This window comes from Triturus cristatus, chromosome 2_1, assembly GCF_964204655.1.
Source record: "Triturus cristatus chromosome 2_1, aTriCri1.1, whole genome shotgun sequence".
Taxonomy (NCBI): domain Eukaryota; kingdom Metazoa; phylum Chordata; class Amphibia; order Caudata; family Salamandridae; genus Triturus; species Triturus cristatus.
In genome coordinates, this window is record NC_140581.1 from 780,664,364 (window position 1) to 780,736,452 (window position 72,089).

Below are 72,089 nucleotides of genomic sequence, written 5' to 3' on the forward strand. Positions count from 1 at the left end.
AGGTTGTCCACATAGAGAGCAATCCGATCCGAAACCCTCCCAGCCACTCAAAGCCCATAACCTGTGCGTCAATATTAACCCAGGCGGCTAATGGTTCCATAGCTAAGTCAAATAAATATGGGGAAAGGGGGCAACCTTGTCGAGTACCACGTCCTATATGGAAGGGATCGGACACAGCACCAGCGATCCTGACCGAGGCCGAGAGGTCAGTGTAAAGAAGTTCAATATAGGAAATAAGCTATGGACCTAAATTTAAACGTTGTAATAGCGCAAACAGATAAATCCATCCCAGCGAGTCAAACGCTCTATCAATATTAGCTAAGAGCAGGGCCACTGTGCCCTGAAGGCGATCGATGTCTGCAACTGCATTATGTACACGTCTAATGTTATGACGGGTAGCCCGCTGGGGCATGAAGCTGGCCTGATCTGGATGAACCTATTCGGACATACAGGGAAGGATAAGTTTGGCCAGCGCTTTAGCCAACAATTTTGCCTTGAAGTTTAACAGAGAGATGGGGCGATATAAGGAGTGCTGATCCGGCTTGGGAAAAAACACAATTTCAGCATGCCGCCAGTCTGGGGGATGCTTCCCCTCTTCAAGAGCTGCATGTTTAGCTCTCAAGTAATGGGGAAGGAACTGAGATTGAAACGATTTACAAAACTCGCAGGGGAAGCCGTTTGGCCCGGTGCTTTTCCGGATCGCAAGTCGATTGTCAACGGGACGTCCAAATCCTCCCTTGTGCTGTCTGAAATAGCCTTGGGAGGCAAATCATCAAGATATTGGTTGACTACAGGTTCCGGGAGGGCGTCCTTGGGAGCATATAGCTCCGCATAGTACGCCGCAAAACTAGCAGCAATTTGGGCAGGGTCAGTGAGTGTCTGGCCATCCCCGTCAAGAATACCTGGTATGCTCACTGGGCGGAGAGCTCGCTAGCACAAGCGATGTAGAAGCAAGCTCGATTTGTCACCCCACTGATAAATTTTGCTACGAGATGCCAGCCAAGCCTGCCTGGCCTCATCGCGAAGGGTGTTGGCATAAGTTTGTTGGAGAAGGAGCAATTGGCGGCAGTGTGCCCTGCCATGTTCGTCTCTACATTTCTGTTCTAGGAGTAAAATCTGGACCTCGGTCTGACTCAAAGTCAACCAGTTCTTTTTCCGTCAGGCGGCACAGTAAGCGATGTCCACTCCCCTGATGGTGGGCCTCATCGCCTCCCATAGCATGGCTGGAGAGTCTACCATGCACGAGCTCTCAGCAAAATATGCCATAAGGGCCTGTTGTAGATGGGACGTGTACTGTGGGTCTTGGAAATGCCACGAAGACAAGCGCCATCGAAATGGGGGGTGCGCCACTGCCAGGCGGAGTGTGAGGGTCAGCGGAGAATAATCAGACAGACCCCTAGGTAAGATATCTGTTGCTGCAATCCGAAAATAGTAGGAGTTTGGTATAAACACGTAATCAACCCTAGAAAATGAATCATGGACCGCTGAATAATACGTGTAACCGTATGTAGCTGGATGCATATGCCGCCAAGTGTCCAACCACCCTATATCTCCCATGAACGTGTGCAGCCGTGTAGGTCTCGATACCTCAGGTGCACCGTGCGAGCGCCATCTGCCCTGTGCCACATTTGCCACATCATTCCAGTCCCCACCAAGAATTGAGAGCCCCCAGGTATTTCCCACAGTTTTGCCGACACGCACTCTACAAATGTGTCCGAGAGCGGGGGAGGTGCGTAAATGCTGCCCAATGTAATAATTTCCCCATGCAATGTCCCTGAAATAATTATGTATCTACCGTGGGTGTCAGTCCATGTTTTGGAATGAATATAAGAGATTCAACGGTGAATAAGTATGGCAACCCCCGAGAGCCCCTGGTAAACCCCGCATGAAAAACTTGTACATATCCAAAGCGAACGAGACACAATGCTTTAGTGCCCAGCAGATGGGCCTCCTGCAAAAGAAGAACATCGGCCAGGGTCCGCTTAGCATGTCGTAGGACCGCACCTCGTCAATCAATCAATCAATCAATCGATTTATATAGCGCGCTGCTCACCCGTAAGAGTCTCAAGGCGCTGGGGGGAGGGGTCCGTTACTGCTCGAAAAGCCAGGTCTTGAGTTGCTTCCTGAAGGAGAGATGGTCCTGTGTCAGCCGAAGGTGGATGGGGAGGGAGTTCCATGTCTTGGCTGCCAGGTAGGAGAAGGATCTTCCTCCGGCGGTGGCTCTGCGAATGCGTGGGACAGTGGCGAGGGCGAGGCTGGCCGATCGCAGCTGGCGGGTGGGCGTGTAGAAAGTGAGGCGGTTGTTGAGGTACTTGAGGCCCAGGTCGTGAAGAGCCTTGTGTGCGTGGGTGAGGAGTCTGAACGTGATCCTCTTGCTGACGGGGAGCCAGTGCAGGTCTCTCAGGTGGGCGGAGATGTGGTTGTGGTGGGGGATGTCCAGGACAAGTCGTGCGGAGGCGTTCTGTATGCGCTGGAGTCTTTTCTGTAGTTTGGCTGTGGTTCCAGCGTAGAGGATGTTCCCGTAGTCCAGTCGGTGGTGACGAGTGCCTGGGTGACCGTTTTTCTGGTTTCAGTGGGGATTCATCGAAAGATCTTTCGGAGCATGCGCAGGGTGTTGAAGCAGGACGACGAGACGGCGTTGACTTGTTTGGTCATCGAGAGGGAGGAGTCCAGGATGAAGCCCAGGTTTCGTGCGTGATCCGTTGGCTTGGGGGTGGTGCCCAGGGCAGGGGGCCACCAGGAGTCATCCCAGGCGGAGGGGGATGATCCCAGGATGAGGACTTCCGTCTTGTCTGAGTTCAGTTTCAGGCAGCTGTTCTTCATCCACTCGGTGTCGTCTTTCATTCCTTCGTGTAGGTTGGCTCTGGCGTTGGCAGGGTCGTTGGTGAGGGAGAGGATCAGCTGGGTGTCGTCGGCGTAGGAAATGATGTTAAGGTTGTGTTGGCGTGCGATGGCCGCGAGGGGGCTCATGTAGACGTTGAAGAGGGTGGGGCTGAGCGAGGATCCTTGGGGTACGCCGCAGGTGACTTCGGTGGCCGCAGAACGGAACGGGGGGAGGCGGACTCTCTGGGTTCTTCCGGCGAGGAATGAGGTGATCCACTCCAGTGCCTTCTCTCGGATTCCGGTGTGGCTGAGGCGCTGTGTTAGTGTGCGGTGGCAAACTATGTCGAACGCTGCAGAGAGGTCCAGGAGGATGAGGGCAGCTGTTTCCCCGTTGTCGAGCAGGGATCTGATGTCGTCGGTGGCTGCGATGAGGGCGGTCTCGGTGCTGTGGTTGGCTCGGAAACCGGACTGTGAGGGGTCGAGGGATCCGTTCGTCTCGAGGAAGGCGGCGAGCTGTTTGTTGACGGTCTTCTCGATGACTTTGGCAGGAGAAGGGAGGAGCGAGATGGGGCGGAAGTTCTTGAGGTCGGTGGGGTCCGCTGTCGGTTTCTTCAGGAGGGCGCTGAGCTCGGCATGCTTCCAGCTCTCCGGGAAGGTGGCGGTGGTGAAGGAGATGTTGATGATGTCCCGGAGTTGGGGTGCGATGATGGAGTCGGCCTTGTTGAAGACGTGGTGGGGGTAGGGGTCGGTAGGGGATCCGGAGCGGATGGTGTTTATCGTGCGGATGGTGTCTTCGGTGCTGACCGGGGTCCAGTTGCAGAGGGTGGTGGTGGGGGGCGTTGGTTCAGTGGTTGGGTGCGTGGTCTGTGCGCCAAAGCTGTTGTGTATGTCAGCGATCTTGCGGTGGAAGAATGAGGCGAGTGAGTCGCAGAGGTCCTGCGAGGGTGTGATGTTGTTGTTTCCGGCGCTGGGGTTGGAGAGCTCCTTGACGATGCTGAAGAGTTCCTTGCTGTTGTGGGTGTTGTTGTCCAGTCGTTCTTTGAATGTTGTTCTTTTGGTGGTGCGGATCAGCTGGGGGTGTATGCGGATGGCGTTCTTGAGGGCTGTCATGTTTTCTGTAGTCTGGTCGTGGTGCCAGGTTTTTTCGCGGTGCAGCAGTTTTTCTTGAACATTTTGAGTTCGTTGGTGAACCACGAGGCTTTCTTGCTGCCGGGTCTGCTGGGTGGGTTCTTCAGAGGTGCGAGGTCGTCGGCGCAGTTGGTGAGCCACTGTGTGAAGTTGCGGGCTGCTTCGTTGGGGTCCGTTGCGCTGGCGTGAGGGTTCTGGCTGAGGGAGGTGGTGAGCTGGTCGCTGGTGATCTTGTTCCAGCTCCTGCGGGGAGCCTGTTGCGGGTGGTGGTGGGTCGTGGTTCTTCTGAAGTTGAAGTGGACGCAGCTGTGATCAGTCCAATGAAGTCTGGTGGAGTGGCTGAAGGAGATGTGCTTGCTGGAGGAGAAGACGGGGTCAAGCGTGTGGCCAGCGTAGTGGGTGGGGGTGTTCACCAGTTGCTTGAGTCCGAGGTTGGCGAGGTTGTCCAGGAGGGCGTTGGTGTTGCTCTCATTGTTGTTCTCCAAGTGGAAGTTGAGGTCTCCTAGGAGGATGTAGTCAGCGGAGGTGAGGGCATGCGGGCTGATGAAGTCTGCAATGGCTTCGCAGAATTGTGTGCGTGGTCCCGGGGGTCTGTAGATGAGAGTGCCTCTGAGGGTGGTCTTGGGGTCGGTGTGTATCTGGAAGTGAAGGTGCTCGGCGGTGGTGAGGGTGTCGTCGGAGTTGGTCGTGATGCGGATGGTGTTCCTGTGAACGATGGCGATACCTCCTCCGGTCTGGTTTGCGCGATCCCTCTGGGTGATCTTGTATCCGTCCGGGATGGCTATGGCGATGTCGGGGGCTGAGGAGGTGTTCATCCATGTTTCCGTGAGGAAGGCGAAGTCTGGTGCTGTTGTGTCGAGCAGGTTCCAGAGTTCGACGGCGTGTCTGTGGACGGTGCGGGTGTTGAGCAGGATGCACTTGAGGTGGTTGTTGCTGGTGCCTGGCCTTTTAGGTGCGGTGCAGGTCCGGAGGCAGGTGAAGTTGCAGGCTTGGCAGGTGAAGGGTCCGTGGGTGCGTTTCGGGGTGGCTTGGTAGCAGGCGGGGTTCCGGCTGGGTTTGAGTGCGTTGAGGGTGGCGGCGTCGTAAGTCCGTCGTGTAGGCTGGCATCGACAGGGGCCAGGGTTCCTGGCGCTGGGCGCGATCCAGGCACGGACGGGCGCAGACGGGCTTGCCTTAGGCGCGCCTTCGGCGCAGCTGCGCGGCCTCCATATGAGGGGGAGAGGGAGGGAGGAGCAGCTGGGAGGTGGGAGCGGGGAGGCCAATGGGTGACAAGGGGGCGGGGCCGCCGGGACGCAGCGGCGGGAAACGGGCGGCGATTAAGGGGCACACAATCAAGGGAACAGAAAGCAAAAAAGTGGTACAGATAATCAGGGCACAAAAGGCAAAAGGACACAAACACTCAGGACACAGAAGGCAAAAAGGAGACAGTCAGTCAGGGCACAGAGGGCAAGAGGGGCGAGGAGAGGCACAGAGCCAACAGGAATATCGCCAAGGCAGAGGCTAACACGAGCGGCAGCGATTGAAATGCAGGTCACACAGGGGGCTGCGTGGCGGTGAGGGGAGCGACCTGCCTGGTGAACAGGGTCAAAGCTCATTTGATCTTATTTAGTGGCCCCGTATGTTCCAGCTAACTACTTGCAGCCTACCTACGGGGTCAGTTACAGGGCTGGGAATCTAATAGAAGTGTAATATTCTGGCCTGTCACAGGGCATAAAAACCATTGATGAAAGCAAAAAGGACACAGTGTAATCAACAACATTCAACAAACCCAACCCCACCCCTACCCACCCCACCCAATAACTCACGACAGCTGAAGCATCTGTCGTGGTATGTAACACGCCGCTGCCCCAACGGGAGCAGGGCACATCCCCATACCAAGAGTTCCCCAAAGAACAATCCCCAAACATTGATAAAGTTCTCAGACACTGAGAAAAGGGATATGGAGGTAAGGCCTCCCATGGGCCCGTGACACAGTAGATGTCCTTGGCACTGCAACCATTATAATGAAAGTTCTCCAACCTAGGGTCAAGTCGGCAATGGAGTTCGCAGAGTCTCCTATATCCGTGATGTAGAAGCACTCCGTGATTTAGAGCGGCGTCTCGAGCGTGACCTCCGAGTAGGCTTTACCTTAGGCCTGACCGCCTGTTGCGCAGTCTCTACGGACGATGGCTCAGAGTCGAATTGCGGTGGAGTATGTCTCTCATCCGTTCAGGCGAAGACCTCCTCCGGAGTACCGAAAAAATGGGTGCGTGACTTGTATATGGCTCTCAATCTGGCCGGGGAAAGTACCGTATATTGGATTTTAAGGTCCCGCAACCGGACTTTAGCAGCAGTGAAGGATTGGCGTCGTTGTTGTACCATGCGAGTATAGTACGGAAATATTAGGATGTGGTGAGAGTCGAAGTGGAACTTACTGGCCAACCTGGCCTGTGAAAGGATGGCATCGCAATCATGAAAATTCAATAGTCTTGCAATAACGGACCGTGGACGAGCCACAGGTGGTGGTTTTTGCATGAGGGCACAGTGTGCACGTTCAATTAGGAAGCATTGCGACAATGAAGTCTGGGGGATCCAGCTCGCGATCCACTTCTCAAGGAACAGTTCCATGTTGTTGCCCTCGCAGCCCTCCGGAAAGCCTACAAAGTGAAGCTTGTTTCTCTGAGCCATGCCCTCCGCATTATCCGCCCTGATCGCCAGCCCCTTCATGATATATTCCAGGGAGGTCACCCGTGCCTGGAGGGACGTCGTGGTATCTTCCACGGTGGGGATGCGAGTTTCGGCCTCGGTGATCCTATCCACCGCTTTACAAAGATCCTGATGGATAAGGGCGACATCCGATCTTACCTCTCCGATTTTGGCCTCAAGCGCCTCACGGGACTGGGTTATCGCCGCCATCAAAGCCTCATTAACTGGCCTGGCAGGGGCCTGGCTCGATGTTTCAGGCACGTGAGCCCCCGGCCTCGCATATCGATCCAGGGTGCTCTGCTTCGATACTTTATCCCTGGTCATTGTGGGGACGTCAAGTGGGTGAGGGCCCAGCAGGGATGAATGCGGCAATACCAGGGAAATTCTTCCCCAGACCCAAGGCTCTGGTCAATACGCAAAAGGGGACTTCCACCGCTTCGTCCTGTGTCAATTTGGCGAGAAGACAAGCCCCAGGCAGTCCGTGAACAAGCCGCACCGGGAGTAGCCTGGCCGCCTCCGCGCACATGTGCCCCCGAACCCCCCTAATAAGTGTCACCCATCCGCCTGTCCATTTAACGGGCCCCTCCTGGGACGGCCTCCACCAGATCCGGGGAAAGGGCCCCACTTGTCCACTTATAGAGGGATCACTTGCAGCAAAGACCCAAAGCCAGTCCGACAAGCCCACTTCACAGCCCAAACCGGGATCCCGGGATGGGCGCTCAGCCACAGGCTCGGGCCACCGCTCCGCAGCAGCCCCCGGCGCTCACGATCAGCCATGTCCGGCTGGTAATGGAGAGGAGGGAGGCTGCCAGGAACAGCTGCGGGCCCTGGGATAATATTCTGGTGGAGGGGGAGCCCCAATTTCACAGCAGCAGTCTCAGGCGGGCCACATCAACAGTCCACACGCCTCCATCAACCCCAGGGAGCCCAAGGCACTCCCCACCGTGTCACTCTGGGTCTGCAACCGGCTCGACCGCCGGAGTCCGAAGTTCACCGCCGGGGCCAGGCAGCATCCAGCGCCCCACTCATGCTCCGCCAGGGTGCAGAAGCAGAAGTCCATGAGGGGGCCCAGCACTGATCACAACCAGGCCCCCGATAAGCGGCGCCTCAGCCACGGACCCCTACGCGGTCAAGGATGCTCCAAAATGGCCACCAGCCCAGGAGATCACGCCCATCCCGGCCAGGCCTCGGCAGGTCTCCAGGGCGCGGGACACTGCAAGTGCCAAATCGGTTGACCTCAGCCGCTAGGAGGATGAATCAAAGCGGCCCAGGCCGTTGGGAGCCCCTCTCTTCCTCTCACGAGCTCCAGGGGGCAGCGCCAGACCTCCGGAGCACGCAAGCCCTGAGCGGCCGCCGCACAGCCACGAACAATGGCAGAGGGCCGATCTCCGGATCAGCTCCTGCAGGCTCTGAGAGGGTTGGAGAATGCTATTTCACTGCCAGGACAAGGATATTTGTAGGGGTATAAAGATAGAATATCGACGGGAAAATATCGACTAGCATTAATATCGTGGTAAGAATATCAACTGTGAAAAATATCGTAATAGAAAATATCTTTTTAAAAAATATCGTTTCGTGAGAATGACAAAAATATCGTCATAAAAAAATATCGATGAACAGAATATCGTTGAACAAAATGTCGTTTCATATAATAGCGACAGAAAAATATAAGTTGTTATAAAATTTATAAAAAAATATGTATTATGTTTTTAAAAAACTTACAAAACTCCTACTAGTAATAATATGTGTTAAAAAATATTTTCTACAAAAGAATTGTTAAAATTTTAGTAGCGGGTTATTGGTATTATAGGGGATAAGGGTGGGTAGTAATTTAAAATTTGGTTTTTAAAAAATTTATAAAATATAAACAAATTAGAAAATATTTAAGAAATCCAAATTTTAATTTGAAATTTCGAATTCTTCACGAAATTAAATATGTAATTAAATTTTATAATTTCAAATAAAAATTTTAGGAGCGGGTTTTTGGTATTATAGGGGATTAGGGTGGGTAGTAATTTAAAAATGTAGTGTTTAAAAATTGTATAAAATATTAATAAATTAGAAATTTATAATGAAATCAAATTTTAACCTCGAAATTTAAAATTTTACACGAAATTTATTTTTTAATATTAATAAAAAATATTACATTAATATTGAAGAAGCGTTATTTTGGTATTATAGGGGAATAGGGTCTAAAAAATAATTTAGATAGAAAAATTTATATTGTTTACTAACCTGCACATTTCCTGACTTATGTTGGATTGGAGTTAGAATAGTAAATTATTATAAAATATAAACAAATTAGAAAATAATTAAGAAATTTAAAATTTAATTTTAAATTTCTAATTGTTTACGAATTTAAATTTGTAATTAAATTTAAAAATTTCAAATAAAAATTTTAGGAGCGGGTTTTTGGTATTATAGGGGATTAGGGTGGGTAGTAATTTAAAAATGTAGTCTTTAAAAATTGTATAAAATATTAATAAATTAGAAATGTATCATGAAAAAAATTTTTTACATCGAAATTAAAATTTTTACACTAAATTTATTTTTTTATATTAATAAAAAATATTAAATTAATATTGAAGAAGCGTTATTTTGGTATTATAGGGGAATAGGGTCTAAAAAATAATTTAGATAGAAAAATTTATTTTGTTTACTAACCTGCACATTTCCTGACTTATGTTGGATTGGAGTTAGAATAGTAATTTATTATAGTTTACTATCCAGCACTTTCCCTGAGTTATGTTATGTTTGGAGTTAGAATAGTAATTTATTATGGTTTACTATCCAGCACTTTCCCTGACTTATGTTGGATTGGAGTTAGAATAGTAATTTATTATGGTTTACTATCCAGCACTTTCCCTGACTTATGTTGGATTGGAGTTAGAATAGTAATTTATTATGGTTTACTATCCAGCACTTTCCCTGAGTTATGTTATGTTTGGAGTTAGAATAGTAATTTATTATGGTTTACTATCCAGCACTTTCCCTGACTTATGTTGGATTGGAGTTAGAATAGTAATTTGTTATGGTTTACTATCCAGCACTTTCCCTGAGTTATGTTATGTTTGGAGTTAGAATAGTAATTTATTATGGTTTACTATCCAGCAGTTTCCATGACTTATGTTGGATTGGAGTTAGAATAGTCATTTATTATGGTTTACTATCCAGCACTCTCCCTGACTTATGTTATGGTTTACTATCCAGCACTTTCCCTGACTTATGTTATGTTTGGAGTTAGAATAGTAATTTATTATGGTTTACTATCCAGCACTTTCCCTGACTTATGTTGGATTGGAGTTAGAATAGTAATTTGTTATGGTTTACTATCCAGCACTTTCCCTGAGTTATGTTATGTTTGGAGTTAGAATAGTAATTTATTATGGTTTACTATCCAGCACTTTCCCTGACTTATGTTGGATTGGAGTTAGAATAGTAATTTATTATGGTTTACTATCCAGCACTTTCCCTGACTTATGTTGGATTGGAGTTAGAATAGTAATTTATTATGGTTTACTATCCAGCACTTTCCCTGACTTATGTTGGATTGGAGTTAGAATAGTAATTTATTATGGTTTACTATCCAGCACTTTCCCTGAGTTATGTTATGTTTGGAGTTAGAATAGTAATTTATTATGGTTTACTATCCAGCACTTTCCCTGACTTATGTTGGATTGGAGTTAGAATAGTAATTTGTTATGGTTTACTATCCAGCACTTTCCCTGAGTTATGTTATGTTTGGAGTTAGAATAGTAATTTATTATGGTTTACTATCCAGCAGTTTCCATGACTTATGTTGGATTGGAGTTAGAATAGTAATTTGTTATGGTTTACTATCCAGCACTCTCCCTGACTTATGTTATGGTTTACTATCCAGCACTTTCCCTGACTTATGTTATATTTGGAGTTAGAATAGTAATTTATTATGGTTTACTATCCAGCACTTTCCCTGACTTACGTTGGATTGGAGTTAGAATAGTAATTTGTTATGGTTTACTATCCAGCACTTTCCCTGAGTTATGTTATGTTTGGAGTTAGAATAGTAATTTATTATGGTTTACTATCCAGCACTTTCCCTGACTTATGTTGGATTGGAGTTAGAATAGTAATTTATTATGGTTTACTATCCAGCACTTTCCCTGACTTATGTTGGATTGGAGTTAGAATAGTAATTTATTATGGTTTACTATCCAGCACTTTCCCTGACTTATGTTATGTTTGGAGGTAGAATAGTAATTTATTATGGTTTACTATCCAGCACTTTCCCTGACTTATGTTGGATTGGAGTTAGAATAGTAATTTATTATGGTTTACTATCCAGAACTTTCCCTGACTTATGTTGGATTGGAGTTAGATTAGTAATTTATTATGGTTTACTATCCAGCACTTTCCCTGAGTTATGTTATGTTTGGAGTTAGAATAGTAATTTATTATGGTTTACTATCCAGCACTTTCCCTGACTTATGTTGGATTGGAGTTAGAATAGTAATTTATTATGGTTTACTATCCAGAACTTTCCCTGAGTTTGCAATTTATTTTTGATCAAAAGGGTATTTAGTCCTCTGGAACGCGTAGACCCTCGGTTTGAGTCGTCACATACTGTAACTACATATTCTGTGGGAAAGTTATGTCAATCCTGGCTGCGACATTCCACCTTAGCATCTGTCAAAGTTCATTTATCGAAGTTACATGACAAAATAGATTTGAATTATTTTGTTAAAAGTCCTGTGGGTGGCAGAACCAAAAGGTGGGCGTATGCTATTTACAACGAAGTGTGGAAATTTTCGCAAATTGAGGCGGCTTCAAGATTGAGAGCTATTGACCAAGCAAACATGGAAAAGGTTTTAGCCGTTATAGATAACAGCATTAGCACTCTCTCTTCCAGAATTTATACATTAGATAATATTGTTTCGTCAGTTGTTGATATTGTGCATGATGATATGTCTGTGTTATATAATGGTCAAAACCAGTTGCGTTCTGTTATGCAGTTTGCATGGACATTGCAGACGTTAAAGGCAGGGAGGGTCCCTTGGGACTATTTGAGCACTACATCGTTATTCATTCCTTTTAACATTACTGATAAGCAGCTATTTATGTCCATGAAAGATGCTACATATTCATTATTACATATTGAAAAATTAGAACCGTTACCTTTCTCTGTGGCGGAAATCAATTCAGTCACGTGGCTTATATACGGGTTGATAACTCTACCGTTCGCACTTCTTAAGTTTACGTCTTGTATGAAACATTATGCTCTGGGTAGATATGAACAGCTGGGCACCGCTTTCATACATGAGGTTTGGTCCCTCCCCTTTACGTATAGATGTACTAGGGACGGAACTGAGGTTTATCTGAAGGGTGAGGAATGTACCACGACACCAGATCATTCCTTGGTATGTAGGCACATTCAATTACACGGTGCATGCAATGTACAAGCCCCGATTTTGGCCTGCGTCCTACGAGGTGTCCCAGTGCCTGTGATTACGCCTTCTTTGACGCTGCTTGCAAACAGTAGTTATTTAATTTTGAATAATGAAGCTTGCTGCGGGATGTTAGTGGGAATCCCATATATAGTAACTGTATCGGAGAGGGTTGTCTGCTGCAATAATGTTCTCTTTTCACCCCCGCACGGGCGGGTGGATGTTTCCATCTGGCCTTCGATTCCAACCTTGAAAGCAGAGTTCAAGAAGTTGAGCAGAATAAGAGCTGTATTGTCCCAAAAAGAGGTGTCATTGACTTCCTCTCGTGAAACATTTGTCCTTCACGTTGCTAATACGCGCACTGAGGTACAGGCGGTTTTGAATACTGACCTCCCCCTACATTTCGGAGCTTTGATCCTAACTATTTTCAATGCCTCGTCCACGACCGGCCTGGCTCATTTTTTTAAACTTGTAGGCTCAGGCCTCGTGACCTCTTTCCAAACTATTTTTGGTGTGATTCCGGCATTTTTTCATTCGATTTTCTCGAGCATCTTTGGAGGTGTTCCGCTGCTTCTGGCGCTGGTGGCAGGTGTGCTGCTTTTACTTTTCATACTACGGAATGGCTGCTGTTTCTGTGCCACACGAGCACCTGTCCCGTCTGCATCTTCTTCGTGATAGGATGCTTGACTTTTATGGTACTCTGCCATTGGCGACTTTAAGCCTGGCATATGGATTATCCTTCAGGTATTCCTACTTCACCTGCGTGCAACCTGTATTTCACTGCCTGGATTGTCCCTTTGAATGGCCTCTGGATTTGTGCTTGACCAACACGGTGTCTCCGGTGCCGGATTTCGATCGACTGATGAGGCCCTTAGTGTCTCACGAGTTGGCCTGTTCTGGTGTCCGGATTATGGCTTGTGGTGCGGCACATGGTATCCTGGGTAATTGGGACATATCAACGGCTGCCTACGACTTCTTGGCTATGAGCTATTTAGAGGAACATTCCGGTTGCCCTCTGATTGTGCTAGAGGCTCCGATGGTTGAAGAACACGTATGTTCCTTTTCTTTAATTAATTGGATGGCTGAGACTTTTAGTGGCCCTGCAAACGATTTTTTGTTGGAAGCAGTTGCCACGTATGCTGCCTATACATTCATGGATTAACTGAACTATCCTCCTTTGCGCCTGTGCTACTGGACAGCAACCTAGCGCAGCATTCATTTTTTTTTCTAATCATTGTGTTACTTATAGTATTTGGATGATAGTAGTTGTTAATATATGAAGTAAATTGTACATTTACTTAGCAAGTTTAAATAATTTTAGTCAGCTATCTAAGTAGACATGGATAAGGTAGTTAATAAATGTTTTTACATGTAAGTTTCTGGTCGTTGTTGATAAGTTCAACATGTTCTTTTTTCACTCTAAAGAAGAACACTTTTTAATTTAGGGAGTTTATCTACTTTATGCTAAGTTCGAATGAAAAAAGCAATGGGATTTTACTTACTTCAAGTGTAGTATGATGTTTTGTAGTTGTAGTCGTAGGTTTGTATTTTCTTCTCTCAGCAAGGTAACCGTTTTTCTCCAAGTTTGGCCCAAAAATGGTAAATTACGTTAAGTGTATAATTGTTTTTATATTAGTGAGTTAATTAATGGTAGCTTTTGATTGGTTCAATTAGTGAAATTTCAAAATCATTGGTCGAGAACGTTATTTTGAATTAGAAAACCGTTAAATAATTATATGTGTGAATAGTTTTGTAAAGTAAAATAGTTAAAAAAAGTGTGTAAAATAAAAGAATAGTGCATATCGAGTTGGTAATAAAAAGACGATATTTTTTGTATATTTCTATAAGCAGATAGGTCGTCGATGTTAGTGTAGTCGATATATATGTCTAAGGTCATGTTATTTAAAATAAAGTCGATCATGTAGTAGTCGATATTTATGTTGTCGATATTAGTGTGAACGATATTAGGGTTGTCGATAAAAAAAAATCGATATTTGTGTGAATCCTTGTTTAAGTATAGGATGACGATATTAATGTAAGCGATATTTTAGTGACGATATTTATTTCTGACGATATTTATGTTAACGATATTCCATCATGGAACCATTTGTAGGATTATGATCAAGCCCAAGGAGCTCGTCTAGGAAGCATCTGCCATGTCAGACCTCTTGGCCACGCCCCCGCGATGCAACACTTTTGATGAATCAGGCCCAGAAATGCGCCCTATCTTTTTGATAGTGCGCATTCCAGCCCTTTTGTTTTGTTGCAGGGCAGTGCAGCAACATTCCTTGCAGCACTGTACAGCACCAAAACCTCTGAAAAGAGGCCCCAAGTGTTTGCACCAATTTTAAAAACTGCTATTTTCTGGCTCACATTAGACTTAGCGGTAGTTTTGGGTGGTTATCGCTAGACGGAAATTTCATTGTAAATATTGCGAAATGGGGTTAGCAGCAGTTTTTGCACGGAAACACCCATCTTGCATCTAATTTTCGTTAAGTCCCGTTAACAGAAGTGGCGATCTTGAAAATTCAAGTTTACGCTGGAAAAGTGCCGCTAACTGCACTTTGTAAATAAGGCGATTAAAAAAAGCTGTGGATCGTCACAAATTGACCCTACGGTGGCATTAAGTTCTTGTACATATGCCTCTAAGTTTTGAAAAAACACAGCAAACGAGCAGCCGAACGAAGGGACTAAACCAACAAAGAATGGATTCACAAAAAACACTTTGATCCTCGCATCTTAAAAAATCTAAGTCACGTGAAAAATATGATTTACAAACCCATACAATAGAAAAGAAACACCCACAAACATATTAACATGGAAATATGGGGAGCAGAAGCACAGAGCAATTTGGGAAGAAAAGCTTTTATATTGAATAAAGCAGACATGAAATGAACATTGCACCTAAAGGAGGACAGTTATAGCTGCAGCATCCCGACCACTGACAGTGAAATTAGAGATACGAACGCCAGAGGTCGAAGAGCATGGGAACTGTGATACTGGATGCAATTGGGGTGGTGTGAGTGAGCATGGGGGCGGGGTCAAAGGAGTGGCTAAAAAACTAAATATTCTGTGGGTTTTTTTTGGCCTTTCACCTTACATATAAAATAATACACAGCGTTAAACGAAAAACAAATTCAAGTTAAGATAATCAGTGGGAAATACATGATCATACATAATAAAACCTCTATTATTTTATATCCTGCTGAGGTATGTGTCTGTAACCAGAGAGCCACAAAATTGAATCCTAGTTGGTGCAGTGGAGAATAGTGATTAGGGTATGTTTAGTGCTACGAGGTCCCAGTCTATGACAGAAAGCACTGTGATTATTTAAGTTGTCATTTAAAACTTGCATTACACGCATTATAAGATTGGCTGCTACAAAATACACTGAAAAAATTGAAGGTAAAAAAGTGCTTCGAAAATATAGTTCTTACACAATTGCGAGAACCCTGTGCATTTACAAACCACCAGTTTCAGCCCTGGAATTATGGGACGCCACCAATTGTAGTGGAATGCTCATTCTGAATATTCCAGATGAAACGTCTATACTTGAGTGAACTTTCCCTTTTTTTGACTGATCACCATGTGGACATACTTCAATTCATACGGTTAAAACAATACGAGTCTAAAGAGAGGAATTGATAACATACTTTTTTGTAGTCAGACTGGAGAAATCATATTGAAAGCCCTGAAGAAGTCCGAGAGGATGAAATGAGTTGGCTACGTGTTTTAACTGACTGTGACGATGAAGAATGATGTATAAAGGAGCATAAAACAAATATGTCCGATTGGTGTTATGTGTGATGATAACGAAGAATTTGTGTTACATCATCTAAATTGTTGTTGTGCTGAACTCTATCGGAAATGAAATCATGTGTATGACATATTGATGGGTGCTGAACCAATATAGTGGATGAATACCCAGACTGTATGCAGTGCAACTTTTTTATAGCTCTCCTGTTAAAGCACACACTTCACCGATCAGCCTTGCAATACCAATCAAAAAAACATAAATCTGAGTCATCAGGAAGCTTCAAGGGATTCCATCAATTATAGCCAATGCCTGCTTCCAAGCACCCTTTATATTTGCAACCAGTTGCACACAATTGCATTTCTTTCAGGCAAGCAGGAATCCTGGCAAGAAGGCTTGTTTAGCTGTCTGACCCTCCCTTGATTTCATAGCACAGGAGGCTCCATGCCTTACACTTCTGCTGAAGTATTTCAACTGTCCGAATTAACCATCCTGGGACAGTTGTAATTTCACAAAAAGTAGGGGAACTGTTTTTCTTAAATGAAATAAGTATGGGCACATCATGCCCCTTAGACCCCCACCCACTTTGACCACGGACACACACACATATCTATGTGCACAGCAAACACACACCTACGTGTACACACACACATATTAAGCAACAAACATCAGCATGTTTAACCCTCATCCAAACGTTCCATTGAAGTGTACTGCAAGAAACTATGCTGATGCAAGAAATTTCAATAAAAAAACAACCTCCTTGACACGTGACACCAGCAAGACACCGCACTTGTTAGAACTGGGTGGTCTCTAGTTGTCAGAGCTATGTACCTTTGTCCAAGTAGGGACCCTTTCTTCTAGTCAAGGTAAGGGGGATACACACTTTAGATAACCCCTGCTCACCCCCTTGGTAGCTTGGCATGAGCAGACAGGCTTATCCCAAAGGCAATCTGTAAAGTATTTGTACTCAAAACACACAGTAACACAGTGATAACACCACAAATGGACACCACACCAGTTTAGAAAAATAAAGTATCTTCATTTAAACTCAACGAGACCAAAGCGACAAAAATCCAGCATACATGTAGTCAAAAAACACTTAAAAAGAGGTATTTAAAAAATAAAGCTTGTAGAAAATAAATAGCTCCACACTGGGCTATTACGACGTTGTGACAGCATTAAATCCAAAGTACAGCGCCTACCGTGAGGTGCCCAGCATCAGGCATGGAGCCACACGTACCCCCAAACAAACAGTACCATGGAAAACAAAGTCTATGATGATGCACTGCGTTATGGAGGTGAGGCGTTGGTGCCGAGGTTGAAGCCGGCTCCCTGGCTGCCACAGGGGAGGTGAGGCGTTGTCGCCGCGAGGAGGTTACGTGTCAAATCCAGGACAGGGGAAGTCGGTTGCGTCGGTGGTGAGGTGTCGGCTCCTGTGAGGTGGTGTAGTGCGAAGTCTGCAAGTTCGTGGAGGCCCACTCGGCTGTTATCGGCACCGCGATAACTGGTTGTAGGCGCTGGCGGTGATGGAGTCGGTGCGAGCACTGAGGTCAGGAAGGCTATAACTTCAGGCGCCGGAGCTGCGGTGCAGGCAAGGTGGTTTACCATGCACGTTACGAGTGGTGCCCCTGGCCTCGGTGCAGGTTACGGCATCACAGCGGTATCACTGATTGCATCGGAGATGGGTTTTCTTGCTTTTCTTAGGTTTCTGCCACCTACCAACAGCAGAAACAACTTCCATAGGCCCAAAACTGGAAAAGGCACCTCCTGCCAGGTCAGAACTTTCAGCAATAGAGTTCAGGGGAGCTGGGGGTGGAGTATTTGTGTCCCTGAGACTTCAGAACAGAAGGCCAGCACACACAAGCCTTTGGAGAATCTTCTTCAAACAGGTTTCTAAGCAACATTCCAGTTTTTTTCCTTTCCTTGGCAGACGCAGCAACTGCAGGCCAACCCCACACAGCACACAGCAAAGGGGCAGTGCTCCTCCTCACAGCTCTCCATCTCTTCTCCTTGGCAAAGGTTTCTCTTGAGTCCAGAAGTGATCTGAAGTTCTGGCGTTTAAGGTCCACTAAATTATATACCATTTTGTCTTTGTTCATCTTTGTGCCAGGGTCTCTGAGCCAAGTCCAAACCAGTTATTTCCTTACCACTGCAGTATGATCACAGGGGGTGGAGACAGCACTGTGCAAGCGAGACGGGCCCTATTCAGGTACAAGGGAAACTCCTTCCACTACTCTAAATGCAGCCAAGGTCTGTTCAGCTCAGCTCTGAGTCATCCAGGTAGGGTCAGGCACAGTTCAATCCATCCAGTGGCTGTCTAGAGTGAATGTGCAACCCCAGCCCCTGTCACTCTAAAACCAGACAGTCAATTCACAAACAGGCAGAGGCACATAGAATGGATAAAAAAGAAAATGCTTACTTTCTAAAAGTGGCATTTTCAAACACACAATTTAAAAACCGTCTTTACTAAAAGATGTGTTATTAAATTCTGAGTTTGGAGAGCCTAAATTTTATTCCTCAATCTTGTCCCAATGGTAAGCTATACTTGTAAGGTGTTACAAAGTATCTCCCATGCTATCCTATGGGACAAATAGCCTTTCAATAGTGAAAAACTAAATTTGCAGTATTTCACTATCAGGACATGTCACACACATCAGTGCATGTCCTACCTTTCTCATACACTGCACCATGGGGGTACCTTGGGTATACCCGAGGAGTGTCTTACTTGTAAGAAACCGGAATGTTAGGTCCTGGCAAGTGGGTTCACTTGCCATGTTGACACGGCAGCTCAAAACTGTTCGCAGGCACTACAGTGGTAGGTCTGAGACACATTTACAGGGCTACTCATATGGTTGGCACAACCAGTGCTGCAAGACCACCAGTAGCATTTGATTTGCAGGCCCTGGCACACTTAGTGTACTTTAGTAGGGACTTATCAGTAAATCAAATATGCCAATCATGATAACAATTTACACAGAGAGCATATGCACTTTAGCACTGGTTAGCAGTGGTAAAGTGCCCAGAGTCCTATAGCCAACAAAAACAGGTCAGGAAATATGGGAGGAAGATGCAAAAAGTTTGGCGATAACCCTGCAAAAAGGCCCATTTCCAACGGTATTTATGCTAGACCTTTGTTTGTGAAGGTCCGTGAATACTCCACCAGGGAATATGTTGAGAATCACCAATGAAATCATCACAAACCTGCGATGCCTTTTCATGCCTATATCACCTCTGAGAAAAAAACAGCATACATCATGCAGGCGAAGACGCAGCTGCTGTTTGCGTACTCATACTCTTCCACTTGGCCAATGGGCTATAAGAGACCACAATGACATATCACAACATTTCATCTGGACATGGACGCACTCCATTCCAAATGTCATACCATAGCACCCTGCTACAAACATCACTGTAGATGTGAAATGTGCAGTGGAACTTCTGCAACATCTGTGAGTTCAACTTCAAAGAGAGGGTCTATTGCACACAGCTGTTTATCAAAAGGCCTATTTATGCCTTTTCATTTGATATAACTCCAAAGGGTGTACTAGGCTCAACATACAGTGATGTGTAATGAACAACCATAATTCACCAAATACTCCAATAAAGAACCAAGAGTTGACCAGGACCTACCTGCTAAATGTTCTGCCCAAGGTGCGTTGCTGGTTGGCCTGACTTTGAGCAGCTCCCGCTACGTTCCTCTCCACAGTAGCAAATCCTGTTCAAAGGCTCCTCATAGAAGGGGTATCTAGCCTTGAGGAGTCCCCGTCGGCTTCAGTTTGCGGCTTCGTTCCAATGGAGATTTTCAACTTACATAAAAGAGACTAAGTCCAGCCTTAGAAATCTTCACCTCAATGTGGCTCAGTGGCTCCCCAATGATGACGCCTCCTCCTCAGACACCCCCAGCTACCTTGCCCTGCTTAACTTTACCTTTTCAGAAATTTTCCTTCAAAAATTCTTCTATGTCCAATGGTAAGTGGAGACTTTGCCAAATCCACTTTGTGCATGTGAACCGTGCTCCATTGCGATTGGCCATAACTTTTGACTTTGCCCCAGTCTAGCGCAACTAGGTGTCTGCCGTTGGCACTTTGATCTTTTAGGTGCTACTTTTCACTTCAAACTTCAAAAATTCATAATTCTAGTTCTACTGATTGGGTTTTTGCCATTTTGGTGTCAAATATTGTATACAACTTTACTCCATTTTTCTAAATGAGTGTGGGAATTTTCTTGTTTTGTGTTTTCACTTTATTACTGTTTCAATGCAACATGAAAACTTTACACATTGCCTCTAAGTTTAGCCTGACTACTTTAGTGCCAAGGTACCAGAGGATTAAGCAAAGGTTAACTTAGTGACTTTTTGTGGTTCCCCCTGACATGGATTGTGGCTGTTGCTTGAGTAGGGTCTCACTCCTGTCAACCAACAACCACATTTCTTACATTGATGGTCAGTGGTGGGGTACAGTATTTTTGTTTGTGCAGTGCCATTCAGTGGTTTTGTGTAAACAGTAAAATCCCAGTATAAATAATTTGATACTAAATTCGACCTCCTTTTAAATTCTTCCTAATTGGCCGTTTTTGCTTTTTCCAAATTTGCTTCCATTGTACCTGACTGCTTGTACCTGTGACCCTGCCTGCAAGCATTGGGTCTGAGCTCAGAAATCTGGAGAGCTACACTGCGGTTGAGCTCAGTGGATTCTGCAAGGAGAGGAGGCTTCAGCAAAAGGAAGCTCCAAGAAGGAGGAGCCAAAGAAGGCTCTCAGTACCTGGGAGGAGGGCCACCAGTTACAAGCCACAGCAGATGAACAGGAAGAGAAGGAGGCTATAGGTAGCAGGAACAGGACCTGGGCACAGGTCCTGACCTTCAGCACCATGAAGAGGAGAAGGAAGACATGCACATGGAAAGGGAGGCACTGCCAGGACAGGGAGAATTGTGTCTTCCAACGGTCTGTCCCCAGAGGAGATAGAGGTCAGAAGGGCTGTAAGGGAATTCAAGCTGCATCTGGCTAATTTAAAATTGGAGGCAACCAAGGAAAAGGCTGCTGCCAAGAGGGCCTCTGAGGAAAGGAAACTGGCCCTGGAGGAGAAGCAAGCTGAGGAGAAGAAGACTGAGAGAGCCTTGGAAGAAAAAAAGATCGTGTTTGCTCATGCGTTGAGCTTGAGGGATCTGGACCTAAAGGCTAAAGAAGCAGCAGAAACCATCAGGCATGGTGGCAGTGTACATTCAATGTCTGCTAGAGAGGTGAATGGCCAACATTCCACAAGACCTGGTGCCTAGCTATGTGGTAGGGAATGACATGAAAAAGTGGGTCTCTGCCTATGAGGTAGCTCTGAGGATGCACAGGGTCCCAGTGGAGTACGGGGGCTAGCTTATGGTAACACTTGACTTGCCCACAGAGGCGAGGGATGCCCTTCTTATACTAAAGGTAGATAACCAAATGAAGTATGCCTCTATGAAGGCCATTTGTGTCTCCAAATTCAGGCTCACCTCAGACAGGTACCGCATCAGATTTAGGGACAGTCAGAAGCTGTCAAATCAGCCTTGGGTACATTTCTTGGACTATTCCAGCACGGCACTGAGTAGTTCGGTGAAGGGCAGCATAGTTGATGACTTCACTGGGCTGAACAATCTGATCTCGAAAGAGCGCATGCTCAATATCTGTTTTACAGAGCTGCACCAACACCTGGTTGATAGTAAGCTGTCCCCAGTGTTCTTGCTAAGGAGGTGGACCTCTGGGTCAGCACCAGAGTGGGCACATGAAAGGGGATGCCAAGTATCCCATGAGGGTACAGCCCTACAATGATGGGCAGACCCAAGGGTTGGCCAGTGTAGCACTTTGGAAGGGGATTACCCTAGTAAGTATGGGAGAGAGAGCAGAGGTTACCCTGTTGTCCCTGGGTGACAAAGAGATGGTGCCCAAAGCCCACATGCCTTTCATTATTTCCAAGTACAGGCAGTGGGTCACCACCAAGAGGCAGAGGATGGAGGCTCAGACGGACACAGGAGCCAGAATGACTACTGTAAGGTATCATCTGATTTCCTCAGAGCAGGTATTACCCTATATATTCCACCAATTTGTGGTGGCAGACAACTGGGAGAGTCACTACTCGGTGGCTCCAGTTCCCTGTGAGTGGGGCCATGGTGTCTCAGGTTTTCCTAAGGTAGCTGTGAGCCCTTCCTTGGCTATAGATTGTCTATTAGTCAATGGACAGGAGTACACTGTCTGGAAAGAAGTGGAGGTCAAGTCACACTTGGAGATATTAAGGTTGCCTGAGTGTTTGTGCTGCCCAGGAGAAGAGTCAAGGAAGCTTAGGCCCTGGAAAAATGGCCCAAGAAGCTGTCAAGAAAAAGAAGTGCAGGGGGATTGGAAAACCAGGCCCTGGTTGATGAGGCGCCTAAAGAGGCCACCCCAGAGCCCCCTGGGAGACCTACCCGAGCTGCTGAATAACAAGTTGAGGGTGGGCCCACCAGGGATGAATTCTGTAAGGCACAGAAGGAATGCCCATCCCTAGAGGGCCTGAGGCGGCAAGTTGAGGCCAGGCAGCTGGTGACACCTCTGGAGAATGCCTGATCTATTGGGAAAAGGACCTCCTAAATAGTAAGCCTAAGGTTTCTGAGCCTGGGACAACCCGTGTGTTGATGGTACCCCAGTACTACAGGGTCTTCTTACTGGGGCTGGCTCATGATATAAGCCTGGCAGGGCATCTGGGGCATGACATGACCTTTCAAATACTTGTCACCAACTTCTATTGGCCCCAAATGGAAACAGCCTGAGATGCTTTCTGTGGGTGATGTCCCAACTGCCAGGCCTGTTGGTTAACAGGGAAAACGCTCAATGCTCCCCTGGTTGCCTTACCTGTCATTTGCACCTTCATTGAAAGGGTAGGCATGAACATTGTTGGACCCTTGGATGCCAAAACTGCCTTAGGCAACAGGTTTATATTGGTTTTGGTGGATCATGTCACCAGATACCCAGAGGCCATACCTCTGAAATCTGTGATTGCTCTTGAAATGGCTAGAGCCCGGAGGTTTTATTTTTTCAATAATACATTTTATTATATTTATGGATACAGCGAGCATTGTCCATGCACCACAATTCACAAAAGAAAAAAGAAAGAAAGGGTGTGATTGTTCAGATCTGCAGTAACATTAACTGTGGCCCCTTACACTGATAGACCATGGACACCCACGATTCTCATATATGGGTTTTTTCTTGCTGCGCACACCAGTCCATTCCTGTATGCCAGACTGATAATGAGGGTGGAGCAGGCTGCTTCTACAGATGCGCTACATCTCGCTAGGCCACTAGGCAGGCCAAGCCTACAAACAGTCTTTCATCGGGGGGCCCCCAGCTCCTTCACCAGCCCCAATGAGGCCATTCTGGAGTTTAAGTCGATTGGGTGATTTTCCTCCTCACTACGGTCCAAAGGGGTTTGCCTCCAGGGCAGATCCACGCTATGTGCAAAAGTTCAACAGTTGGTTCCTTACACAGTGCACAGAGGGGACAGGCATCAGGGAGCATCTGTTGTATGTGTGAGTGGGATAAGTAGATCACGTGGAGATAATTCACCTGTGCCATACGCAGTCGTGCAGGAATTGCTTATTCCTTAGGGGCCATACAAGCCTCCTGCTAATCATTGTCGTCTAAGTCTCCTACCCATCCTACCCACTTCTAGCGAAGGAAGTCAAGGCTCTCTGGAGAGTGAATAATCAATGTACAGTAAATATGGGATATCGCTCCCTTCCCTGGCCACCCAACAGTACCCTTGCTTCCAGTGGGCTTTACTCCAGGATTAGTGTGATGGAGGGGAGATGCGTCATCATTGGATTAAGTGGCACCCTCTGCCAATGGTGTCAATCTCAGATAAGGGAAGCGGCTAGGTCCTGGAAATTAAGCTTCCAGACCAAGTCCAGAAGATGAGATATGTGGACCACCAAGTACTTAAATGTGTTGCGCCTCAGAGGAATAGTTAGGCACCAGCAACGGCCCTCAGTGTCTCCCCTCACCTCCACCAGTGTGGATTTTACCGGGAGAATAAGGAGACCAGATGCCTACCTGTAGAGGTGAAGAATCTCCAGGCAGCAAGGGCCGGAGTCCAGAGGGTCCTCAAGGAACAGCAAAACATCATCTGCATAGAGGGCCACCCGATCCTTGAGCCCCGTCCTCCATCTCCATTCACTGACCCACACATCGCATCGTATTAGGCATGCCAACGGCTCAATAGCTAAAGCAAGTAGCTGAAAGGACAGAGTGCACCCCTGACACCTTCCCCTGTTTGATTGGGAAGGGAGTCGATAGGATGCCATGGGCCCAGGGGTTGTGATAGAGGTCCTGAGAGGGAATTTAAATAGGGTTCCCCAAGGAAGCGATGTCTGACAAGTGTGTGGTAAGCTGCAAGTATTCCACACCCTATCACTCTCATACAAATGAGAAAGATTCAACAAGACTGTCAAGGGCATAATTATATGCCTGCCTGAGTCTATGAAGTGGAAGCAGGATGTTCTCTTGCATGCCTGCTCTTTTCCTACAAGGACGTACCACAGATGGAAGTTGTGGTACATCCCTTTAGGCAAAGAGCAGGCATGGCATGGGGACGTTCCATTTGAGCTCCTCTATCGTCACCCTGTAAGGGCCCTCTCAGTCTGGTGAAGAAGGAGTGGGAGCAAGTTCCCAAGAAGTCCCCTCAATATGTGATTAGCTACATTTTAACCCTAAGAAACCAACCAGCTTCTGAGAACCTAGAAGTCAGACAGGAAGTAATGAAACTCTGGTACAACAAGAAGGCCACTCTGGTAGAGTTTCAGTCTGGCCATAAAGTGTGGTGATGGAGTGAATAGAGTCTGGGGCCAACAAAGACCGGTGGTCAGGGCCCTATGATGTGAAGGAGAGAAAAAGGAAGGTCACCTATTTGGTTCGACTCAAGACTCTCTGAACCCCCTTAAGGGTGCTCCATGTGAATCACCTCAAATCACACTATGAGAGGTCTGAGGTCACTTTGCTCCTGGTGACAGATAATGGAGTAGAAGGGGAGAGTTAGCATCTCTCTGACCTCATATTTTCCAAAGAGCAAGATGGGTCTATGGAGGGTGTCAACCTCATCCCTACCCTGGCCCCAGAGCAGCAGAAGAACTGTCACCAGTTGGGAAAGTTTTCCTCCCTGTTCTCCCTCACTTCTGGGCTTAAACACTTGTGTACCCATGACATTAATCCTGGAGACAGTCTACCTGTGAAGAATAACATTTACAGAATGTCAGACAAAGTCAGGGTTAGCACTAAGGAGCAATTCTCCAAAATGCTTGAGTTGGGAGTGATTGAGCACTCCTGTAGTCTCTGGTGCAACACAGTGTTTCTGGTATCCAAAGCTGCCTCACACAGTGCCTCTTTAGATTTCAGGTTATGTGTGGACTACAAAGGGCACAACTTAGTCACCAAGGGTGGTGCACACCCCACCCCTAAGCTAATGAACTAATTGACAGGATGGGAGCTGCCAAGTTCTCAGTACCTTTGACCTTACATCAGGGTACTGGCAGATTGCCCTTACTGAGGGCTAAGATACGTCAGCATTCTTTATGTCCTTCGGATTAAAAATGGCCCTGCTACCTTCCAGAGGTTGGTCAACAAGGCCCTAGCCAGGTTGGAGTCCTTCAGTGCTGTCTCTCTGGATGACATAGCTGTCTACTGTGGCAGCTGGGAGGACACCTGTACTACCTCCAGACAGCACTTCAGGCCCTACAGCAGGCCAACAGGCTGGCCTGGCTATCAAGGCCAGCAAATGGCAGATAGGACAGGTGCAGCCCCTCCAGGCCAAGATGGAGACTATCCTGGCCTGATAACCCACCAAATCTCAAACAGAAGTGAGGGGCTTCTAGGGCCTCACTGCATACTATAGGTGGCTTGTTAAGGGCCATGGCACCATTATTTGTTTTTTTTAAACAGATTTTATTGATTTCCTATTATCTCCAGGCAACGAACTCTCATAGTAAGTTCAACAATCTCACATCCTCACACATTTTCAGTTATATAAGAGCATCTGTAATACCTTGAGAATCCCACCCCACGTCGCCTGCCCACCTCTCTTAGTTGTGCCTTAAATCAGTACTTCCAATATTCGTGTCCACCATTGTTGCCCCCTTAACTGAGCTGACTTTCAAAAAGCAGCCAAAAGAGGGTGATCTGGAAAGAGCTATGCCAAAAAATATTTGACACCCTCAAGCAGGTAATGTGTGTATAGCTCCTGTACTTAATGCCCTTGACTTCTCTCAGGAATTTTTAGAGCAGACTAATGCTTCAGAGCATGGCATAGCGGCTGTACTGTCACAGTTAAATGAGGAGGGCTAGACCAGCCTGTACCCTTCACCAATAGGAGGCTACTTCCCAGGGAACAAAGGTGTGGTACTATGGAGAGTGGGGCTTTTGCTGTGGTCCAATGCTTAATTTGAGCCTGTGATTCCCATTACTCTGCACCTCCACTTAATTGTCAGCACTGGCTCTAGTGACCATCCAACAAATGGTGGCGCTGCCTGTCTAATTTTGAGATGAGTGTTTTATAAGTCACTTTACATAAAAAAACAATACCTGGCAATCATGTCATTATTATAGCTTTGGGTGGCCTAGAATTGTTTGAATTGTTGCGCTTGTAGGATTGAGATGGTTAGTAGTTGTGTAGGTACCTTCATGGGCAGAGCTATGGGTGGTGCAGGCTGCAGTGGCCTCCCGAGAAGGGCCCTGGCACTTACTTTTTTAGAAATTAGGCACCGCTGTGGTCTGGTCACTGAAGAAGCTGAGACCATGCCTGTTTGGAACTCACTTCCGAGTTCAGACAGAACACAGGCCCCTCAGATGGCTCATACAAATGAGGGGTGAGAATCCCAAACTATTGAGGTAGTCCATCTCCCTACAGGGAATGGACTTTACGATGGAACATCGCCCAGGTTAGACCACCCCAGTGCTGTTAGTCTGTTCAGGTTCTTCTACCTTAGTGATTAGAACTCCCAGGAGAACTTCCAGGAGGTTGAGCAGTTCTCCCCACTTTCGGTGGGGGGGACACATGTTACACCTATCTGCCTTAGGGTGGGCTACCACTACACTTTTATTGTCTTCTCCCCTCCTAGTTTGCTGACTCGTTTTTGTTGGCCTTAGGACTGATGGAGCGCAATTATGCTCTTTTCATTTGTAGAGCTGCATCATCACCACAAGAAGTTTGCACCTACATTTCATATTTTGTCGTATTAACATGGGACAGTAGAATGTGCACTGTAATAATGTGAAAGGTAATGTGCTAGGTATATTTTCCACACAGACGTAAAGAAATTAATGTTACCATACATAAGTGTTTAGTTGAAAACATTAACGTGCAGAATTTGTGTATGATGCTCACAATAATTCATGTATTTGATGTGCTCATGTAACGTGTTGGGTAAACATCCTTTACTCTGCATGCGTTACAACGCATGTCATTACCCCACATTTTTTACTCCGCAAAAACTTTTAAAACACAGGGATTTACACTGCAAACCATTACAATGCATTCTCCATTACAATGCCCCGGTGGAGTTAGAATAGTAAATTGGGTTGTAATGGACAATGCGCTGTAATGGATTGCGTTGTAAAGCCCTGCATTGTAAAAGTTTTTGCCGAGTAAAAAACGCAGGGTAATGGCACGCGTTGTAAATGCATGCGAAGTAAAGCGTCCTATTCAACGTGCTGATTTAGAAATGTTCAATAAAAGTGTTCATTTATGTGTAGTTTCACAAGACCTGTGTGCTATTCTCTTATGTTGGTCGATTTCTGTGGGCCTGAAATGCATTTTTCCTGGAAGCTCTTGCATTACATTTATAGTTGAATTTCATGTGCATGTTGGATTTGTTCTTTCACACGTTTCTGTGGTGGGTGGAGAAATTCATCTGTTAGTTAGATTAACGCTTTTGTTTTAGGAGTTAGGCTCAGGGAGTAGCGGATACTTTTGTACAAGGAGTGTTGATAACGTTAGATGGTGTTCTTTCTCACTGGAGAAGGCCAGGGAATCAAGGTGATTGAGCCAGATGCTGAGAGTATAGAAATTAAGTGGAAAATCACCTACGAGGAGGTGTCCAGCTGGAGGAGGTGATCAGATGATGTTTACTGGGCATGTATTATGATTTTGGTGTTGGAATTAGTGATAGTGCCCGGGGGTTGAGTTAGGAGAAGAGAGGAGATTGATGAAGAGAGAAGTAGCATTTTAGAACGAGCTCAGTAGCCTTAGGTTACTTGACCCATTCAACGTGCTGACACCTTTTCCTAAACTTGCCTGGGGAATGCTAAGGAGGGTTGTCACATTAGTGGTAGTGTAGGGACAGACTAATGCTTTTTATTTACGAACCTACAATGAAGTCTGATCTTGATGTGGGGGCACTTATTGCCTGCGTTCTGATTTTGGAATTTGTCATTCTTTTCGTGCTCCAGAGATTGAATTTTGCCCGTAGGTTTGGCTTTGTACAAGTTCCGATGTATTTCTACAACCTCATCTTGAGGTGCTTGTATGTCTAGTTATTTTTGGCTTTGTAATAAACCAGCTAACCTAGAACTTGGAGACTTTGATTCTTCGGAGTTATGCACTATTGGGATTGTGAAATCTGATGCGACAAGTTATTTCTCACCGCTACACTTCTAAAGCAGGTACAAACAGTCCATTGACCGGGGGTTCCAGATTAAATTGAGAAGAGGGACCCCGGCCCCATAAGGACTCTCCCATGGACCACTGCCTGACCTTAAAAAATTAACAGAAAACTTTTCATTTTTTTCTATTAAACGCATACTGTTTTCCTTTAAGGGCTGCATTTGAAAATCAACGTTGCTTTCTTTAAAAACCAAACACAGACATGGTGGTCTGCTGTTCCCCGCAGGCCACCATCCCTGTGATTGTAGCCCATTTCCAATGGGTCGCAAATCGTGACCTGCCTCATGAATATTGATCAGGCGGGCCGTGTGCGACCCCATTGGAAATCACTAAATATGTCTGAGACACATTAGTACATTCCGTTTTGCAAGTCGCAAATTGTGAGTCGCAAAACATCACAATTTGTAACTCACAAAACACAATGGTCGTACATCTAGCCCCAAATGTGTTGCATGGACAAGTTGCATCATCAAACATACAACTAAGGTGCATTGAAATGTGGGTACCTGGCAAAAGAAAGTCTACCGTTTACCTACTAAAAGGTGGGGGTGCAATATTTTCTCCACTAGATGACTGACTATGCTTGATGGCCAAAGACAACCCTTGCCAGGCCTGAAGAAATACTTCTCTGCCATTAGATGGTCAGAGAACTGCACCTACAGCAGCATGTAGTGACAATCACTAACTAGAAGAAGGAACGCTAGCTTGGGGATTCATGACTGAGAGATAAAACAGCTAAGCAGTACAGAAGCTACCAAGAGGTTTTATAGAAGCACAAGGAGTACTATGCCGGGATTGGGTAGTTACTGTCACCAGAGTCACAATCACATTTGTGTTGCTTCTACCTGACCATAGGCTTTAAAATCACATCACGAGTCCCACTTGCAGTTGCACCCACTATAACCAAGTAAAGGGATCAAAAAGGGGCCGTGCAAATGTGCAGTGGCCACATGACTGATTCAAGAAACTGGCACATAACATAGACTGTCTAAATTATAAGGGGAAGGGGGTGGTGCCTATCACCAAAGTATACACATTACCAGATCAAGTGATTAAAATAGAGGTAGCCAGAGTTACACATAGACTAGCCGCCTGTTAGGGGAATCCCTATATTTACCGCTTCCTCCTGCATTCCGAGCCCAGTTTGTTGCTAAATCAAAGCACAGCTTTGCATCCTGCATTTCCCACAAAAATGTCAGATTTTCATATTGCACTGCCAACAATCTGTCCATCATCTGTGTATTGCCCTTTACTGCCTGTGCACTGTCCTGCTCTCTCCAGCATCTATTGATGCACGGAAAATGATGCAATACATCCACTATGGCTGTGTTCGGTATAATTACCTATAGCTTCACAAAGGTCTCTGTATCACATGTGATTCTGGTGCAGAGTGCAGCACTCAAAAGGACATATCAGTTCCGTTTAATGTCATTGTCTGTTAATCGATGTATACATTTTTGTACTCAGTAATAATAGCCTTGAAAAGCCCCAAGCTCACCAGCCATTAGGGGATGAAAAATGCGTTGGCTGCAATCTCTACCATTCTCAAACCTCTCAACCTCCATAATTGCAGTAACATAATAATACCATTACAACGGCAGCTATCAACGGACCAGAGAGCACACTACCTTTTAACGTCACAAGCGCCTGTTCACATCATAGTATTTATTGATGCCTGCCTGTAACTGCTGTGACTCAGGTGGAGAGTAGCACAAAGAAAGGCCCTTTAGGTGGGTTTTGAAGTGACGTTGGAAATTACAATATTACAATCATTGAATAATAATCAGTGTATATTTTTTGTACTCTTAATAATTAATAAAAACCTTTAAAAAAAACTCAGACTCTTCAATCACAAGGGGGCGAACCATGCTGGTGGTGAACACTGTATTCTTGAAGCAAACAAAAAAGCTGTAAAAGAATGAAGATGCATGATACAAGAACGATAATAAACCTAGGAATTAAACTTTCTGCTGCTTCGACGTCAATTTTTCTTATCCATCAAGAACTATTTACTAAATCTTGTACTCTTCTACAGATCTTCTGCTCTTGCATCTTTTAAAAACAAGAATTTCTTTTATTGAGGCGCTCATGTTTCTGATTGCCAGATGCATGAATTGCTAATGTGGAAAAAAGGTGTTCCAATGTGATTTGGAAGACCACAAAGCACTGGAATCGTCTATGAGTTTCCCTTCCTAATTATCTCTTTAATCTATGATGCATTGCCAATACATTTTTAATATACTGCTGTAAAAAGCAACATTAGTCCACATTGTTTACAAAATAGTTGAGTGTAGTATGGTTTCCACTTTCTAGTCGAACCTGCGCGTTTGTTGGGCAACATAAACGTTGGGATTGGTGCCAGACTGATTCTATGCACCCTCTTAGGATATGTTGTCCTATACGCCAGCTAGCTGACAGTGTCACCATAGAATGAATGAATGAATGAATGAATGAATGAATGAAAAATGAATGAAAAAGATATTTGATAAAGCGCACTGTGGCCACGCGGCTTCCTGGCGCTGAGGGCTCCGACCAGCAATCACAGAAATAAACCAGAGAGATTAAGAGGAATACGCCTGAGAAAACAAGAAAGTTTTCAGGGCTTTGCGAAAATGTGAATAGATGGGGATAGCACGTAAAGACATAGGAAGACTGTTCCAGAAACGAGGGGCCAGAACAGAAAAACGAGTGCCTCCTGTTCTGGATTTGCGGAAGCGGGGGACATTGAGAAGGGCCAAGGAAGAAGAACGAAGAGGACGGACAGGACTGTAAGAAGAAATGAGAGAGCAGATGAAGGCCGGAGCAGACCGAGCCAGGGCCAGGAAAACCAAGCAACCCAACTTGAAGAGGGAACGCTGATGAACGGGGAGCCAGTGGAGAGACTTAAGTGCAGGGGAAATGTGATGAGTGCGAGGAAAATGAAGAATAAGGCGAGCAGCCTGGTTCTGAATTGCTTGTAAACGGCGAGTTTCAAAGGCTGGTATACCCACATACAGGCTGTTGCCGTAATCAAGACGGGAAGTAATCAGAGCCGAGATAATAGTTTTAAGAGCTTCAAAAGAAAAAAAACGAGAAATTTTCCGGATAAGCCGAAGAGAAAGAAAGCAGGAGGAGACAACAGAACTAACTTGAGCGTGCATTGAAAGATCCTGACTAACCTTGATGCCTAAGGTCCTAACAGAAAGAACTGGTGTAGGAGAGGGACCTAAGGCAGGGGGCCAAAAGGCAGAGGACCAAGGACTGGATGAGCCACCCGTCAAGACCAACTCGGTCTTGTCTGGGTTTAACTTAAGATGATTTGTGCTCATCCATTCATAAATGAAAACCATGGTAGAGCGGAACTTAGAAAGAGACATAGAAGAAGAGGAAAGATCAAAGACGAGCTGGAGGTCACCTGCGTAGTTATACACTGAGACCCCCAGATCAAGAAGAGAAGTGATGAGGGGGTAGATGTAGAGATTAAAGAGAAGAGGAGAAAGAGAGGAGCCCTGGGGAACTCCACAGGAAACTAAGCGAGCCGGAGTAGAGAAACCGGAGAGATGAACCGCTTGAGAGCGATCCGAAAGAAAGGATGCAAGCCAGGAAAATGCGGAGCCCCGAATGCCCGCTGCGCTGACACGGTCGAGAATAATGGAATGATCAACCGTGTCAAACGCAGCGGACAAATCGAGAAGAACCAAGGCTTGAGGAAGGGAGGAGTCGGCTTTCGATTTCAACTCGTCGAGGACTGCAAGGACCACCGACTCCGTGGAGTGGCCCGAGCGGAAGCCTGCTTGATGGGAAGCCAGGAGATGGTTCTCCTCGATGTAGGAGGAGAGGCAAGAGGTGACGTAGCTTTCCAGAATCTTGGCCAGATAGGGAAGAAGTGAAATAGGCCTAAAGTTGGAGGAAAGAGAAGGATCTAAGCCAGATTTTTTAAGGATAGGCAGCACGATAGCAGATTTGAAAGAAGATGGGACTAAGCCCTGGGAAAGAGAGGCATTAAGAAAGGAAAGGAGGAGGAAAGAAAAGTTAGAAAAAAGAGTTCTCAGGATACGTGCCGGGGCACAGTCAGCCGGAGAACCAGACTTGACTTTTATAAGTAAAGAGAGAAAAGAGTCGAGGGGAATAGAGGGAAAAGAATCAAGAACAGAGCAGGGAGCAGAGGGAGGAGAATAAGAAAAAGAAGAAGAGACAGGAGGGATGTTGGATTTAATCTTAACGATCTTCTCAATGAAAAAATCGTTGAGTGAGGAACAAAGAGCCTGGGAAGGGATGAGATTGAGATTGGCGCGATCAGAGAGCACCAAGTTGTTAACCAGAGAGAAAATCTCTTTGGATTTGTTGGCGGAAAGGGCAACAAGCTCAGAAAAATACTTTGTTTTGGCCGCAAGAACAGCTCTCTTATAATCATTGAGGAGAAGTTTGTATTTAGCCCGGAGAGCTGGGCAGTAATTACGTCTCCAATGACGCTCAGAGCGTCTAAGGTCCAATTTAAGGGCTTTAAGCTCATAATTGAACCATTTGTGAGCGTCATGAGGGCGAACGGCCCTGATTTTCCTGAGCGGGGCAACCTGATCGCAGGATGAAAATAGCCAAGAGTTAATTGCTTCGGCTTGAGAGTCAAGAGAAAGTTCAGAAAGAGCAGGAGTAGAAGAGGCAAGAGAAAGAGAGAGAGAATTGAGATCAACCCGGTTCCAGCTGCGTGCGACCATGTTCTTAAGTGCAAAGGATTTGTGAGAGACACCAAGGTTTACAGAAAAGGATATAAGGGAGTGATCAGACCAGACACAGGGAAGAATACTAGGAGAAAGTACCGTGCAGCAAGATGACCAAATTTGGTCTAGTGTATGACCCAGGATGTGGGTAGGAGCAGTGACATGGGACAAAAAATTGAGACACTGAAGAGTGGCCGAAAAATCTTTGGAGGACGAATCCTCCTTAGGATCGCCCGGCCAAAAATTAAAATCTCCCAAAAGGAGAACAGAGGAATTGTTGACCACGAGAGTGGCAAGGAATTCCTGCAGGGTAGCTACAAACGAGGGCATATTCTGGGGAGGACGGTACAAAAGGACAATTGTAAGGGGAGCCGACAGATTGAGAGAGCGGGCCACCAAAAAGTCCACGCTAGGTATAGGGGGGTGGGGGAGAAGCTGGAACTGCAAGGTAGAACGGACAATCATGGCCACCCCCCCGCCTGCTTTGCCGTTTGGGCGATCCGCCCGGAGTGCGTAGTAGGAGTCGGGGAGAATGGCTAGGACATCTGGAAGAGAGTCAGAGGAAAACCAAGTTTCAGTAAGAAACAGGAAATCAGGAGACTCGGTGTTCAGAAAAGTATGCAGTTCCAGTTGGTGCTTGCCAGCCGAACGAGTATTGAGAAGATAAGCAGAAGCGAGATAGGAGCTGGAGGGTGTGTGAGCAACAGTAGGGGGGTTTGCACTACAGGAAGGAGAATGCAATAGAGCGGAGGGCAGGGGAGTGTGACCAGATGAAAGGATGCCCAAAGAATCAAGGCGCTGCAGCAGTAAAGGAGGGAGGGGTGCTGTAACAGAATAAGACAACAATTGGGCAACAGAATATACCACTAAAGGAACAAGGGCAGAGGCCCTTGGTCCCGGCCTGTCGCGGACGGGCGCAGACGGGCTTAACTTAGGCGCAACTTCGGCGCGTCTCCATCGCGCCCGCTGCGCTCGTCCGCTGCGCTGCCGATGTTGAAACGTCATAAGTAGGCTGTGCAAAGGTACAATGTGGGCGTGGCAGGGGGGGGAGGGTCCAAAAGGCTGCACCACCAACCAGAGACCAGCCCAAGATGGCGAGCTCGCCCGTCCCCGCTCCAGCAGCCAGAGAGGCGGGGGGGAGGAGCGGCCAGCAAGGGGCGTCCAGGGCCAAGTGCAGACAAGGTGAGGAAAGTTAAAATACGGGGAGTGCGCAAATCCAGAGCGCAATCACACCGGAGACAGTAAAAAGCAGCAGCCAGGCAGGTAGCGGTGCTCCCTCTGTGAGGTCCCCCTAACCTAGACGGGTAACAAATGGTTTGGGTAACCACAGAACTTGACAACCCTGATCCCTCACAGGAATCGTGGTAACAGATCGCGCACCTTTTCGCGCAGTCACTCGTGCTCTCTTGGAGAGATAAACAAGACATACACAAAGGGACGTTTTCAATATTTATTGAACCATCGTGATTCTTGTATAAAACATATGCATTGCAATGATCAATGGACAGAAGCAGCTAAAAGTAATTAGAAATATAAGGACGGAACCCAACCAACGCCAGAAAGACTTACTCAGGCCCTCCTCACCAGCCACCTTGACTATAGCAAGGCTCTCTATGTAGGCATCTCCACCCAGCTCCTCAGAAGACTCCACACCATACAGAACTCCGCAGCCAGACTCATCCTGAACCTCCCCAAATACACCCACATTACCCCCAGCTGAGGGACCTCCACTAGCTCCCCATCCAGAAGAGACAGAAGAGATGCCAGTTCAAGGTCCTTACACATATCTACAAAGCCCTAGACAACCTAGGGCCTGCCTACATCAACCATCGACTGAATTTCCACCAACCCTCTAGACACATGCTCTCCTCTTTACTTGCCCTCGCACACATACCATCATCTGTCACAGCCACAGCGGTGGCCGCTCCTTCTCCTACATCGCTGCCAAGACCTGGAACAACCTTCCTCTCCAGCTCCATCCAGCCCCCCTCACTGGCAGACATCAGAAAGAGACAGAAGACCTGGCTCTTCGACTGACTCACAGCACCCAGATACCCCTAGGGTGACAGTGTTGTGCTTTACAAACGCTGATTGATTTATTGATTGATTGACAGTGAAGAGAATGAACAATTCCACCATCGTGCTAAAACAGTGTATATATGATGGCATATAAGTACTGGATATAGTGTACTCCTACTATGTTTTCCCTAACCTAGTTGTCTAGGGTTTGTGTGCTCTGCCAAGAATCCCCTTTAGGATGATCTAACTCACCTTTACCTGGAGTCAAGGTATGTAGGTCCCCATCTTGGTCACAGGTTGGACATCCCTTCTTGCAGAGGGATCAATAGGATCCTGTTATGCTGAAACACCAACACATCGATGACCTCGTAAGTGACAGCTGAGTGCACCTCTCCCTGAGCATGAAAGTGTGTGTGCATTCATATCAATGGCATCCATGCTTCCATGTCGATGCTTCTGCTGAGCTGACATTGTTTTTTTTATAAATCTTTTTATTAAACATACATCGGTTCAATTTTAGACATTACAGAGAAATCAACGCATCCGTGCACTGCCATGACATAGGATGGGAAATGGTACATCATTACATGGAAAAGGAATGCTACGGGGAAAGGGGGTCATCATGTTCAATACAACGAGGCGGTGAACATATTTCTTCACGGTAGGTGTTCCAAGGGCCCCATATTAGAGTCCACTTTTTGGGGCAGCCCCTGGCCAAGTAAACCATCTTCTCCCTATACATACACTAATCAAGGTCTTTCTCCCATGCGTCTATTGTGGGTGGGTAGGATGCACCCCAAAGCTGTGCAATATTCCTTTTTATGATCATGAGCCCTAATGTCCATTGTATCTGGTGTGTGTTGAGATCAGTAGGCTCCCAGATTTTTAGGAGACACCTTCACCCCTCTGGTTGGAGATGGACTGAGAGTACTGTGTTGATAATGTCGTGGACCTTGTGCCAGAATGAGCTTATAGCAGCATACTCCCAGATTATGTGCATAAACATACCCATGTGTCCACATCTCCTCTTGCAGTCACCTCCATCAGCTCTCCCCATATATACCAGATGGGGTCCTGTAATATATACCCTGTGGAGAATTTTGAGCTGTACTACTCTAGGAGAGGACACCACAACCCGCCAGTCCTCGTCATCCAGCTTCACCCCGTCCCCTATCCATTTCACCCGCAACTTCTGGAGGGGGTCTTTCATGTTATTTATAAGTTTCTTATATATTAGGGAAATCGTTTTTGCTGGAAGGTGACCGCCCAATATTCTATCTTCCAGCGGTGAGGAGTCAGGAGGAGTAGTGCCCCGCAGTATATGAGAGTGAAGGGAGTGTCGCACCTGTGCATACCGGAAATACTCAGAGTCTGCCAAATCGTATTCCCTCTGGAGCTCGGGAAAGGACTTGACCCCGCCCTCTCCCCAAATGTCTTTGATACGGGAAATACCGATGAGATTCCATCTGTCAAACCCTTTTGATCTCCTTAGACTGCCTAGCTTCTCGGATTCCCAAAGAGGAGTCACTAATGTCAATCTCTGACCCCACCCAAGCGAGTTAGTAGCGTTATGCCAAATTTGGACAGTGTGTCTGGTGGTGCCTGTTAGTGTGTATCGGTTAGGCCGTGTGTATAATGCCCTGTCATAATTCCCTCCAAGGAGGAGCCATTTATCCATGGCGTAGCCAGGGTCATCCGGGTGACCATAGATGCCATGATTCACGGCTGCTAGCTGAGATGCCCAGTAATATGTTTTGATATCAGGGAGACTAATGTCGCCACCATACCAGTTTAGCATCAATTTATTTAGGGCAATGCGTGGCCTTCCTTCCCCATAGAAGGTCTCTCTGGAGGCTCTCGACTTCCTTAAAGTATTGCGCAGGGACAAGGTCTAGAGTGTTCTGAAGAGCGTATAGGAATCTGGGTAGGGACATCATTTCAAACAGGGCGGCCCTACCCAATAGTGAAAGGGGGAGTGTTTTCCAGCTGGCAATGTCCCTTCTCAGCCTATGCAAGGGTGGAAGAAGATTCTGGGTGTACCGGAGTGAGGGGTCGAGGGAGATAAAGATCACTAAATACTTGAATCCCACACTGTTGATCTGTATTGGACAGTTCTTCGGGGGAATGGGTGGGTCCCCACTGAGGACATACAAAAGGGACTTACCCCAGTTGAAAGTAAAGCCAGAAAATCTACCGAATATAGCGAGGATATCTAGAACTGCAATCAGGGATTTCCTGAGGGAGGCCAGATACAGTAATATATCATCCGCATAGAGTGAGATGCGATCTTCCCACTCAGGGGACCATCTCAGCCCCGTATCAGTGGGTCTCTATTGATCCAGGCCACTAGAGGTTCAAGGGCAAGGGCAAAAAGTAACGGCGAAAGTGGGCACCCCTGACGTGTTCCCCAACTAAGTTGGAATGTGGCTGATAGTTTATTGTTAACCACCACCTGAGCCAGAGGCTCACTGTATAAGAGACAGACCCACTGGATGTATTTTTTGCCAAAGCCCATCTTAGCCAACACAGCCCAAAGGTAGGGCCACTCGATAGTATTGAACGCCATGGTCGCGTCCAAGGACACGATTACAGCTGGCTCTTGAATGGTAGGTGCTCTACCCACAACTCCATGAACTCTGCACACATTTAAGGCCGTGTTTCTGCGAGGCATAAAGCCGGATTGGTCCGGATGGACCAAAGTATTGACTATTTTGACCAGGCGATTAGCCAAGAGTTTGGCCAAGATTTTGGGTTTGGCGTTTAGGAGGGAAATGGGTCTGTATGAGGCACAGTCTGTCTTGGGTTTACCTTCTTTATGTATTGTGAAAATGCTGGTGATCCTCTGCGCCCTGGGCAGCGTCCCACCCTCCCTAGATTCCTCAAACATGGCTTTCAGATAGGGTGCCAATTTGTCAGGCCGAAGTTTGTACAGTTCGATGGGAAGTCCATTAGGACCAAGGGCCTTCCCAGAGTTTAGGGAGCGGATGGCTTGTGCTATCTCATTAGTCGTCATTGTCCATATATGTACGGTCAGCTAAGGAGAGCTGGGGGAGATTGATGTCTCGTAATAACTCCTGAGAGTCTTCTTCGGAGTGTGATGTTATGGTCGTATATACTTTACCAAAATGGTTGGCGAACCTATCCACAATTTCCTGCGGCTCTGTAAGTGAGATATCTCCATCAACTTTAAGTTCCGGAACTAGCATACTTGCCCATTCCTTTTTGTCGAGCCACGCTATAAGTTCCCCTGCTTTGTTCGTATATCCTGCCCAATCGCTCCCTACCTAGCGCTTTGGCACTGTCCATCACTAAGGCCTTATAGTCATGTTGCTTCAGCTTCAGCAAATGAAGTTTCTCTGGTGTCACTCCCACTTCAAGGTCGCCCTCTAACCTGAGAATTTCAGCCTCTATATTTAGGACTTCTTTATGTTTTTCTTATTTAGCTCCAGAAATCAAAGACAGGGCCTGGCCCGAATGACAGTCTTAAAGGCTTCCCACAATGACTGGTACGAGCACACAAACCCCTCATTATCCAGGAAGTAATTATCTATGGCTTTGATGAGCTCTTTACGGATTTTCAGATCCCTAGGTACCATGGGTTAATGTGGGCTAGTCGTCCCACTGCAATGTGATTGAGGACAACATGTATCCACACCGGTGAATGATCAGATATGCCCCTAGCCAAGTGCTTGAGTTCGCGTATGTGTGTGACTTGTGCTGCGGGAGAAAGGCAGTAGTCTAAACGGGAGAGACTGTGGTGAGCTCCAGAATGAAAGGTGTATTGCATCTGATCTGGATGATATGTTCTCCACCCATCCACTAAGCCCATTGTATTGAGAAATTCTGGTAGCCAGCGAGAAGAGGTACCCACCTCCAGCGCGGGGTATCGATCTAATGCGCCCCAAACCACTGCATTAAAGTCACCTCCAAGGATCAGTAGGCCGTCTGGAAGGGTGAGTAGGATAGAGCCCAGGTCCGAAAAGGTGGTACCCTGCAGTCCTGGTTGAACGTATATAGACATAAGTGTAATGGAGCGTCCCTCCCACGTACCCTACACCCCAATGTATCTGCCCCGATCATCCATTCACATGGAGCTCACAGCAACGGGGAAAGAGTTCTTCATCATGATACCCACGCCCCACGAACCGGAGGTCAATCCTGCATGTGCCACCATTTTGTACCCCCACCTGTGCATTACCCTACACAAATTGCCATGTGTCTCTTGTAATGGGACAATATCTGGGGCTTGCCGCTTAATATATTGGAGCACCACGCTACGTTTAATCTTGTCCCTCAGGCCGTTAACATTCCAACTCAGTATCTTAAAATGTTTGTCTCCCTGTGTACCCATTTGTCAAAGCAAAGATTGCAGCATCCTCTGCTAGAAAGTCAAGATCAATTGCCGATGTGAAAAATTGAACAACACAAAAACATAAACCCCCAACCCAACAACCCCCGCCCTGCACGGAACTGTCCATAAAGTGCTCTCCAGAGTGCCTGTCGCCCTGTAGCTGAACTAAAAGTAGAGAGTGTAAGGACGTGGTCTACCATGTCCCTGTCCCCCCCACCCTCAGAATACCATAAAGTTCCCAGAGAAAGTCCCACACAATAGATCTGGGCGGCGGCCCTCGGAAGAGGGCAACCCCCAAAATGGTCGGCCACCATACCACCCGTTACCTGTCCCGGCCCACCACCGGAATGCGCCCTTCCAGTGGAGCCATTTCGTCTATTCGGACCCCTGTGGCCGGGAGGCAGTGTCCTTTCCAGCAGAGCGATCACGTGCGGCACGGTCGGTGTGGAGTTCAAGCCAGTCAGTTGCATCCTCCGGCTGTTCGAAGAACCAGGTTCTTCCCTCTGCTTCCACACGAAGACATGCAGGGAATAACATGGATTACTTGAGTCCCTTGTCTCTGAGAGTCTGTTTCACAGCCATGAATGACCGTATCTGCTTCTTCACTCGCTGTGTGAAGTCCGGAAAAAAGGAGATGTCAGCATTCTCATAGCGGAGGGCGCCCCCCCCGTCCTAGCATTCTGGAGGATAACATCCCTATCCCGGAAGTTTAGCACTCTGGCCAGTATCGGGCGCAGAGGAGCCCCCGGCTTAGGGCGACCCCCGGGGACCCCCGGGGACCCTATGCGCCCTCTCGATGACGAAGAACTTGCTGAGACCCTTAGGCTGTAAGTGTTGAAGGATAAGGTCCTTCACGAAGAGGTCTGGGGACTGTCCCTCAGCTTTTTCCGGTACCCCCAAGATGTGTAGGTTATTGCGACGCAGGCGCTCTTCATAATCATCTAGTTTAAGTTCGGCAAAGATACAAAAAGATCGCCTGTCCTGCATTTCCCCTTGGAGCTGGGCAACGTCTCCCACAAGGCTAGAGGTGGTAAGCTCCACTTGTTTGACTTTTTCGTTGAGCTTGGTGAGGTCTGCCCGTATCAAGGTGACATCAATAGCCATTGTGTCTATTTTATGTTCCAAGGAGGTCTTAATGCTGGCTATCGCGTCCATGACGTCCTTAAGGGACAGCTCCTGATCTTCTTCTCCTTGCTCTCTAGCAGAAGTACCCCTGGACTGGCAGCTCTGGAGCATGTCTTTTGGGAGGGTATAGTGGTCCAGCCTGTTAGATTGCACCGTCTTGGGCCCCTTCGCTCCTGCTGATCTGCCCTTTTCCATTACTGCCACAAATTGCCTTCGGGGTCAACTTATTCACCTTCCTCCAATTTCGGTCCCTGCTACAGTTCACTCCAGCACAGTGTCAGCCCTCAGCACCCGGCTGCCAGATATCAGGGGTATCAAGTCAGGAAAGCGAGGCGAGACAGTGTCACTGCAACACAGGCTAGTAGCGTGCAACCTTACCCATGGCATGTGAACCAGTTGTTGAGCGCCAATAAATCACCTCCCTGTGGAATTCTGCTCGCCACCCTCTGGTGCGCTGCTATTCTGCAGGCTATGCGAGCCTTGGGCCAGCCACACACGGAGCTCCAGCTCCACACGAAGAGTCCGCTAAGGTGAGGCCCCGGGTACGGCCTTCACCGCTCGCCGCAATGCTTCCTTGCCTCCTGGAAGATGGAGGAGGGGGGAGCCCCGCGCCACTGGTCAGTCCCACAAGACAGGAGGAAGATTGCTTGACGAGTTGGGCCCTGGGAGGGGGAGGGATCCGCGACTCCGCTACCACCGTGCTGGCCCCGCGTCACCCCACCTCACCTCTGGTGTAGTTGGCGGTGCCGAGCGAGGCCGATGTTGGTCGCGCCACTCAGGCCGATTGCCGAGTTGACTGATGCTTGTGGGCAGCCCCCGGCTTTCCGCGACTCCAGGCGATCCCTCATGAGACAGGCAGTAGCGTGTTAGGCGTGATGCGCAATATGGGGGGAGGGGGGAGAAGTCCGCAGCTCCGCTCACAAACCTGGGGGACCCTTCCTCCTCACCTCGCCTCTGGTGTGCCCCGTGGAGCAAAGGGAGGCCACAGCTGGTCACGCCCCCGAGTCCGAGCGCCGATTCCAGTTGCTCGCACGGGTTACTCCCGGCTCCCTGCCTCACTCACGAAGGACCGCAGGACTCAATTGGAAATCCGGAGCTCTCCGCTGGGTTGTGATCCAAGCGGCGACAGAGTACAGGTATGTCCCAAAGCACGTAAGCGGCCGATGCCGTCACCGAGGCCCCCACAGCGGCAGGGTGTCAAACTTGAGTCCCCGGCTTCACAGTTGCCATAGGCTGCGACTTTGCAAGGCTTGCGGGCGCCGGTGCCGGCAGATTTCAGTGGCAGGTGGCAACGCCTTGATAATAGGTGGTAGCGTCGATCACAATGGGTGTTGCGGTGGAATGCCCACCGCAACACCCACAGCACGCCCCTTTCACACTAAATTTAGCGTGAAATAGGCCTTATTTCCAAGGCAGCGTTAAGCCACTTAACGTGGCTTAAAGCCTTGTTAAGTGGGTTAACGCTGCCTTCAGAATAAGGCGCTGACCCTTTCGCCATGGGAATGTCAGAAAAAGTGAAGTTCCCGTGGCGATAGGGTCTTGAGAATATGCCCCTGTGTTTGTTCAAATGGGATTGTTTCCTCCTGGACCAAACAGGAGCCATGTGGCACCCACGCATTGGGCATAAGTCGACTAAAAGCTATCTAATAATGAAAAAATCTATGAATAAAAATGCTAGAGCATATACATATATTTAAAGATGCTACAAAATCTGTTACATTTCTTTAAAAAAGGCAACCATACCATTTAAAAGCCAAAGCATACAGAATGCCATGTAAATATATAAAAGTAGTTTAAAAAAACAAAGTAGGTATAACACTTGCAAAGCGCAATATTGCCCAAGCCGTGAAGGGGACTTTTCCCCCAGCAATAGGTGGGTGGAAAAAGGCAATGGATAGGTGCATGGGAGCAGAGATTGCAGTATTTTAGGCCTGAGGTTGCCCTCGGAAGCAGGGAAAAATATGGTCCCGCTGGGCCACATACCGGGGCATAGACTTACCCCCTCTATCACAAACAGACCCTGTATAAGATTTGCTGTATGCATTTACCTGACACAATATATTTCTCAAATCACATAACACTATTGTTCGTGTATATATACCGTCAGACACCCTGCCCTCAGTGTAGTCTATACTAGCCCATGTCATGTTTCAGTTGTTCTGCCTGCAGGTTTCGCAGGTAAGGTATTTGTATGTAATCGTTGGCATTTGTGATCAGAAATGTTTCTCTAATATATGCTGTGGGCTCCGGCTCCTTTATTGCCATGAAAATTAAATAAAATTTGTTGTTAAATAAAAAAAAGACAAAGTATTTTTGTGATGTTATAGCAGGCTGAATAAAAAGTTCTCACCAAACGGAATAGCCAATTGCTTATGTGTTCCGAGAGGTAGACAAAACATCTCTGTTCCCAGCCACCACAGACAATGATCTCAAAGGCACCTCAGAGCTGGTTTATAGAGCAAATGTGTTCCCATCCAGTGCCTACAGCAGCCACTGAGGCAGTGACCGCAGCTAGTTCAGGGCCTGCAGGACCAGAGCCAAGACCCAACTCCCCGGAGCAGAAGCATCCCAGGAAGGCTTGCAAAATGCGTTCAGAAGCAAAGGTTGCACAATGAACAGCGATACAAATGGGTCTTTAATGGGTCCACCAGTACAATTATGTCGAAAGGTTCAACCAATTGCGTCCTTAAGCATAAGTCCTAGACACACTCGAAAGTGCATTGAAAACAGCAAAATATAGGCAGTACATAGTAAAGCAAAACAGGCCGAAAAGATAAGAACCAATGCTCATTCAGTTCCTGAAGTAAAGGTATGCTGAGGCATTGTACCATGCGTTCATGGCACACGAACACATGTGGTAGTGCCAGCTCCCTTTGATCTCAAAATGGGACATCCATTGTGGAGCAGAAATATTTAAATCACAGTCCCAACAATTAGGATCAGGACTAACGGAAGAACTCCAAAGACGCTTCCGAGCACGGAGTGAATGACTGATGGAATAACTCTGATGTCCAGCTGAAAAAAGTGTGCTGCCTCCTCGGTTTGGGACATGTTAAAAATGCAGTGCACCAACTCTCTAAAATGTTGTGGGAAATCAGTGTGGAGTAGCGACTGTATCTCCAAAGAGGACCTTGTAACTTGAAGATCAAAGCCTCCTTTGCAGATGTTAAGGCCACATCATTTTGAAACAGAAAGTCTTTTAGTCTGCTCAAGGCATCAAGGTGCACGTTCTAAAGTTTTATCGAAGACCATAATGTAGCCTCCCTAACTGTACGGGTAGGTGGAAATAATGCTTTTGTACAACGAGTCGAAACTGAAGAAACCGTGACAAGATAAGCTATGCCAGCTCTCATCCCACAGCAACCTTGATCGTTCAACATCAAATAACTCCCATTCAAGAGCAACCAGAAAGCCAGATGAATCACGGACACTGGGAACCTTTCAAGTAGCAAGATAAGTTTGCTATAGAAACATTACATGCCCCATACAGCGAAACCTCCTTGCACACTAAGGAGCCACTTAAAGCAATCTAGCAGCCAAAGCCACTGAGAAAGACTTCAGTAGCCTTATTCCAGCAATGGAATTTGAAAGGTAATTCCCAATACTCATGTACATACACCCCTAGCGCTTCATATCTGCCTCCTTGATGGCATTCTAAGCAGTATTGGGGGAAAAAAATGTCAAAGTTGGTAAAGTAATGAATCCGTGGATTATCCAATCCACTTTCAGCAACAGTGAATGGTAGCCTCTCTAATTTCTCTATGAGCAACATAGAGTATGTCTCATCTTTGAATGCCATGAGTATTTGTGTTTTGTTAGTTTGTATGGTGAAAACAAGCTTGTGGCATTAATATGTCACCATGGTATGCAAACAGAATAAAGTGTCTGAAGCATCCAAATCAGTAGCAAAATTGATCTAAACTGTGATTTCCCATGTTGAAAAGCGGACATGTCATGCTGTATAATGTCAATTGCTGATGACACTATGTTGCCCAGGGAGTGCATTCTAGAGGATAATGCTGTCATCTCGTTGTCAAGTACTGCCAATTTTGCATAGTCTTTCAGCAGCCTCCTGCTCAGAAACCTTCCATATTTCATTGCATATTGTATATAGGAAACGTTTTTGACATGTTTTTCAAGGACCTAATAAGAAGTCCTGTAGTTCCAGGTCCTCTGAAAGAAGGGACAAGTGTTGATGTGTTTAGCCAATCAGGGCATAACTTTCCAACACTGTACATTGTCACCACCCCTGAGTGTTCTGTTTGCATGCAATGCAGGTCAGGCCTGCTGATTTTAAAGCCCTTGGCGTTGTCTAGGTAACATGCTTGACATCCATTCATATCTAATGGCCACAATAACCATCTCCTTCCATTGCTGTCTTATGAATTGTACGTACCATTGCATATCATGGTTTCCTCTCTAAATTTTGTAAACTTCTGCCAGTTTTCGAAACGTGCACATGTAGGAATGCATGGTGTGTTCAAATCTTTTATCTTAGCGATACCAAGACATGACGTTGGTTCACAGTTTTGTTCACGAATATCATTTGCTGTGGTATAAGACAAGCTCTAAACAAAGCCTCTATCCCCTGAACCTGCCAGTTCTTTGTCCCCCAAATTGATTTACCTCAATGGTGTCCCTCCAAAAGTTGAACCCTTGTGTGGATAGCTGGGAAAGAAAAAAGCAGAATATATCAGCTTGGTGTTTGTCATCATACTTTTCTTTGCAAGTGATGGTGCACGCCTACAATAATAAGAAGCTGGGCCTAATGTATCATTATCAGACAAATAAGTGAACCTCTATGCAAATGTCTTAGAACTACCCCCATGGTGGTGTAGGGCAATTCTTCCATTGTGTGTAATTGAATACAGCATGTGCAGTACTTGCTTAATGCAGAAAATGATGATTGTAATGGTGAAAACAAAATATTTCAACATAATTAGATGTACCTTCATACAGTTTATTCAATGAAAAAACAGTAGAATGTCCTAAATCTTCTAGCATCTTATGTGCTGTATCTGCTTCCCAATTGTTAGAGATAGTGCTAAGTGTGATAATATAATTTAGAGGAAGTTTAAACAAATATAGAATTTGTAAATGTTCAGTGGGCTATACACATCATACAATACCCTATCCTAAACAATCCCATCAGGAACTGGAACACCACAAATGTTCACCAGGGAAAGTTTTCTTCATTATCTGTATGATGACAAATGTGGTTTAAGAACCAAGTTCACCAGTTGTACTGCAGAGAGTTGTAGGAGATAGTGTCTATTTAGAAGTAAGAAAAAGATTGTCACCAAACCAATCCAAAGGACCAGAAAAAGTAACCCAATTGTAAGTAAGTAAGTAAGTAAGTAAGTAAGTAAGTAAGTAAATGGTTTATAGCGCGCAAATACCCGAAGTTGTCTTAGCGCTGGCGGTAACCCATCAGGTGAGGAGCAGTAGGCGAGAGCTAAGCAGCTGCACCTAAAGGGGAGAGGAGTTGGCCTGACGGCTAAGGCGTTCGACCTCAGACCTGGGGAACTGGGTTCGAGTCTCGGTAATGACACTGAACATCCTGTGATTCTGGGCAAATCACTTAATCTCCCCGTAACGTAACTGGTGCTATGTAAAGCGCTCTGATACCTGATTGGATGTGGGTCAAGACTTGACTGTTTTAAATAATTCCCTAGAGGAATTTTTTGCATAGCTAATTGTTGCCGCAAAGTGATTGGACTTTGTGGCTTTGATTAGTTCCTTATACACTGCCAATAATTTTTATATTTATTCTTTTACTGTTAGCAATACTCACTTCTCCATCGACGCTCTTGGGATCTGCATTTCATTTGGAAAGTTTTTAGCTCTGGAGTATACCAGGGGGCTGAAGGCTTTTCCTGAAACACTTTATTAATTTTTCTGGCACCTGCCTAAGGATTGCGTAATCTAGCCAATGCTTGTAGTTGGATGCTGCACTGTCCACGTTTTTATTTAAAAAAGGGTTTGAGTTCGAAAGACTTTTCCTCAGGTCAACCACATTGAGCATTGTCCAGGGTTGTATCTTAAAGGATCTAAGTGTATTAAAAAATAAATTAAAAAATGAAAGATTCAGTAAAGAGCCAAGTCTTCAATTGCTTCCTGAATAGTAACAGGCTGCATTTGCAGTGTAATGTTAGAGAATTCAAGAGATTCACCACACAGTGGGAGAACATCCTTCCACCTTATCTTGTTTTCTTTATCCTGGGGACGATTATCATTTTAGGTGAGCTAGATCTTAAATGCCTGCTGGGGGTATACCAAGCGAATAGATTCTGGAAGTAAACAGGAACTGCCTGATGAAGCACTTTATGGACCAGGAAAAGTGCCTTAAAAATGATCCTCTTCCTGACAGGTAACCAATGCAGGCATTGCAATGATAGGGAGATAAATGCAAACATAGGAATTTTTAAGCTCATTCTGTAAGTATTGCAGTTTTTTCACCTGTTGCTTCAGGGCGCCCAAGTATAGGGCATTACAGTAATCAATCTTGGAGGTGACAAGTGCCACCATCACTGTCTTTTGTAGGTCCTGGGGGATGAAGGTAAAAATCTTCTTAAGGACCCTGAGCAAAAAGAAACCCGAAGAGGTGATTTGATTTATTTGTTCTGAGAATCCAAGTTTAGTATCAAAGTTGACACCCAGGTTTAGGGCTTTTTGCACTGGTGCTGGAAGCGGGCCAAGATCATCCGGCCACCAAGACAAGTTCCAGAAGGTAGTGTCCCTTCCAAAAAGCAGAACCTCGCTTTTTTCTGAGTTCAATTTCAGGCAGTTCCTCTGCATCCAGCTGGAGATATGAGTCATGCAGCTGCGAAAGATGTTTGTTTCCTTTATGATGCCAGAGGATACAGACACCACAATCTGCGTATCGTCTGCGTAGGAGAACACTACATGACCATAGCTTAAGATGACATTGATCAAGGGGGTAACGTAGATCTTAAAAAGTGTAGGGCTAAGCGAGGAACCCTGAGGCAACCCACAGGGGAGGGAAAAAGGAGCGGAACAAACATCACCCATCTCTACTCACTGTTGCCTGCCATCTAAAAAATGAGCTCAGCAGAGCCAGAGCAGAGTCCTGAAAGCCCAGCCGCTAGAGCCGGTTTATGAGTAGCGAATGATAGACCGTGTCGAAAGCAGCAGAGAGATCTAATAGAATCAATGTGGCTTTGCCTCCCTTATCAATCGCCATCTTCAAATCTTCTGATGCAGCTACCAGAGCTGATTCTGTACAGTGGTTGACTGTGACACTGAACTGTGAGGGATCAAGAAGCAGGTTCACATCTAAAAAGGCAAGGATTTCCACATTCATTGCCTTTTCTAATATCTTTGCAGGAAAAGGGAAGCGAGATATGGCCCTATAATTCTTTACATCTTTAAGTCCAGCGAGGGTTTTTTCATCAGAGGCAGGATGGAGGCCTTCTTCCATATGCCCGGGAGGGGAAAAAACTATTACAACGCAGTCATTACAACGCACTACCTTTACAACAAAGTCATTACAACGCAACATCCTTTATATCGCATGCCATTACAACGCATTATAGGGTAAGTAATCGGAAACAGTAATTTGTACCTCTACACTATCCAACACTTACCCTACTGTTGCACTCACTGCAGTGGGAATAGTCATTTTTACCCCTACACTATCCAACACTTACCCTATTTTTGCACTCACTGGAGTGGGAATAGTAATTTGTACCCCTACACTAACCAACACTTACCCTACTGTTGCACTCACTGCAGTGGGAATAGTCATTTTTAACCCTACACTATCCAACACTTACCCTACTGTTGAACTCACTGGAGTGGGAATAGTAATTTTTACCCCTACACTATCCAACACTTACCCTACTGTTGCACTCACTGGAGTGGGAATAGTAATTTTTACCCCTACACTATCCAACACTTACACTACTGTTGCCCTAAAAGTATTATGTGTTGTAATAGTATGCGTTGCAATGGTATGCATTGTAATGGAATGCGTTGTAAGTGTCAGTTCTAAAAATGCGTTGTGATGGCATGCGTTGTAAAATCATGTGTTGTAATGGATGTTGTAATGTAGAAACCGCGTTGTAAAGGCATGTGTTGTAAAAGTTTGCGATGTAACGTGTCCTATTTGCCCAGGAGTTGCCCTACGGTCAGTATTTTATTTAATAATTCTGTGAGTGGACCTGCAATTGAGCTAGAGATTGCTTTGAAGACCTGGGGAGGGCAGGGGTCTGAAGGAGCCCCAGATTTAATGGACTGACTAAGGTTAATCTACTTTTCTTTGGTTAGAGAGGTGAACTTTCCAAATTTGTAACTGTCTGGACTCTTGTAGCTGTTTAATGGGCCCTGCTCTTCTGTCAGGGTTAAGGCCCCTCCTAGATCCCTTGTCTTCTGAGTAAGATTAAAATCTTGAAAAATAGTTTACTTTAGTCTGGAAGAATTCTGCCAGCTTATCACAAAAAGATTGTTATGGGTTGAAATTGTTGCTATTGCTCAAGTTTGACAAAGACTTGACTGTTTTAAATAATTCCCTAGAGGAATTTTTTGCATAGCTAATTTTTTCCACAAAGTGGTTGGACTTTGTGGCTTTGATTAGGTCCTTATGCTCTGCCAATAATTTTTACATTTATTCTTTTCATGTTATCAATACTCACTTCTCCATCGACGCTCTTGGGATCTGCATTTCCTTTGGAAAGTTTTTAGCTCTGGAGTATACCAGGGGGCTGAAGGCTTTTACCTGAAACACTTTATTAATTTTTCTGGCACCTGCCTAAGGCTTGTGGAATCTAGTCAATGCTTGTAGTTGGATGCTGCACTGTCCACGTTTTTATCTAAAAAAGGTTTTAAGTTCGAAAGACTTTTCCTCAGCTCAATCACATTGATCATTTTCCAGGGTTGTATCTTAAAGGATCTAAGTGTATTTGTGCCAGGGCCACTGTTAGGGGGAACTTTAAGTGAAAGAAAGATGGCCCTGTGGTTTTACCAGATTATGGGTAGGACCTTATTCACTTTTAGATTTTGATTATTTGTGAATACTCCATTCAATGTGTGGTTTGCTTGGTGGGGAGGTTCCTCTATTAACTGCTTTTGGTCAAAGCACTTAGGATCGTCCACCAGGTGATTCGAATCCTGGTTATTTGTAAGTTCTAAATTAAAATTAAAATCGCCCATGATCGTGAAACTAGGATAGTCAGCACATGATTCCATAAAATCATGGATCTTCTGGATAAACTTTCCTCTGGGGCCTGGTCGTCGATATATCAATAATCCCTGAAATACTTATGTGTTATTCAGTTTCAAATTGAGTCCCTCCCACTCAAGGTGTAAAACGGGCTGGAAGTTTGCTTTGATTGAATTAAGATTAGCAATTGCAATAACCCCTCCCTTTCTGTTTACTCGACTAAGTCTTTCTATATTATAGCCCGTTGGGATTGCAGTTATAAAATCTGGCTCAGAGGGATTGTCCGCCCAGGTCTCTGTAAGGCATGTCATATCAGGTTTGTGTTGAGCCATAAAGTCTGCAAACTCATATTTATATTTAATGATGGATCTTGTGTTAAGCACTATACAGGAAAACTGCCTCCTTAGAGTCTGCCTCTCAGTTGACTCAGCCTTGTTTGTCTAGTGGGCTATAGGGACATGCGGAATGAGGGGGTCTTTATTAAATATAAAATGACACCTTTGACGTTTAAAACATTTATTGTTAATGTTCCAGTTTGAGTCTGGCAAAGATTACCCTTACCGGTCAGGTTTAAACCCAGACGGGCTTCTCTAGGGTAGATTTGCCTAGTAGAACAAGCAGGGGGTCTGGTGCCTGGTGCCATCCAGGCGTAGACGGGCTTGCTTTTGGCGCGCCTTCTGCACTCTAGCGGCATGCCTACTGTGTGCCTGGGTCTGCTTCTATTGTTATATCCTGAGGCACTGTACACTTGACCGCTAACCTCAGTAATGGTGGTGGGGGAGGATGGCATGAGGAAGAGAGGTTTCACCCTTTGGCTTTCTCTGCGCAAACGGGTAAGCTCGTGGTGGACCGGGAAGCTAAAGGTCCTGTTTAGGAAATGCCCCAAGAAGTACTGCATCACATACGGTAAGGTGGGAAAAAACACTGCTCAGGGAAGGCTATAAGCGTGCAAGCACAAAGTACAAGTTAAAAATATTTAAAATAATAATAAAAACTGGGGTCCGACCATATTGCTGTGTCTGACCTTACTGCCTCAAAAGAGATCACCGCTGCGTGTCCGGGTCTGCATCTATTTTTGTAACCTGAGGCGTGGTTCACTAGACCACTAACCTCAGTAATGGCAGCGGAGGACGATTGCATGAAGAAGTGAGGTTTCTCGCTTTGGCTTTCTCCGCGCCAACGGGCAAGCCCTCGGCAGACCCGAAAGGCAAAGGTCCTGTTTAGGAAATGCCTGAGAAGTACTGCAGCACACACGGTGACCAATAGGTGTAACCATAGGGAACAAAGTATGGCTTTTTCAGCCAATGATAGAAAACATGCAGTTTCAGCTGAAATGGTAGAGGTGGCGGTGGTAGTAGATCAGATGTATCCGATGAGAAGTCATCAAAATTGATGCAGTAGCCAGAGGCAGTCCGATCTATTTTTGGCAGCTCAGCAGGATTTGTAAAAATGGGAGATAACTTGATCTGTTGTACATTAACGTAAGCAGCCTTCTTGTCAGGATTCCGAATTGAAATCTGTGTTTCTGGACTGGTTGATTGTATACTTGTTGTTGTTACAGTAACAGGCAGAAGGAATACTTCCTTGTTGTTTACTGTTATCTAACGATGAAGAGGGGATGCTCCATCACTTATTAAAGTTTCCATCCAAACTCCCTGCATGATAGCGAGAGGAGGCAGGTAGCTACCCAGGAGCCAACGTGGCTTACTGTTGAGAATCGGCCACATAATGTGGGTTGATCAGATCAATGGAGACACATTTTTTGTCCTTGTGACCGGCAAGAGGAGTATGAAGTACAGTCTGGTACCTTCAACAGCAAGGACAGGTACCGACACTCCATCGGATGGCCCAAATACTTTCTTTTCCACAATTTTCTCCGTAACCAGATACCCAATCTTTGGGATCCAGCAAGGCCTTGCCGATACTTCCTTCACTTCCCCAGTGGTGGTGCGTTTTACTTGGATGCAGCTTTGTCCATCTAGGAAACTGTTCAGTTCCTGTACAACATGCAGACGTTCATTTAAAATCAAATGGTGGTTCTGCCGCCACTGTGCTTGAACTGTCAAGATCTGGGACCCACATCTTTACCCCAAACAGGATTTCATTGAGAGTCTGAACCCCCATGGATTTTCTAGGCAGATTTTTCAGTGCCCGTTGGACCCCATAGAGATGATGGACCCAACTGCGATTTAAGCCTAATATCCTTGCTGTTGAAACTGCTTTAAGTCACGGTTTTTCCTCTCCACAGCCGCGTTTGCATCGGGGTGCTACAGAGAGGAGTAACTCAGCGTCTCACCCTACCTTCCACTGGACTCTTTGTAAGCCGTAGAGCGAAACACCGCACCCTGATAGGAATGTAGTGTACCTACTGTGTATGTCCTGATGAAGATGCACAGATCCTCTATAACAGTTTGTGCATCATCTGACCACAGTGGCCATACCCATAGGAATCAAGAGCAGCAATCCACTGCCACCAAGATGTACTTGTAAGCCCCATCTGATGATAAAGGGCTGCAGTGCTCCAAATAAACACAAGCCAGAGGCGTATTAGAAATCAGAAGAGGCGTCTGTGGTGGACTCGCCATGGTGGAAACCTTCATCTGCTGGTAAATGTCGCATTTGAGGACAAAGTCCTCGGTCTGTTTGTAAAGACCTGGCAACTAGTAGCGTTGCTGCAATTATGAACTTGTAGCAGCCATCACTGTGTCTATTGATGCAAGACCCTTGTGTGCAGCTACAATTAAACCTAACCTGCAGTTTGAATTGGGTATTACTCTGTTCCCCACTCCAGGAATGTGACCATATGGTATGTTCTGTGCATCTAGTTTGTAGGAGTACTTGAGTGGAAAGCCTTTCGACAGGTGGTTGTCATTGCAAGCAGAGTTGACAGCCACGATCACATCTGTATCTATTCTCGTACATGAACGAGTTATTGCAGCAACTGCAGCAGTTCACACTGTTGCCCTACCGGCTTCATCAGCCATGGAATTCCCTGCAACGTGGACGGCAGCATGTTAAAGACTCAATGAATGAATTACATAAGTCTGTGGAAAGCGGTCTTTCAGCTTTGCACCTTTTCCCAAAGCATCTTTTGCATGATTCTGCATCCCTTTGAGTCTCTCAATCCATTCTGGCTCCTATAGTAGAGATATTCATGATAAGAATGGACACAGTACTATGAATCACACACTATGAGTATGGGGAATCTGGGATCTGTATTCTCTAGTGCAAGAATTAGATACTTGAGTTCATCCAGCTGTGCGGTGCAGTCACCAAGTGACTGCGTGTAGGTTTTCTCAGGATGGAATTCTCCATCATGCATGCACCCTTTCACTGCAGCGCACACTGCTGAATATTGATGCTTTTTTCAAAAGGAAGTCTGGGTAGAACCTTCAGTGTATATGATGTAATCATACTGTTCTGGAGACAATGTTTAATTAGGCAGATGATATTCTTTCATATATTGCAAAAAGGCTTGTGTTTGTAGTCTAGAGTCAAATCTATAGTCTACATCTGTTGCAGCGAGTGAGTTAGCCCATTGTATCCAATGTGGATGTAAAGCTTTTGAATTCGGAACGCTTGCTCTGATGATGGCGTCTGAGGTTGGTAACATGGTCATGACAATGATGCATTTTCTCTAAGCCAGTGCTCTCTCTCTCACCATAGCAGTCTGTTCCACCATCAGCATTTTTTCTGTAGCTGCAAAACTCATTTCAGCATTGGTGTATAAATGTGATTTATATGCAATTGGCACAGTGTCACCTTCTTTGAATTTCACATAGGTGTGCCCTGATGGCCCTGCGATGAGGCGGATCACCAGGTTTGTCGTGTTTGCACGTATTTGTACGTGTTTTGATGCGAGCATGACAGCTTGTACCAAAAGTGGTATTTCTGTGTGTTCAGTGGTCCAGGGCGTGCTTAAGAAGTCTGGACAAATCTAGTCGTAGAATAGTTTAACCCATTCTGTGTAATCTGGAATGTAAGTTCTGCCAAAATTTAGAAACCCCAATTTGGATTGTAACCTCTTTCACGCAGTTGGAGGTTGCAAAACTACACATTTCTCTAAGAAATGTGTCGCCAGGCTTTTGCCTTCACTTGACAGCTCGTATCCCAGAAAAAAGACATTAAGGTGGGCAATTTTATATTTTTTAAGGTAAATTTGTGGCCCATGTGAGCAAATCCCAGAATTATGCGATCTACTCTTGTCAAGTGCTCTGAATGGTCATCATCGGTCAAATATGTCATTGACATAGGACAATGCCTGATCATCAAAAGTTCTTTTACCCTGGCTGAAAACAACCCTGGGCTATTCTCATACCCAGACAGAGCTGTTCTGAGAGCACAGCACACTGAATGCAGTCAAATATCTGCTTCCAGGTGCTTTATTTTGGCAGACAATCCAGTCGAGATATCTAGTGCTGTTTTGCATTTTTATGCACTATGTAATTCATGAGTGCTGCACTGTGCGCATTTTGTACTGCAAATGTGTGAGGAGCTGTGTTTAAGTGTCTGTAGTCTAAGAACAGATGATATGAATGATCTGGTTTCATTACAGAAACAAGGGATCATACATTGAAGAGATGCAACTGTTTATTATACCCTGGTATTCAAGTTGTATGAGAATCTCCCTAACTTGTTTTTTAGCCTCATTTTTAATGGTATATTGTCTTTGAGATTGTGGGGTTATCGCACCCCACATGGTTGAGGTATAACGCTGAAGCTAACTCTGATGCCCACTCCTTGGCATATGTATGTTTAACTGATTCTGGGACGAAGTGGAAAAAAGCAGGTCAAACTACTGTTTCTCCATTTTGGCAATCCATTGCGTATTCAGGTGGCCAATACTTATCAGTCAAAATAATATTGTAACTGTATGTTAAGTCCTCCCAATAGTGAGCATTAATTTTTCTACGTATATCACCTTCCAATTGGAGATGTATTTCATATAAATGATGTGGGGTACTTACCCTAGTATCCAATGTTTTCACTGCGATATATTCACTCAGCTTACTTCTCCCATGCTGTCCAGCATGGTTAGTGCCCATTCACCACTCAGAAGCTTTGTCTTTATTATCAGTGGTATGCCTGAACTTCAATCCAACTACCTTCTTCTTTTTCAATTAAGGTTTGGAAGGTATAGTTTTATCTACCTGTTTAATGATGTAGTCAGATGTGTGTTGTGAGTCCTTCTTAGGTTTCACGTGCTCCTACGATCTGCACTCTGACCATCCATCTCTCTCCGAACGTTTTACGGAGGACTCCTTAAAGAAACTAGATGACCGTGTATTGCTGCAGTGCGAAGTACAAAGGGCCCGATTCACAGAATTAACTTAAGACAAAATCCTAAACTTACTACTTCTGGTATTCACAGAATGCACTAACTACTTTTGGTAATCACAGAATGCACTTACTACTTTTGGTATTCAAAGAATGGATTTACGACTACTAACTTTACGTCCGCACTCGGGCCGGAAATTCCGGCCCGGAGGCGGAGCTTCCGGCCCTGTGGCGGAGCTTCCGGCCTGGAGTCGGAGCTTCCGGCCCGGATGTGGAGATTTCGGCCGTTGCTAAATCTCCGCCACTGGCCGGAATCCCCACCTCCAGGCCGGAAGCTCCGCCTCCGGGCCGGAATTTCCGGCCCGAGTGCGGACGTAAAGTTAGTAGTCATAAATCCATTCTGTGAATACCAAAAGTAGTAAGTGCATTCTGTGAATACCAAAAGTAGTAAGTTTAGGATTTTGTCTTAAGTTAATTCTGTGAATCGGGCCCAAAATCCTTCCCTCCATCACGGACCAAAGATCTCACATACTCACACTATCCATACATTCGCTGGTGGGGCCCATAACACCAACATTCACTCACCATTAGTCCGTGTGGGAGGCGATTATCTTCCAAGCGCTGGAATTGAGAAGGAAATACCACTTCTACCCTAATGAGCGACAAATCTACACCACCTTCTGATACTCATTAGGCCTTAAACTTCACCTTTAGTATTCCTCTCATAAATCGGGGTGGATCAGTTAGCTGCAGGTTTAGCTTAATTTCTAATTCTCTAAATAATCTTTTTACTAACACATTTCAATGAATAAACAACCCAACTCAATTCTGTAGATATTCAATTCAAATGTTATATTAATATTGCAAATTAAATCATTCATTTGATCAAGTTGCCATCCATATTTACCTATTCTGGCTAAATGTCGTCCTCTATGTCAAATCTGGCAGTCTCGCAAATCTATGCCCATCAATTTAGTAGGTTCAGTTCATCAGGATTTTGGGCATTAATTCAGTTCATCAAAGATTCAGGTAATCAGCTGTCCTGCAGTGTCACCGTCCTCTCCGTCAGCATAACGTCAGGAAATCGAGAAAGGCCAGAAATGAACCCACACCAACCTCTCTATTCTACCATAATTTATAGTAAAAATCATTGACAATTTGTATCAAAAACGGGTCTTCAAATGTTCTGATTGGTCAATTGAAATCGTCTGACAGGATTCTCATCAAAATAAAGTCTCTGATGTCATTATACTTGATTTTTACGGTTTTTAGTAGCACATTATTGTTCATTCAGAAAAGCTGGCTTGCGTCCCAGGGCAACCTTGAAGGGAACATGTTCATCTGGGGTCATGACGAGGCCACTGTGTAGCTGTTGTCAGCGCAGGCGCACTTCACCCAAGCCTTGTTCAGCGTCGGCAGTCGGGTTAGGCACCAAGGCAGCCATCTTTCGATAGGCCAAAATGGTCAACTTAAGCAAAGAAACACACAAACGTAATTAATACATAGAAATGACTAATTAAATGTTATTCCCTTGCTAATACCCATATGTGTATGTATTTATCTAGCAAAAGCAACACTCAGTGCGGTTTATACTTACTAAATAAAGAACGAATCACAATTACATCACAAAAGCGTCATATATCATGCAATATTCTAATTGTCTATCATTAGTATGCGTACAAAATTTAGTTCACGTATTAATTAAGCCATGCAGATGCAAATCCCACGTGTAATTCATATATTAGTAAGGTTGGTAAATTTTTCCCACATCACTCCAATCCATTAGTTCAATTATAATTAAGTAATTAATCTGATTAATAAAACAACATGCAAAATAGGGTGGGTATACAAAATTTTGCATAACCCGCTCCAGCAGTATCAGTATGCTGATACCTGTCAGGCGGTTTAATTTTATCACGGTTTTGCACATTCTAGTGCTTTTCAGTGGCTTCCTGTACAGGAGATCCACCTCGTGATTTAGTTTTGTCCTTGTTTTTCTTATTTTCCTAGCTTTGTCCTTGCTTTTATTTTCCTACTACTTCTTTGTAGAAGACTTTGAATGCTTGCTTAGAGTTATCCTTCTCAGAATTACTCTTTAATTGTCGTTTATCAGGTCTGGCCCCCAAGTTATCTCTACAGATCTTGGCATATGTTTCTTCAGTAATTTTAGGTAATTCAAGCTCCTGCTCTGCAGGAACCAAATCCCTTAGACACTGGTGTATAGCCAACGTTGTTGCTTCCCCCTTTATGATTGTTATATTCCATATAGGTACCTTATATAGGTGCAGATGACATCACAACCTTTCACCTATAGTCTTCCCTACATTACATACATAACGGTTCTTAAGCACTGACCTTTTACCTAATATGACACTGCATTCAGAAAGCGGGTTTTTCTCTAGTTTGAATCTCATACATTATGCAGGAGGCTTCTTGGAAGCACAGCAGGACTAACAGCAGGACTGACATCTCCTGTATAATATCTCTGTATAAAGTTCAGGGCCAATGTCATCCTTTAGGCCGACACAGTAACACAGCAAGGTAGGACCCCTGGGGAGACCTATGGGTATATATACATCATGTCTTGCTTAGAAAGACAGAGGAGATCGGGACTTCATGGCTGACACACTGACCAGAGACGCTGAGGCTCCTGCATGCAGACGCTCCAGCTAGCAGTGGTCTAACATCCCCCGCGGGGTGTCCAACTCGAGACCAGGATGGGGTCCCACATTCTCTAATTCTCAGATAATGGGGTGGACTAGACTTAGAGGGATTCTTGGCCTAACACCTGCACAGATTCTAGGTACATTTAGGTACATCTAGTTAGGGAGGCATCGTAGGAGTACGCACTTTTATCATGTATTTTATATACTTATATATATTCATGATTACTGCAAAATGATACAACTGTACCATCCCTTTACTTCGTAGTACTGCTAATCATATATCTCTGCTACTGTCTAACGGTTGTTGCAGCTCATCTATTCTACACTATTGTTTCCATGATCCTGGAGGATCAGGGTTGTCATGTTCTGAGGTTGCCAGAAACTATTCTCTCCCTGATAAGAGGAGATTCTAGTGGCACTGTGAGCTAGCTGATACAGACAGGCTAATGTATCCTGTGTGGGTGCACGGAATCAGTCCGCCACCAATCCCACAGTTTCTGTTGTCCAAACGTGCAGATCCTGTATAGGTAATATAGCAACTACACAACATGATGCTTAACATAATGACAGATACCGCTGCAAAATTGCCTTTCAGTTTCATCACCAAGTCCTGGACAGGTGCTGCCCCGTACTCATTCTGGACCTGTCTAAGCACTTCCAGCAAAACAGCCAATGAAGGGGTACCATGTGTCCTGGTATATACTGCAGCAAAACATGTGCCCCATGAGCAGTCTTCTAAAGGGGAAACATCCCCATCAGCAAGTATATTGTTAATATTCTGTGTTTTTCCTGCGGTCCAGTATCAGGAAACACCACTTCAAGCTGGCTTGTCTTTTGTGCAATCCAGAACAGAATCTCCTCCCATCTGAGGGGAACCTTACGCATGACTGCATTTAGTGTTTACGGGCTGATGCTCAGGGTAGCCAATTGTGGTTGTGCAGTTTGAGCAGTCCATGCAGGATTAAGTGTTAATGTTCGCATGACAAACTATGTCAAACATCTATATAAAGTCACTAAGTGTTTGTATAATGTCCCAAAATGTACTGCTGATAAATTGTTAAATTTGGATGTGGCCATGTTGCTTCATCATTGCTAAGGGGACCTATTCTAACATATTCTGTTGTGTGTGGAAGGGTGCTCTCAAACCAATTTCTGTGGTCTTGGTAAGTTAAAGGTATTTCTATTTCTGCATATGATGCATAATTATATGGTACTTCAACCTTGTTGTTTTGTTTGCTGTTGGGAATGTAAGACAAGAATACTCAGCTGCGGTTTCCTTATTGGGACCCGGGGAGATCGCCCCCTTGTTTGCCATTTTATAAATGTTTGATTAATAAGCGTTGAGTCCAACTTTTATTTTTGCCACAGTGCTCGGCATGACCCAGGCAAAAAGAAGTTACATTATATTAGGGTGGGGTAGAGCCTCCGCTCCGAGCCTGCTCGATGATTGCCACCTGTCGGGTCTCCTTGGGGTGAACTGTGCATGCCAGTTTGGACGGGTGTCTTGCTCCGATCAATCTGACATGCGCACTTGAGCCCTCGCTAGACTCTGCACAGTAGGGGTACGGAATTGCTGCTGCAGCCCTGACCCAGCCAATCCTCTCGTTGCTGGAGTCACGGGGTGGGACCGAACCTGGGTGGTGAGGTCATCACTTGCTCGCGGCAAGCACGCACACGACTGGAGCAGAGCCTGAGGCACAGACAAGCTCATCGTGTTCAGTGCTGATGACTGATGAGGGGAACAGGACAGTGAGTGTGTTGAAACTTTTAGTTTAGACAGTTCAATTAGCCTTAGAGAGTTAACTGTTCAGCCAGGGCATTTAGCGCTGTGGTACTCTTTTTATTGTGCAATATTCTTTGAAACACCAGTTCAGTAGGTGCTGTATTAAAAGAGGATTCCTCTGAATAAAAAACACAGTTTCTTTATTCAGAGGAATCTGCTTTTCATAACACCTACTTAACTATCTCTTCAAAGAAATTCGCACAAACAGCTGATCACTTTTACGAACACGCATCACCAAACAGAAGTCGATCGATATACACACTTCTTTCACTCTCTCACAGCGCACTGCATTCGTTCTTTGCCACAGCATAAAACCAATGCAGCACGCTGTGCGAAAGTGAAAGAGTTATGTTTGCAAAACTGATTTACATTGATCAGCTATTTGTCCCAGTCAGCATGCGCTGCCATAGAACAAAAGTCAAGAATGTGGAAATCTGGTGTACACCACTTTATTCGGGATTCTGACCACAGATGCGGGCTGGTGTAAGCCCATAGAATGTATGTACAAAGATGCGACCTTCGAGTCCAGAAAACTGTATGTTTCCTGAAAGATGCGGTGTTCAATGAATAATGCACACACATTGTCTGCTCATTCAATTGAGTGAATGGGGGGAAAATGCATCAGGAAAAGTGAGAAAAAGAAAATTTGGAAATTGTCACAAGGCCACAATAAATGAGGCAAATGAAAAAAGCGAGAGAATGAAACTTTGGAAATTGATATAAGGCCAAAATGAATGATGCAAATATCAAAAAGAAAACGAGCGATGAGCTATTCAATATTCTGGTTTATGCTTAGGACAAGCAGAGTTTGAGGCTCAAATCTTTGTTTCCCCAGGTGCAAAATGCAAATGTGACTTGAAGAAGCATTGGAAAGGTTTCACTGTGTGCAGCTCTAGTTCCTTGGAAAGGGTTGTCTGCATGGCCGGATGCTAAATTGTTGTATCCTGCGAGACACGTTCTAGTGTCTCGACAGGCACAGAGTTAGCAGACACTCCCCCTATGGGAGTGAGCACACACACCCCACACCCATTCACCACCGGTGTCATGAGTGACGTGACTCGGCTAATAAAAGGGCCCGAGTGCACGTGCTCGTGGCCAGTTGAACAATGGTAGCCACGGTGTCTGTGTCACTTATTCCTTAGCATGTGGGCCCAGGGCCCACAACATCACACTAAATCTCCGTAAAAACATTAGGTTCTTAATTAAGAGTTTGTGCACTTCTGTCTAACAATGTAACTTTTTGTCAATCACAAATACATCGACTTCTTGTCTTCAACAATAGTGCATTTACCGCCCTCTAGTGGTTAATAAATGGGCACATGTTAAGTTCCTCAAAAGCACCCTTATTGAAAGAAAACTCAAGATGCAATGGTTCAATCCCAAAGTCAAAACCAATCTCATGATTACTTGTGAATTGTTTTTCAAAACTAAATCACTTTGTTTACTTATGGGGCAGTTAAGGCTCATCTTAGAAACTGCGCAAAGTTTTAAATTAAAGTCAGCAGCACCCTGGAACAGCGAACACCTCCACTTCTAGTTTTCTTGTTCCAATCCACAAATCTCTTTCCTAGGCATGCCATGAGTGATCACTGACCTGTCTGCCGCTGCCTGCATCTCGGTTTTTGATATTCCGTAAGCCTGTAGTGCTGCTGTTTTTTCATACCTAAGTTTGTGGTGCTGGAGCCATAGAGCAACACATGCTTGGGAATGCAAAATATGGTTCAGACATTGAAAGAGGCACAGAAAGAGGCAAACTTTCAGAGAGACATTAACACCAAGGTATTAATTAACTCTGGGTGCATGTTTGAGCACATTAAAATGTAGACCTTTTGGCTTGTTATCTGTTTCTGGTGTGTGGGGCCACAGCTTGTTATTGATTCTTCGAAGGGAGGAATAACTATGTCAATCAAGCCATCCCACTGAGAGTCCATATAATGGTTTGCATGTTGTCTTTATCATGTTGGGCTAAATTAGATGTTTTTTAACCTGATCCACCTCTAAATCACAGTTTACAAGAATAGTCACGCTAATGTTTGAACAATGCAAACTTGTTAATCATGTTGAGCAAGACTATATACAAACTATAATATAATTTGTGTAAACGCATCTTTGACATCTTTACCTTGTAATTCGCCTAATAACTGCAGATCAACGTAATTTTATGTTTTAGATCTGGTGTATTTCTGTTTTTTAAGGTGAAGAGAGCCGGGATTGGGGTTCTGAAGGGTGTGTTGAATACATCGACTGAATGTGAAATCCTATTGTCTATTCTGTTTCGCTGTCACAATATGAAATCTACGGATGTCTCTTTAGAATCCTTTTCTACATAATTTATGTTATGTAAGCGACTACGGAGCTTGGATTTTCTCTTATTAATTAATTTTTTCACAGTGCAAGATGTATAAGTGCATTTAAAGAAATTATTTTAAAAGGGTGAATGAATTCCTCACATTGCTGATTCACTTATTTTCTTCTCAATTCATAATTAGGGGATAAAAGAAATAACGAAGAAATATGCAGTTTTAGGGGCATATGTTCAATGAGTTAATGCTGCGTTAGGGGCACTTTTCTGCCGCTAATTCGGCGATATTTTTATCACCCTACCAACAAGCTGTCGCTAACAGCTGTTAGCGACAGCTTTCTGGCAATACCTGCCGCTTTCAGCATCTCAACCAATGTTAGCGATAACTATCGCTAATGACATGCAAGGTAGGCATTCCCGTGCAAAAACGTACGTTAACCCCACCTCGCGATATTTACAACGATCGGGATACGTTAAAAAAACAGCCGCTAAAGGCTGTTAGCGGCTGGGACTTGAGACCAGAAAAAAGCTGGTCTAAATAATGGAGATAACCCTTGGGGACTCATTTCAGCAGGTTCTGTTGCTGCGCTGTGCTGCAAGCAATGTTGCTGCGCTGCCTTGCGACAAAACTACAGTGAAGCACTGCGCACCATCAATAAGATAATGTGCATTCCTGGACCTCACTCATGAAAAGTGTTGCAGCGCTGCAACAAGACAGCGTTGCAACACTTTTCACTACCCCCTTCTTGCAACACCATGGATGTGCTGTATTTACTGGACAGCGCTCCATATGACGCAAGTAATGACAGATACGTCTGGAATCCTGACGTAACTGTCTGCACTAAAGTCACCCATTGCTGCAGTCGCGGTCACAACCATGACGCAACTCCAGCAATGCATGGGGCCAGCCTATCCCTGTGGCAGTGTCGCCCTTACACCTGCCATCATGCAGGCGTAAGGTACTGACGCAGTGCCGTTCTTGAGGGGTGCCCGGGTGTCGGTGCAGTTGGAGATCCATTGGTGGCGGTTGTGCGCTGCGTGCTGCGGTGTCATTGTCTGTAAGCACTGGCAGAGTCGTGGTGCTGAGGGAGTTGACGAGACGTACTTCGGTGGCCTTGATCCAGCTGTAAGGGGGCGATGATGGCGGTTGTGTACGGTGGGCATGGTGAAGCCGTGAGGTATACAATGATGGTTGGTCCAGGAGAGTCCAGTGGTGTGGATGTAGTTGAAGGTCCCGATGGCGAAGGAGACGTGCTCGACCATGTGTCCTGCTATGTGGCTTTCTGCGGTGACTAGCTGTTTGAGTCTGATATTGGGGAGCTACCCCAGGAGGGGGTAGTGTTCTGGTCACTGGGGTTGTCCAGGTGTAACTTGAGTTCGCCGAGTAGGATGTCGTCGGTGGATGGGAGAGCCTGGTGTGCAATGAGGCCTACAATGGTATCAGAGAATTGGTGTCCATGGCCCGGGGGGCCTGCAGATGAGGGTGCCGCAGAGGATGGGGTTGGGGTTGGTCCGGATCTGGAAGTTGAGGTGTTCCATGGTCACCATTGGGTCATTAGAGTGCGTTGTAAGTCAGAGTGGGCTTCTGTAGGTGATGGCAATGCCTCCTCCTGGACGGTCGGGTGGTCCTTGCGGGTGATTTAGTAGCCGTCAGTGATGGCGATGGTGATGTCGGGTCCGGAGCAGATGTTGGTCCTGGCAGGCGATGTGGCATCCAGGGTTGATGGTGAGGGTGGTGCTGACACTGTAGGGGTGGAGTGTCCAAGAGGAAGGGTCCTTGGTGCTGAGAGTGGTCCAGGGGCAGACGGACGCAGACGGGCTTGCCTATGGCTTTCCTTTGAAATGGGAAATGTCCATTACAACGCAGGCATCACATCGTAATGCCTTTAGCACATAAATCCAACAACGCAGGGGGCTTTACATCGCATTCCATTGCAAGGCATTGTGAGGTCAGTAATGAGGTATTTTAAATTTTTAGGGTGGTTATGGGTTTCGGGTGTCGTATATGAAATGTGGGGTGTATTATGGGCTACATTTTGAAATTTGGGGTGTGCTCTGGGGTCAATCATGAAAATTGGGGTGTGCATTTGGGTCAAATATGATTTTTATGGTGTGCATTTGTGTCAAATATGATTTTTAGGGTGTGTTTTGGGGGCTCAAAGATGAATTTTTGGGTTCAGTGTTTGCTTTGGGGTTCAAGGATCAGATTTAGGGTTGCACCCACTGAAGTGGGAATAGTAATATTTACATCTCTGCAATCCAACACCTTCCCTACTGTTGCAATATGCCCAGTATTAGTATGCATTGTAATGGAATGCGATATAATGGTATGCTTCGTAACTCAAGATATACCTTTGGCACCCCAGTGGTACGCCCGCTGCGAATGGCCGCACAGCAGCTGCCATTGACAAGTGCTGCAGGGGGGACTAGACAGCTGGGAGGTGGGAAACGTCGGAAAGAACACTGGATGGGGTAGGGGTGTGTGTGTGAGTGGGTGTTGTAAATTTTTAAATGAGAGAAATTTTACCTTGAGTCCGGGTTCCGTGTGTTCGTTGCTCCTGCTCTCCTGAGTCTGCTTCCAGGAACAGGAAGTAGGCAGCCAGGCTCCCTCCCCTAAGCCATTCACAACGCTGCAATGCAGCATTGGGATTAGTCATTGGCGCAGGGACGAGGTGTTCAGCCAGGGGCTGGAGGTGTGGGCATGTTCTCCATGCAGGCTGTAATGCAGCCTGCATTGCGACCAGGACAGTGCGCATGACTGCTTTGTGCGGCCTGAGTGGGCCGATCAAACAGTCACTGCGCACTTGAGTGGGCATGCCACTCAGCCCCTGCCCTGCTCCATGAGTGGTACAGCCCTACCCACCCTCCTGCCCACAAAGGAAACATGGCACAATAACATCAGGAAGTTATCATCATGTGATGATTGTTCCTCTTCTTGCACTGCTTGGAAGCAGTGGGGCGACGCTCTTCCGCCATAGCGGATGAGCTGGTACTGGGGGTGCATCATCTACTGGTGCTAGGCCTGGGCGACTCGACCCCCCGGCCTCCTCCGCTACTCGTCCCACCTTCTCCTTATCTGGACTTTGACACAGTGGTGCAATCCACTAAATTCTCTCCAAATCTGGGACTCACCCAGCAGGAGCCTCAGCCAGGTGGGATTTCACAAGCGTGGGTACAGCAGTCACCACCAACTCCGCTGGTGAATCTCCCGATGCAGTTGATTCAGCAGGGCCCCCTTAGGTGTGAACTTGCAGCACTGCCGCAACACAAGTTTGGCGCAGCTCAAGGGCCTCACCCTCCACAGCGTCCGGCAAGCTCAACCTCATCCGGCCTGTGATGTAGAGAGGTGCTGCCCACCATTGGTAATCCCCTCTGTGCACCCCGGTGTAGTGGTGGATCGTAGTATGTGATGCAGACCTCCCTATGTATATGCGCAGGAGCGCCTCTACCATTCACAGCTCTAATGGGTGCATGACGGTCTTCTCACACAGGTCAGCAACGTGTCTCCATGCGACCGGCCAGACTTCACCACCAGGTACGGGCGATCGCTGAGCCTCAATGTCTACCACCACAGCTCGACTCCACAGCTCCTCTGCATCCCATAATATGTGTAAAATATTATATATAAAGCACCCAGGGGCGAATTCACAAGATTTAAACTGGAAAAGGTAAATATTTAAATGCCTACAAGGGGTATTTCAGTTTACAGTGCTCTCAGAACAATGAAAGATCAGTTCACACAAATAGAAAGTATACACGGTAAAAAAACAGAACATACAATAAATATTTCTTCCAACAAAATGTACATTGGAGAGATGCAGTTGGGTTGAAAGGAAATAACATGTCTGCAGTAGCTCGGCTGGATAATGGTTCCACAGTATTTGTTTAGAAGTATAAAGCCACCACCCACACATGTAAACCCAATTTCCTCTGAACCACAGTAGATCAAATGATAGAACCCAATCCACAGTTGGCTCCAGGATGGCTACTTAGAGCTTTTAAAACGGTTCAGAGATTAATGTTGAGCATGAATTATCTTTATCTAAAGCCGCATGTGGTCGAAATTTACCGGGGGGTACAGCCAACACAAGGCCTGGGAAACGGCCAGGAGAAACAATACATTGTCCTTGGAAATGATGAATAACATGCCTTCCTGTTGCTGTAGTTTATTACTGAGCCAATAAAACCTCTTGTCTCAAAACCGAGAGTGTTTCATTTTATTGAAAAATATGATTAACTTTTTAAGGAAAGAAATGTCATTTCTGGCTCAAATTCTGCCTGGAAATACTGTTTTCAGAAAGCTGCTAAAGGAAAATATTCAGATTATTGATCTCCTCTGATCCCCTTATTCCAAGGCAAAATATTGTTGCGGCTCGCCCATAACACAATTAGGACTGACTTTCTATCCCCAAATTAAGCTCTGCTTATGTTTAATATAGTTCTTTTTTCTGTATTGGTTGGGTTTTTCATTACTTTCAGCTGAAAGAATCAAGCATACATACATCTCATGATAAGAGTATGCGGTTTACCATTCTCAGAAAGATGAAGGCCTGAGTTTGCACTGCTGAGAATCGAGCTTTTGATTGGCAGACCACAGCAGATTGAAACAGAGGGCTCTGAAGGAATCATCCCGTAGTGTTTCCTTAACGTCCGTACGAAATAAAGGCTTTTGGAAGCATGTATGGTGAATCTATTTAATGAATCCACGTCCTTGAATACAACATGGCGAATGCTTTTTATTTCATAAATAATTAGTCAAATTCCAGTTTAGCTCATATAGATCTATCGTCGTTGTATTGCAATATTTATATACCGCTTAATACCCCTATATGGGGTGCTGAAGCATTTGTCTACGTGGACAGCATGTTATACTGTTGTTGGACTCGACCCTCTCTGCAGGTTCACCCCCAAAAGTCTTGCCTTCCCCCCCTCCAGTTTTCTGAATTTCGCTTTTGCTCTCATTAGGACTCTGTGCACTTTACCACTGCTAACCAGGGGCGGCCAGCACGGCTTGCAACTTACCTTGCCGTCGCTGAGTCCCGCGTCTCCTCTCCTGCTAGCCTGTGCCAGACTCCAGGTTGGAACAGGAAGCAGGCAGCCAAGGTCCCACCCCTAAGCCAATCACAACGCTCCAATGGAGCGTTGTGATTGGTCTGAGCATCGTGACACGACACGCAGCCAGGGGCTGTAGGGGTGGGAATGCTCTCCATGGAGGCTGTAATGCAGCCTGCATGGATAACAGGAGAGTGCGCATGACTGTTTTGGGCAGCGAGAGGGGCCAACCAAACAGTCATTACGCACAGGAGAGTATGCACACAACCCTCCCCTGCAGCCCTGCAGCTCCACCCTGCCCCCTCACGCACTGCTGCAGCAGGAGGAAAAAATAAAACGAATATAATGTTCCTTTCTTGGCTGCTCCTGGCAGTGGGGCGTCGGTCCTCCGTCTTAGCCGAGGAGCCGCCACTGCTGGGAACCAGTGCTAAAGTACTTGTGCTCTCGTCTTTAAATTTTGTAAAATTGGCTTACACCCCAGAGGCACTCGTCGGGGCTGCCCTCTCTCCACCATATTGTTTGCCTTAGCAATAAAAAACCCCTAGCAAGACTCATGCGCTGCGATGCACAGTTTCAAGGATGGTCCTGAAACACTGGGCCAGAGGAGAGAATTGCGCTATACGCAGATGATGTGCTGCTTTTCCTGACTGAGCCACAATGTTCGGGGCCCCAGTGTCTGACTCTGCTCGATTTATATGAGGAGGCATCAGGCATCTGATTGAACAGATCTAAATACTTGCTGGTCCCGATGAGTGGTGATGCAAGAATCCACTCCTGGCAATCTGATATCCCAATGTGCTGTCTCTCCTTTAAATACCTGGGGTCCATATTTCTTTACTTCCGAGCTCACGAGGCACCTTAGTAACCTTGGTAACTGCTATGCAAAGAGACACCCAGAAGTGGACGTGAAACCTGCTCCATGTTTTAGGACACATAGCCCAGTTTAAGATGATGATATTGCCCTGCTTCCTATACACTTTTCAAAACTTCACACTCTCATTTTAACCAGTGGTTTTGAGACCTCAGTTCCACCATTCGTTCATTTTTCTGGTCAGGCAGTCGTGCCCAGATCATATTTGCCAACGGTCGACTACCCCCTTATTAGGGAGGCCTGGAAATGGTTGATCTTCACTGTTACTATCGGGCCTTGCAGCTAATCTTTATTAATGATTCGCTTAGTGGCGGTTGGGGTGACCTAGCCTACCACGTTGATCTTTCCATGCTGGGCCTTGACAACGCAATGGTTATACTGTGTGGTGCGCCAATACCTAAGTCTATCCTAGATTTTACCCGGGTGGTCTTCTTGTGAAGGAGATCTTTTGTCCTACTACTTGGCTGGGACTGTAAACTGACGCTACTGACTTCCCTAAAGATAGGCAAGTGGTTACGTTATACAGCAGGTCTGGAGGGGTTTAAAAAGTAGGATAATATAAGCATCACCGTTCTGGGGGACATGTGGGCAGGGGGTCACATGCTGATGTTCCAGTTGCAGGACCACTACTAAGTTATCCAGACACAATTTCAAAAGTATCTGCAATTCAGCCACGTTCTCACTACCAACATCCCTCCAGATGGTAGATTCCCCCTACCCACTTGCTTCTATTGCTCTGTGCCTGATGTGGACCTTTATCATGTGGTTTGGTCCTGTTACTTAATAGTTTGCTAATGGCAGGGGATAACACAAGAATTGCTGGACAGACACCTGAATTACCCTGAGGGTAGGTTCTAAATAGCCCTGCTGCTTGAGGCCTGCTTTGTACTTCAGAGCACTGCCCTGCTGCTGCCAGAGTCCTACCCTGCTGCTTGAAGCCTACCTTGTACCCTCAGAGGACTGCCCTGCTCCTTGAGGTCTGCCTTGCTGCTTGATACCAGGACCAACAGAGTGCCTCCAAGGGCTAGATGGCTTGCATCATGTTCTGAGGTACAGGGACATAAAAAACTGCAAACACCGTGAACCCGAACCTGGATCCTGCCCTCCAAGTGGTGCCCATCCAGTCATGTACCCTTGGAAGTGGTGCTAATGGTGCCCAAACATCCAAAAACCAAAACTTAGGACTTGAAAACATTTCCATCAAAAAGTGCTCTGGGAACTGGCAGGAGACCAGGACTTACCTGCTCGCTGATCCTCCCAAAGTGGACCTCTGGTCAGTCTGACTTTGCGATAGCTTCTGCTCTGCAGCAACAACTCCTGCAAAGCAGCAAATCTTCTCTGTAGCAGCAAATCCTGTTCAGTGTTGCCTTCCTGGAGCCCTCATTGGCTACAACCTGTAGCTACATCCTGCTGGAGATTTTCGACTTCCAAAAACGGCCAGATTTACAAAGACATGCACAACGTAGCATTGCGTGAGAATGCGATGTTACATCACTTATGTTCGTCATGGATGCACAGTATTTACTATACGGCACACCATGACATTATGGTGAGAGATGTGTCACGTAGCGTGATGCAAAGTTGTAGTTTCAGTGCAACGTGCCAAAACGCAACTCCTACCTGCCTGACACACAGCTGTATTGCATGCCGCAGGACAGCTCTACATGCCACAAGTCAGATTTGGGTCACACAGGAGTCCAATGCGTGGTGCACAAATAAAAATGACCACGCAGCAACAAACAATTGTTTGTGTACCCCACCACCCTTTTGGAGGCATGGAAGGAGCATCAAGTCAGGAAGGAACCAACCCAGAAGATGGGGCTGTCATGAAGTCCAAGAGGAAGCAAAAAGTTAATTTTACAGAGAAGGAAAGCCAAATTTTGATCACAGAGTTCCCCAAAAGTTTTTTTTTGTGACCTCCAAATTGCCATTAGTTAAGCAGGATGCTTTATGGCAAGCAATAATGGACAAGATCAACTTCATGACACCAAGCAGATAGATTGTTGTTGAATGTATGAAAATGTGACATGATCACAAATGCAGGGCTAAGAGAAACAGGCCAGGAACCTGAATGCTGCAATGAGGACCAGTGAAGGACCAGAAGTCCAAGAGGAGTTGAACCCACTGGAGAAGCAGGTGGCATCACTCATCTCAACAAAGTTGGTTGCCGGAGTTGAGAACATGGACAGTGCTGACACTGAGGGTTAACAAAATGTTAAGGGAGAGCCATAACATTATGAAGGTTATATATCATTCCCTATGGTAATATGAGAAGGAGAACACGTTGAAAGGACCATAACATCTAAGCACACGTAGGACAACAGTGTCAGTTCAATCCAAGACCCCATATAATCATATATGGCAGGTACTGGAGAAGTTGCTGGAACTAACTATAGAATCACCATCATGAATCAAGATGTGTGTATGTGTAGACATAGTGTAACAGGTGAGCAGCCAAAATATCGAAACCAAAATATCTACCTACACTAATATCGAGTTTTAAATATCGAAGGGACAGAATATCGATGTCAATAATATCTATGGACAGAATATCGATCCTAAGGTAAGTATTTTAATATCGATGTTAGTAATATCGAAGTTAGTAATATCGACATCAAATATATCGATTTTACTAATATTGATGTTACTAATATCGATATTTATATTATTGTTATGTATTTTATTATGTATTTAATATGTATGTGTTATATGTTTTTAGTTAAGTGTTCTACTGGTTTTAACATATATGTATACAATTTTTATATGTTAACAATGGTTTTTTAAGTCAATTTTGTGTTTTAGTACCGTAGCGGGTTGTGGGTTTATAGGGGAATAGGGTGGGAAGTAATTTAATTATATGGAATTAATTATACATTTTTAGGAATTATAAATTAATTTTAATTAATTTTTGCGTTTAAGTTCTGTAGCGGGTTGTGGGTTTATAGGGGAATAGGGTGGGAAGTAATTTAATTATATGGAATTAATTATACATTTTTAGGAATTATAAATTGATGATAATACATTTTTGCGTTTAAGTTCTGTAGCGGGTTGTGGGTTTATAGGAGAATAGAGTGGGAAGTGATTTAATTGTAATTAATTAATAATTTATTTTCATTTATTGGTATTGATAATTATATTATTGTTAATTAAGTATTAATTGGTAAATAATTTTTATTAATTGGCAATTAGTTTTAATTAGTTGATTAATTGATAATTATTTTAAGTGTATTATTTTATTAGTGGAGTGTGTCATGCGTTTATAGGGGAATAGTGTTGGAAGTAATTGAAATCTAATTAAGTAATTATTAAATTAGTTGTTGGGTATTGATAATTAATTAATTTGACAATAATTATTAATTGGTAAATATTTTAAATTATAATATTTTGGTTATGAAAAATTATTAATTGTTGATTAATCATTAATTGTGAATTAAATATAATTAAATATTATGCATTGATATTTCTAATTAATATATGAATAAGTAATTATTAATTGGTAATTAATGTGTAAGATTTATTATTTTGGCGTATGAAAAATATTTAGGTGCCAATTACGATCCGTCAAAAATTTTCCCCGTACGACTCGTATCGGGACTTTTTACCGTACGAATCGTACAAGTGCCGTACAAACTGCCAATTACGATTAACATGGGAAAAAGACCATACGAATTGCATTGGGAATAATTCCCCACACGTCCTCGGGTCGGAAAATGTGTCCGACACGTCCTCGGACGAATCACCGTACAAATGTGAAAAGTGAAGTCCGACCGCGGAATCACGATCCATCCCGTGCGTCAGAAGTTACAACCGTATGGAAAAAACACCGTCCGCACCGAACACCCATAGCAACCATGGAGACATGTGCCCGCATACGCGCCGACCCCCCCCAGCCCCCGTACGTACGCGCCGACCCCCCCAGCCCCTGTATGTACGTGTCGAACCCCCCGTGTATGTACACCCGTGTACGTGTCGTACCCCCCGTGTATGTACACCCGTGTACGTGTCATACCCCCCGTGTATGTACACCCCTGTACGTGTCGTACCCCCCGTGTATGTACACCCGTGTACGTGTCGTACCCCCTGTGTATGTACACCCGTGTACATTAGAGTCGTACCCCCACCCGTGTATGTACACCCGTGTACGTGTCGTACCCCCCATGTATGTACACCCGTGTACGTGTCGTACCCCCGTGTATGTACACCCGTGTACATTAGAGTCGTACCCCCACCTGTGTATGTACACCCGTGTACGTGTCGTACCCCCGTGTATGTACACCCTGTACGTGTCATACCCCCGTGTA